The sequence below is a fragment of the Tasmannia lanceolata genome, unplaced genomic scaffold (assembly GCF_043159265.1).
Source record: "Tasmannia lanceolata isolate RefF3 unplaced genomic scaffold, GAP_Taslan_0.1 ptg000048l, whole genome shotgun sequence".
Lineage (NCBI taxonomy): Eukaryota > Viridiplantae > Streptophyta > Magnoliopsida > Canellales > Winteraceae > Tasmannia > Tasmannia lanceolata.
Window position 1 is genome coordinate 747,984 of NW_027518725.1, and position 72,089 is coordinate 820,072.

The 72,089-nt window shown below is 39.0% G+C and overlaps 2 protein-coding genes and 3 pseudogenes across 2 annotated transcripts; 2 read left to right on the forward strand and 3 right to left on the reverse strand.

Annotated features, from left to right (window-relative positions):
* Positions 1-9,278: 9,278 nt before the first annotated feature.
* Positions 9,279-15,050, reverse strand: LOC143864440 (flotillin-like protein 4; annotated as a pseudogene).
* A 2,721-nt stretch (positions 15,051-17,771) lies between these two features.
* LOC143864421 (flotillin-like protein 4) lies at positions 17,772-20,972 on the reverse strand. Its single transcript, XM_077375361.1, has 2 exons — positions 19,812-20,972; positions 17,772-18,400 (listed from the first exon to the last, which is right to left on the reverse strand). The coding sequence occupies exons 1-2, from the start codon at positions 20,745-20,747 to the stop codon at positions 17,900-17,902; spliced, it is 1,437 nt and encodes a 478-aa protein (XP_077231476.1). The 5' UTR covers positions 20,748-20,972; the 3' UTR covers positions 17,772-17,899.
* An 8,587-nt stretch (positions 20,973-29,559) lies between these two features.
* LOC143864381 (uncharacterized) lies at positions 29,560-41,507 on the reverse strand. Its single transcript, XM_077375311.1, has 9 exons — positions 41,489-41,507; positions 36,628-36,707; positions 36,488-36,562; positions 34,757-34,837; positions 31,267-31,336; positions 31,079-31,174; positions 30,093-30,145; positions 29,905-29,985; positions 29,560-29,631 (listed from the first exon to the last, which is right to left on the reverse strand). Exons 1-9 carry the CDS (start codon positions 41,505-41,507, stop codon positions 29,560-29,562), a joined length of 627 nt encoding a protein of 208 aa, XP_077231426.1.
* Positions 41,508-44,767: 3,260 nt separating this feature from the next.
* Positions 44,768-48,371, forward strand: LOC143864336 (flotillin-like protein 4 pseudogene; annotated as a pseudogene).
* An 840-nt stretch (positions 48,372-49,211) lies between these two features.
* LOC143864442 (flotillin-like protein 4 pseudogene) lies at positions 49,212-51,563 on the forward strand (annotated as a pseudogene).
* The last annotated feature ends 20,526 nt before the right edge of the window (positions 51,564-72,089 follow it).

The window sequence follows — 72,089 nt, forward strand, 5'->3', positions numbered from 1 at the left end:
ACCTCCAGCCATAGCCTCTTTTTCTTCTATTGATTAGTTTTTGTTTTCTCTATTTCTTCTCCTCATAATCTCAAATCCAAGAGATAAACTTTTAAACCCTAGCTTTTTCCTTTTCATTTCTCCATTTGATTTGTCTCCTGCAAGTTTTCACTGAATTCCGGCTATCTTTTCCGGTCATCTTCTCGCTAGTAGCTTCATTTGCTTATTATTCTTGCAGATCTGAGAGCAAGAGAGAGAGAGAGAGAGAGAGAGTTTTCTCTTCAAATTTCCGATCTAAACCCTAACCCTCTGTGTCATCTTCTCCGGTCAAGCTCCGATTGAGCTCCGGCAAAGCTCCGGTCAGATCTGGTGGATTATGGTTAGAAGACCTGTGTTCCCTTTGCTGTTTGTTATCATCTCAGAGCTTCGGATCTCAAAGCTTCGGATTCTTGATTAGGCCCCAATCGATCGGATCATTGTCATTTTAACAGGTAATTTTTCTCGCATGAGCGTATTCGAGTAGAGCTCTGAGTTTGTTCTGATGTTGAGAAAATCCTCACTTGGATTATCCTCATTCGAAGCTTATTTTCGCCATATAAGAGAAATTCAAATCAGATCCTTTGGCTTGGATATCCTACATCCACAAACCAATTGGCCCTTGTAGTTCAGATTTAGGTCAAAGCATTTGATTTGAATCTCTCTTTTCTGGACTAATTGAGCTCCTTGATTCAAATCCTAATAATATTTTTCGAGTTGAATTTATGATATTTTTAGCTCAGTTGTACATTGAATGTATCATATTTTCATTTCTTTTTTATTTGGATCTAAATCACAATGTAGATTATTTCTATTATGTTGAAATGAAAAATCTGTGTATTTCATTGGTATTGTGCTGAATTAAGAGTTCTTGTAGTTCATGTTCATCATGTTCAACTGTATGCTCTTGTAAATCGTTTACATTGTGATGAGTTGAGACTTTTTGTACCTCATTTATGTGTGCTGAATTATTGGCTGAAGGTCGTTGTGTGAGCTCATGAATTCTGCCTGTCTAGTTCACTAGATGATTATATTGTCAGTGATTCCATTAATTGGTCTCATTGTGTTGACTATGCTAGTTCAGTTTTTATGAACCCTAGTAATTCATAGAGAAATTATCCATAGAGGGATATTACAGGGTAGTATATAGGGTAGCTGTCATTGATGTTGGTTCACTTTGGTTGTTCTTTCTTACTTTAATTGATTTTATTTTTTTTTAGATTTAAAATGTTTGTGAGAGAGGTGGCTGTTTGGAATACTTAGTCTCTGTGCATAGGGGTTGAACCTTGTCATTTTGCTTTCCTGCTTTGAGTGCATATCTTTAATGTTGAGGAGAAGTAAAGGAATAAACCAATTCTTATTAAGGGAAGTGACTGTCAATAGTATTATTATATTTTTTTTTATTAGGGGACGGGCAAGATAAAGTAGAATTTCTTTTGATGTGAACTTCAACACTTTGCATTTTGGATATAATTTGTAACCTTAGTATCTTTTTAATTCAAATATCTTATATGGACTTGCGATGTTTGTGAATTCGCTGTAGCCATTTCTTTTGTGTTTCGATATACAGCTTGAAAATTTTATTTCTTAAGGAGTGAGTATATTCAGTTATCTTTGGATGTTTATAAAATAATCAAAATTTCCGCTTAGGAATAACTGACATATTGAATTCATGGCAATTAAACCTTAGAATTTAAAGATTATGCTTTTCCTGATTATCACTCATGCTTAAGGAGTTTATATTCTTGTAGATAATTGTCTCGTTTGTATAGCTAGAAATGCTTCATTTAAGATAGATTTGATAGTGTTGATTCATACAAGTTGAAAGATCTTCTTCTCAGAATTATTTTCATATCTGTAGGATTTTTTTTGAAACATACTTGTTAGTTTAGGAATCCTATCCATTAAATAAAACATTTATCATTACAAAGGGCGATGAAGGCGCTAGCCCAAGCCCATCCTTAGGGGACTCGCTCAATCTAAGTAGCGCCCCCCTCTTTTGTTTAATAGGCCTACCCAACCTTTTGGATTTCTTTTAACCATTTTTTTAAAAAAAAAACCCTTCTCTGGGCAATGATAAGGTTACTTGGAGCCCGTCTTTGTGTTTTGTGGCTCACCGTTTTTTGCACTTGAATCTGCACAAGTTGATGCCCCCTGTTATGCACCAAAATTTATAAAAATCAGAAATATCATTGCATGCATTTGTATAATTTGTTGAAAATTTAAGATTCTTCTTTTATGTTAAGTTTTGAGTCAGGTTCTGAAGATGAATGGACTGTTCAGGTGAGACTATCTTGAAAACTTATCATACTTATTTTTTATTTAAATAAATTGTTTAATTGAAGAAGGAAATCAGATGACTACTCTATTCGATGTTATCGACATGAGTACTGTTTGATTTTAAGGCGGTTTGTAGAAATATTATATGTGTATGAAATCAGATGATTACTTTGGCATCATCTGATTTCGTTGGAGTCCCCGTATTGGGGTTTGTGGTTGGCTTTGAAGTGTTAAATATCATTTTTTATTTTATTAGGCTACCCAGCGGTTGGTCTGGGCTAATTAATTTTATTTTAAATAAATTGTTTAATTGAAGAAGGAAATCAGATAATTTGCACTATTCGATGTCCTTGACACGAATATCGTTTGATTTCAAGGCGGTTTGTAGAAATATTATACGTGTAGGAAATCAGATGATTACTTTGGCATCATCTGATTTCATTGGAGTCCCCGTATTGGGGTTTGTGGTTGGCTTTGAAGTGTTTAATATTGTTCTTACTTCATTAGGCTACCTAGCGGCTGGTCTGGGCTAATTAATGTTGTTTATCATGCTATGATTGCTATTATTACAGGTTGTGTACTCTTTAGTTATAAGTCTTTCTTTGCTTAGTACTTGATTTGTTTATATAAGAATTGAATGGAAATTTGAGATTGCCTAGTAGCTCTTTTCTGCTCTCTTGGTGGACTAGCGGTCTTCTAGACTTCTTTAGATACTAGAACCTGCACTAGGAGACATATTCTGTCTCATTAGGATTTCCTCCTTTGGAGGCAAGCCTCTCTTTTTTTAGCTTAACCTCAGGGAGGTTGCTTTGATTTTGATAAATGGTGTACCCATAGGAGGCATGCCTTGCCTCATTTAGAGAGCCTTTGAATCATTCGTTTGTGTGGTGATGTTATCGGGGAAGTCTTTGACTCATTTGATCTTTATTGATGTTATTAGGGAGTCATCTGTCTTGGCTTTGTAAGTAATTAGCCTTTAGAAGGCCTGCTTGGCCTCATTTGTAGAATCCTCTCTGAGGTTGCACCTCAATTTGTTCCTCTGTTAATTAGAGACCAATTTGGTCAATTAGTTGTCTTAGCCTTGCTTACACCTTGCAAGGGCAATGATAAGGTTACTTGGAGCCCATCTTTGTGTGTGTTTGGGAGACCCGCCCGGTCTCATTCTCTCGCTAGTTCTCCTCTTTGTGCGTCGTTTGGTTTTTGGGAGAACACCCTACTCGGCTTGACTTCAAACTCCTACCCTTATGGGGTACTGGGCGCACATTTGTTGCACCCTAGGGCTAAGTAGCTGTCCGGCCCGGCTGGGTGTTTTACCTCTGCCAAATGTGCAAATTATTGTTCCTTTTCTTTTAGGGAGTCTCTGACTCATTTATCCTTTAGTTGGTGTTAGTGGAGTCTTTGACTCGTGTTTCTTTTTCTTTTAGAGAGTCTTTGACTCATTTATCCTTTAGTTGGTATTAGTGGAGTCTTTGACTCATGTTTCTTTTTCTTTTAGAGAGTCTTTGACTCATTTATCCTTTAGTTGGTGTTATTGGAGTCTTTGACTCGTGTTTCCATTTCTTTTAGAGAGTCATTGACTCATTTATCCTTTTAGTTGGTATTGTTAGAGTCTTTGACTCATATTCCTTTTCTTTCAGAGAGTCTTTGACTCACTTGTCCTTTGCGGTGTTATTAGAGAGTCTTTGACTCATTCGCTCTTATAATGGTATTATTAGAGCCTAGTTTCTCCTTTTAGCCCTAGGATTTGGCCATAGGGTATTGTTTTTTGTATTTTCCCTCCGGTCTTTGACCAAGAGGGTGAAAACATCAGAAACCTATAATCCAAAAATATCGAAACATTTGAATTGTTTTAAAATGTTCTGAGTGTAGTTAGAGAGTTCGTTTCGAACTACGTTGGCTTGATCCTCTTTCACGAGGTACGTAGTGCAGCTTGGGATCCATATCCCAAGTCCAGCCAAACTTTTTGTAAATAATATTTTAAACTTTCTTCAAAAACCTTTAAAACCTTGTTTTTCAAAAGATCTCCCTCTAGAGTTAGGAGTTTCTCCTAGATAGAGAGTTTTAGAGTTAGGTGTTTCTTTTGATAGGTTGTTTGTTTGTTTGTTTTGTTGTGTGCTTGTTTTAGAGTTAAGGGTCTGTCCTAGAGTTATAGGAGCGCCTCCGTCCAGTCAGTTGGCGATCCACATCACCGAGTGATGACTAGAGTAGGATACGCTAGTCCACCTTTGGTTTTCCTTAGGAAATACAGCCTAGTTACACATAGGCTGTAGGAATCACCTGCATTAGCTTAGGGCTAATCTGCATTTAGTTAAGGCATATAGGGTGTCCTAAAATCCACAATTCACTGAAATTTAAATAATCGTACAATAAACTTTAATAATTGGTCCGGTCTTTTAGATCGAGTCTAGGATAGAGGGCTAGGTGTCTTAGGCATCCTAGCTTAGAATAGGCGCGAAGAACTACGTTGCCTTGATTCTCGTGGAGGCGGAGATACGTAGGCTTCTTTGGATGAATACCAGACCATCCGAGGACTCGGGCTAATAATTTAGAGTCTTAGGATTTGTTGTGTAGTTATTGTATGATTTGATATGTTTTCTTACTTTCTTGTACTGATCCTATACCTTTAGCTATAGCTTGCATGTGTTTGCACATCAGAACTTAGACACCCATTAAGCTTGTCACTCATAACCTAGCTATGCTTAGGTGACACATCTTTCATTTTATTTTATGTGTGCTTATTATTTTATCCTCAGAAAATGCATGCTTAGGTAGACGACTCCTGAGGATTGTTCCCATTTCACATGATTTTTACCCAAACTTCTTTGGAGTTAATAATAAATGGCATAAGAGACCAAGTGCTTGCACTCGGACGAATCGGGGGTGCTCTCAGACCTTCCCCATTCGTAACCAGGCATGAACCCATATATATTTCTGGTTATCCATTGCACAGAGGATTTGATTTTAGGGTTCCATGGCATATCCATGGATGGCGACTCTGAGTTTATTTCAGGTATGTCTTGATTTCGAGCATTGGCTCCGGATCGAGACATATCTCTTTCTTTTTGTATCGCCACTCGTGCTATGCTATGAGGGTGGCATTCGTTTTGAGAGTTCCTTGGTAGAGCTCTCCTTCACACGTGGATGATCCAGAGAGGGTGTTAGGGACCCGTTCCCTCTCGCCGCCTATCTCGGATCGGGGTCCACAACATCCTATACACACCTGCCACCTCATTCATACCACCACCCGCAATCTCACGACCATTGCCATTAGTCCAAACACTAATTTTGGCTGTAATCCTTGTATAGCCCCAGCATTAATCTTCACGATCTCTTGAAATAATCCCCCATTGACCATCAAGTAATCCCTCAAACTAGTGTAATTTCTGTCCAAGGCCTTTAGCAATGTGCTAACATAGACGCCTTGTGCCTGCGCACTGCCATTAGTCCCTCTGCCTCCTTTTGCTTGGCGTAAAGCTCCCCTAAAGCCGCTTGTTGACGAGCGAAGAGGGCTGCCTCTACGGCCACTCGCCGGGCGTCGGCCTCTTTCTTCTTCTCCTAATTACTTCATTTTGTTCCATTTATGTAATTTCTGTGTTTTTTTTTCTATTTTGAATTGTGTAATTCGTAGAAGAAATTGTTTGATCTGTTTTTTATTTTCTGTTGGTTAGGGTTTTTTTATTAGGATCTTGATTGAAGGGATGTGATGAGATATAATTAGGAACAATTCTAATATAGAGCTGTGCAGATTTTCCTAAATTGTTAGGTTTCCTAATAAGATTTTCCTACTAAATTGTTAGGTTTATGATACGTACTTGTTATGGTGTATATGATTTAGTTTTAAGTAGTTATTGTAGGATTGTGTATTTTAGATTTGCGGGGTTGGTTACTTGTTATGTGTCATTTAAATGAGTAAATGGGTTGATGATGTGATACTCTCTTTGTGCTTGTATTTAAGTTCTTTATTTCAATGAAATGGGAACCCAACTAGAGCCAGGATTTGAGACAGGTAGATGCCTTTCACCTTCTTCATGAAATTTTTCTAAAGGATACATTTAGCTGACGCCAACTAGTTTGGGACAATGGCTTTGTTGAGTTGACTTGAGTATTTCAATGAAATGGGAGAAAGAATTTTACAGTAGCAGAGGAAACTTTGTTTAGGAGAGTAATGGTTCCTCTCGAATTGAACTTTAGGAGGTCCGGTTGCCTCGAATCAACATCTCTCTCTCTGTTCTTTCTATCGTTTTAATTTTGTTTATTTGTGTTTCGGCCAATTGGGCATGTGACGGTTTCCTTATTTTTTTGGGTTTCATTTTCTCTCGTCGATATGTTTTCGTTTTGTTCATTGTGAATTTTGTTTCCCGGAGTTGACGCGTGATTCGTGTAGGGTTTTGGATTTATAAGTATTTTTTTAAGTCTTATGATTAGCTGAATTTCTTGATCTATCGTGATCTTGTGTTATCCAGATGTCTTTCAGTTTGGGATATTCTGACCAATTGTGGTGTTTGTAGAGAGTATTTTCTTCTAGGGAAAACTGCCTCTTGGTTTGTAGTTATCTTTGCAAAAATCTTGATCCCTTCAGTTTTCTTCTGCAAAGATGTCTGTCATTCTTCATTTTTCATCAGAAATTCAATCTTGTGTCATTTCCACTTTTAGAGCTTTTGAATTTGGTAGAAATAACGTAGTTTCAAAACTCCCCCGAGTCGACCTCATTTTACAAGCCGAGGCGAGGGGATTGCTATTTGGATTACGGTGGTATTCTGCCAACAATTTGGGCCCTCTGATTGTGGAGGGAGACTCCACCAATGTGATAGCTTGGGCTACCAATCAAGGCAGAGGGCCTTGGAGACTACATAACATTATCGACGAGATACGAGATCTGGTTAGATGTCTAAGACCACATCTTGCTCACAGGAGAAGGACGGCCAATTCAATGGCAGACCCTCTATCCAAAGATGGGGTGTATGTGACGGGAACAAATGTCATTTGTATTGTAAATCCAGGGTCTTTATAGGCATTGTACTGTCAGATCTCTCTTTTTTTGCTTATGTACAGGGACATCTTGTCCCTCCTTCTGATTCAATAAAATTCTTTGTTAATTTTCAAAAAAAAAAAAAGGTTAATCCAAACTCCTTTGACTCTCCCAAGTTATGACCACGTCAACTAAGTACTCATCCATGTCAACAAAGTAGTCAGTTACGTCATGCCAAGTTGACTAGGATTTGCTTTGGCCACATTTTAACCCACATCCATGTTTTGAGACACCGAGAAATATGCCTCGAAACGGTTATTTGATCGAGAAAAACAAAGGCAAAACATAAAAATTTAAACAGTCAAGAAATTTTCATTATGATTGAGTATCTGGCTATCTGCAATTCTTATTTCAACTTTGATGGAATATCTTGAACTCACGAGTTTTGATTTTGAGGAATGCATTTTTTTTTATCATTTTGTTGAGTATTTGGATGCATCTCGTACCTCTTTGAGTGCCCCATTATCTGGATAATTGTATTTTTTCTTCTTTCTGCTTTTTTTTGTATTGACCATCTCGGTCTCCCTTTTCTTAATATAATTGCCATGATTCAAGGAAAAAACAAGTATTTTGATGCATCTCTGTTCTTATTGCTGTCTTGGTGATACAAAGGTTTCATCTTCTTTACAGAGTCATGTACAGTTCCCTTTTTTAGGGCACTGTCCATGGGTTGATTATTCTCAACCTCATATGTCAAATCTACCGAACTTGCGAGCATTTATATCTGCTTAGACTAATTACCAGGGACCCCATCCACCACCACCCACACACACAAATTTTATGTTGGTTGGGTTGTTTATTTCCACATAACAAGATGCAGTTCATTTTTCTTATTTTGATATAGCCATTCTTCGCCAAGGTTATCTTTGGTCATTATCCATTTCTCATGGAAAATCAAAGTGATCTTTAGAAAGCCCACCTAGCTGCATGTGAAGTGCCTTTGGAGTTGTGTGACAGTCCTTTGACACAATTAGCTGTCTAGATCTCGTGATTTGCCTAGTTAGTCAGAGAAGTTATAAAAGCATTGTAGTCCCTGCAAATTATATTACTTGGGAATTCCTTCCACAAATCATTCACTAGTAATTCCAGGTAGTGAACTCAAAAGCATTTGATCATTTGATTGAAGTGGCTCTGTATCTCCCACTTTGAAGTTAGAAGAGAAGTAGCTGTGATCATGTGATTGGGATGGGCTCAGAGAGAGTGCATTTGTTGCCCTTCGAGTACAATGATCCATGATGTTAAATACAATTAGGATGTAATCCAATGTATTTTCTAGAGGGGAACAGTATTCTGTCTCCAAAGGTACATTGTTAGAGGTGGAAAAGTGTTTGATGAGAGCGTAAGCAAATGAAAATTTGCTTATATTTGATTTGACATTATAGTTTTAATAAATTTGTTGTGTACTTCTTTGTTAAAGACCCAATTACACCAAAAGCATAGGATGACAGAATTGGTGGTATTTAATCATCTATACTTCAACCAACCAAACACCCCCACTACATCTGCACGACACTTAAGGCCCTGTTTGTTTTGGATTTTGGAAATCGATTGGGAGTCCCAGACTGATTATTGGACTCAAATTTAGGTTTAGCTTTGAGTACAATAATCAGTTTTGAACTCACAATCGGATCTCAAAATTAGAAACAAACAGGGCCTTAATGTAGCTATAAAGAGAATTTAAATTATTTTTAATAGTTAGACATGTTTTTATCTATCATTATCAGCCCTCATTTTATTCCTATCCACTCACTGGCTATTACATTCCCACTCAGCAACTTTTCATTTCTAGCTGTTTTTTTTTTTCGTTCTAAAATAACTTCCACTCAGTGCATTCGTAATTCCACTAGTATACATCCAGCCAACTAAATACAGAAACTCTTAAAAACCCAACTAAAATATCAACCAAGTAGAATAAAAATCTAGAGAACATGCTACAAAAAATGTAGAAAAGATGCAAACTAAATTTCTACTCTTTTGTTCTTCTATATCAAGATAAGAAAGAAACTATCTGACTAAACATTTAACTCCCACGAAATCAATAAAAAAATGAAAAAAAAAGAAAAAAAGCTGATGAATCATTAATCATTCTGGTGAATCTTCTAGCGTGCCCATCCATGCCGGAGGCAGCATTCCCGTCTGCTCGTGCACGGTCTTAAATAATGGCGGTAACATCTTATACACGCCCGCCACTTCATTCATACCACCGCCCGCAACCTCACCGCCATTGCCATTAGTCCAAACACTGATCTTTGGTTGTAATCCTTGTATGGCCCCAGCATTGATCTTAGCCATCTCTTGAAACAATCCCCCATTGATCATCAAGTAATCCCTCAAGTTCGCATAATTTCCATCTAAGGCCTTGAGCAATGTGTTAACATAGACGCCCTGTGACTGCGCGAGTGCCACTACTCCCTCTGCCTCCTTTTGCTTTGCGTAGAGCTCCCCTAAAGCCGTTTGCTGACGAGCGAAGAGGGCTGCCTCTGCGGCCACTCGGCAGGCTTCGGCCTCCTTCTCCCTCTGATAGAGCTCTGCCTCTGCAGCCTTTTGCTTCTTGTAGAGCTTCCAATTTGCCTCTTGCACCTGTTTTTTTATAAACAAAATTCAAAGATGAAGGGGGTATTTGTATACAAGCTAAGAAGGGCCCTATATGCAAATAAAAAGGCTAGTGATATTCGCACTGCAATTTATGTTTCAATAATTACACAATCTCAACTTGTCTTTTCAATTTTAACTAGCTTTTACGAGCATATTGGGAACTATAATAACTTTTGATCACTGATTAAATAACAAAAGACAAGCTGAGTTTGTGCAATTATCACAACATGGTAGTACCAATTTCCCTGGGGCCCTGTTTGGATTGCAGGAAAGTTTGGAAAGGAAAAATATTTCTAAATTTTCCTGCTTATTTTTAAACACAAAAAGGGATTAACGTGAACCAAAATAACTCCCATCAGAAATTTTTTTCTTGCAATCCAAACAGATAGGTTGGGAAGAAGGCAAACCAAAAGGGGAGGAAATAACAATATCAAATGATAAATTAACAAAATCATACTTACCTTGGTCTCATACTCGACACTAGCCTTGCTAAGAAACTCAGCCTTGAGCTTCTCTGTCCGAGTTAAAGCATTCCTACTCTCCACCTCCCTCTGCAACTCAGCCTCTCTAATCGCCACCGCCTTCACGGCCTCAACCTCCGCCATCTGTGCTTGTTGGGCCCACGAAGCCTTCTTCGTTGCTAACTCAGCATTCGCCTTTGCCACATCAGCCTCCCTTTGATTCTCAAAAATCCTTAGCTCGGACTTCACCTTAATCTCCTCTTTCTTCCCTTCCCCTTGCCTATTCGTTGAGAAAATCTTAGTCTCCGCATCAATCTTCGCCGCATTCTGCGTGGTCTGCCCCTCCCTTAGCTTAGACCCAATCTCCCCTTTCATCCTAGCCTCGGCCACATCCACCTTGGCTTGGTTCGCAGCTTCCATCTGGGTCTTTTGACCCAAGTACGAAAAGTACTCATGGCCTTGAACATCCACAAGTTGCTTAACATTCGCGTTATAAATCAACAACCCAAATTGGTTCAATTCGAGCTGGACTTTCTCAAAAACTTCTTGTTTGAATTCTTTGGTACCTGTTAGAATATGTGACATCTTCATCAGCATGCATTAGAGCAGAAGATTTGACAATTTTATTTTAATCAAACCGTATATCAATTTTTTAATCCACATATGTTTGAGAGGACATGTTAGAATATGTGAGAGCTGATGTTACCTTTGAAAATTTGTTCCATGGTCATGGACGCGGCGACGACACGGGTCTCGCCTTCAATTACGCCTTGAACGAGCTCGGTGACATGCTTGGAGAGCTTGTTATGGGAGGACATGAGCTTGGCGTATTTGAGAAGGCTTTCACGGTCCTCGACCCGCGGGCCAATGGTGAAGACGGCGGGGAGGAGGAAAGGGAGCTTCTCCGCGCTCATGGCTTGGACTTCGAAGGTATAATTAACTGGGGAGATTTCGATGACAGTATACGATTGGCCGGGAAGGATCCATGCTTTCTTGGCTAGCTTGGTATCCTTAATATCGAAACCAGTGATGACTAGGTACTCACTAGCCTTGGCTACTTTGTACCACCACACCATGGTTGGAAGATGAGAGAGACTAGAAGAAGAAGAAGAAGAAGAATAAAAGGTGATGTGAAGATGTGAAGGACAAGAAAAAGGGAAGAAGAAGGTGGTTTCTCAGATGGAGAGTGAAGAACGTCTAGGCAGAGGAAGCACAAGCTGTTGTGTTTTTTTTGTTTGATACACGACCCATATTTATAGAATAAAACCCATATTCTCCCACGTTTCCTCTTTCTATTAAAACTCCACCTCTAATCTAACTAGAATTAGGCTTCCCAACTTAACATAACTCTTACTATGTTTCCTAATAGAAGGAGGACTAAGAAACCAAAAGGAAAATAAGAAACCGCCCATCACAAAACCGGTTGCGGATAAGTCTCTTCTCTGATAAAACCGACTTAACAAGAATTTATGATTGTGGGGAAGTCTCTTTTATTTGAATTTCTGATTGGCTGATATTGACTAACAAGAATTTGTTATCCTAACAATAGAGAGCAAAATTCCAGAAAAGTTTGGATATGAGCTAAACCGTCAACAAAAAAAATAATTCTAGAAAAGTTTTTCTTTCGAAGAAAAAACAATCCCTAGACCCAAACATGCCTTTAGGTTACTTTATTTACACCTATTTTCCATGAAATGATTTTTCAAAAATTGAGAAAATTGCAAACCTACTATAGGCCCTAGAATTGTTTTCCATGCAATATTATTTTCCATGGAAACTTTATGCCATAAATTTCCCAATCCTCCCCCACCCCCCTAAATCCAAACACCCCCTTAAAAAATTTCAAACTCTATAGTATGCCTATGTTAAAGAGACATATTTCTTGTGGCTAAGATCCATCCAACTGGGCTGATTGACACAATTTTCTTCAATACTTAATAAGCGTAAAAAGAGTAGCATTGATAAAAATACATAATTAATTAAAAACAAAATTAGCATCACACAAAATAAAATAAAATACGATAATTACACCCATTTTCGACACACATGAACCTTTTTTTTTAAATGGTAGAAGTATATTATGAAAGGGAAGGGGACTGAGATGGACCGCACCCAAAATTAAACGGAAAGAAAAATAAAAAAGAAACAAAATAACAAAAAACAGCATAATCAACTATGGAGGGAGAAAATCGAACCACTCCAACTCCAAACGGTCAACCCCACTTCTAGCCAACCCATCCACCTCCCCATTAGCACTCACATATTTATAATTTCATTTTAATTAGCTGATGAATTTTTTAGCGTCCCCATCCATGCCGGAGGAAGCATCCCTGTCTGCTCGTTCAATGTCTTAAATAATGGCGGTAACATCTTATACATGCCTGCCACCTCATTCATACCACCACCCGCAATCTCACCACCATTGCCATTTGTCCAAACACTAATCTTTGGTTGTAATCCTTGTATAGCCCCAGCATTAATCTTCGCGATCTCTTGAAATAATCCCCCATTGATCATCAAGTAATCCCTCAAACTGGCGTAATTTCCGTCCAAGGCCTTTAGCAATGTGCTAACATAGACGCCTTGTGCCTGCGCGAGTGCCACTAGTCCCTCTACCTCCTTTTGCTTGGTGTAAAGCTCCCCTAAAGCCGCTTGTTGACGAGCGAAGAGGGCTGCCTCTGCGGCCACTCGCCGGCCGTCGGCCTCTTTCTCCTTCTCATACAGCACTGCCTCAGCAGCCTTTTGTTTCTTATAGAGCTCCCAATTTGCCTCTTGCACCTGTTATTTTTTGTTTGGAAAAAAACCAAAAGATTAAGGGGGTATTTTGATACAAGCAAAAAGGGGGGCCTATATTGAAATAAAGTTTTTTAAAGCAAATAATATTTACAAGAAGAATGCTAAACTGAAGGGTGTGCTTACAAAAACCCAACTACAAGGGCGCCTCCATTGGACCATCTCACCAAACTGCATTTATTATTCATTTAATTTTATATTTTTTGGCCATTATAAATTCACTTTCATAGATGGTCCAATGGGGGCACCCTTGCAGGTGGTTTTTGCAAAGGGCACCCCTCAGTTTATCATTCCTCTATTGACAAATATAACATTAAGGCCTATATATTTTGAGGCCATTATCTATACAATCTACTTATACTTCTATGCTTCACATAAATCAAAACTCTTACCTTTTAGAGAGAAATTATATGGTGTTGGGCCTTACAACAATAAGGCCCTTGTACGGTGGAGGTACCACGCTTGATATTTAATCCAGCAGCAGCTTCTTAAAAAGTGAGCTGATGATATTTGCACTACGGAGTTTTAACAATTGCGTGCATAAACTCAGCTTCTCTTTTGAGAGCTTTTTTATTTTTTGTTTTGGAAACTGTATTAACTTTTTATTGCTGTTTAAAAGATAAAATACAAGCTGGGTTTGTGTAATTATCAGAACATGGTAGTGCCAACATCAGTAGCCTTCAAAAATTCCTAGGTATCTTAGTTATTCTTTAAAAGCTTTGGTAAAAAAAGGAATAAAAAGGTAAGAGGGGTGGTTGGGTAGAATACGGGGTGGAAATATCATTTCCCTAATGCCCCTGTTTGGATTGCGGGAAGTTTTTGAAAAAGTTTAGAAGGGAAAAATAATTCTAAAATTTGTCACTTTTTTTTAAACACACAAAAGATAACTTGAAGTCTTGAACCTACCCTATTCTACTTTTAGTGAGAGGGACATTCAATTTATGATAATGACCCTCTAAATTAACCACAATCATATTATTTCCCTCTAAATATTGGAAAGAAACAACTTTCCAAGAAAATACATTTCATCGGAAAACAACTTATTCATAAGCAAGGCCTAGGTTGGGAACAAGGGAAAACAAAAGGGGTTGGAATATCATTTTTCAATGATAAGATAACAAAATCATACATACCCTGGTCTCATACTCAGCACTAGCCTTACTAAGTAACTCAGCCTTCAGCTTCTCTGTCCGAGTTAAAGCATTCCTCCTCTCCACCTCCCTCTGCAACTCAGCCTCTCTAATCGCCAACGCCTTTGCCGCTTCAACCTCCGCCATCTGTGTCTGTTAGGACCACAAAGCATTCTTCGTCACCAACTCAGCATTTGCCTTTGCCACATTAGCATCCCTCTCGTTCTCAAAAATCTTCACCTCGGCCTTCACCTTAATCTCCTCCTTCTTCCCCTCCCCTTGCCTTTTCGTCGAGAAAATCTTTGTCTCCGCATCGATCTTCGCCGCATGTTGTGTGGTCTGCCCCTCCCTTAGCTTAGACCCAACTCCCCTTTCATCCTAACCTTGGCCACACCCACCTTGGCTTGGTTCGCAGCTTCCATCTGGGTCTCTCCTTCGATTACGCCTTGAACGAGCTCTTTGACGTGGTGGGATAGCTTGTCGTGGGATGACATGAGTTTTGGCGTATTTGAGAAGGCTTTCGAAGTCGTCTCCTCATGGGCCGATGGTGAAGACGGCGGGGAGGAGGAAGGGGAGCTTCTCGGCGCTCATCCCTTGGACATTGAATGTGTAGTTTACGGGGGAGATATCGAATACGGTGTAGGATTGGCCAGGGAGGATCCATGCTTGCTTGGCTAGTTTGATATCCTTAATTTTGTAACCAGTGATTACTAAGTACGCAGTTGCCTTGGCAACTTTGTAGAGGTGGGGGGATTATAAAGGAGGGAAGAAGGGGGTTTCGTTCTCTTCGTAGAATGAGAGTAGAATGTTTATGTAGAGGTTGCTGTTGTGTGGTGGGCAAATTGAATGGGAAATGATTTTTTTTTTTAATATACCTAGTATACAATCTTTTTTAAAGGCTCTGTGGCTTTCAAAAGCCATTTCAAAACAAAAAAATGAAATGATATGAGCATGACCAGGTTTTGATATTTGCACTAACTCATCTCGTCTTTCATTATTTAAAGAGCTGTCAAAGGTGATTACAGTTCCCAAAAACCTTTCACAAAGCCAATTAAAAAAGAAAAGACAAGCTGGGTTTGTGCAGTTATTAAAAAATGGTCGTGATATCCTTTCCCAACAAAAAAAAAGGGCGGCCAGTGCATGAGACTCCCGCCATTGCAGGGTCTGGGGAGGGCTAGATGTACGCACCCATACCCCTGCTTTGCAGAGAGGCTGTTTCCTTGACTCGAACCCGTGACCACCAGGTCACAATGGAGCAAACTTACCATTGCCCCAAGGCTCGCCCTCTATATCATTTCCCAACAAAAAAAAAAGTTGGACAATGCATAATTTTCAAGAGAACAGATATAGAAGGCAGTGCAAGTGCTGTGAAAGGGATGGAAGTATTATTTCTGCCTGTATTGTTTTTGGGGATTTGCTTGAGACCATCCAAGGCATTTTGCTGGCTGGCTGTTGCATGACAGAGCAGCTACATATCAGATTTTGTCTTATTCATTTAATTCATTTGAGGTGGCTACTCTCAAGCAACAGCCAGCCCGCTAAATGCTTTCTGCAATGGAAACTAGTAAATCTCTTTTTAATATACTTATGCTCAAATCTGTTAAAGGCACTCTGGCTTTCAAATTTCAAAAGCTGCTAATTGTCTATTTTAAAAAAGTCAAAACAAAAAAGGTCAAAAACGCATAATTTTAGAAGGTAGCCCAAATGCTTGGAAAGGGGTGGGTACTATTTCCGCTTGCATGTCTTTGTCCATTATTTTTTATTTTTGCCGAGTGAGTTATAACTGGAAAGAGAGAAAAGAAAAGAGTGAACAGCAATGTAGAGATGGCCAAACCCAAACAAACTCACCAACCCAAAGTAAGAGGAAAATTCCTGAAAGAATCCCTCTACTTTACAAGAGGAGCAAATAAAGAAAATGGTGTTCATACTTCCTATTTATGATAACATTGGCTCAGCTTTCTCATGAACCAAATAAGGTTTATTTCCAAGCAGGGATTCTCTAGGAAATTTCATGGATGGTCAGGCTTACTTTTAAGCAGATTTTGTCTTATTCATTTAATTCAACTGAGGTGATTGTTCTCTCTTGCTAAAGTGATCCATGATAGGGGTGGACATGGTTCGGGTCCAACCTGAGGAACCGAACTGAACTAGCGACTTTGGTTCGGTTTGATTCTATTCCAAATGTAAGTGGTTCAGTTCTGGTTCAGTTGTTTGGGATCCTGGAACTGAGAACCGAGAGTGATGACATCCCCCCAACGGATAAAATCACCCCCCTCCCCATAACGGTTCCGTGAGAATGGTTTACTACTACTTAAGGATAAATTCACCCCCCTTTAATGTTTTTCTTTGCCTTTTAAATTTTAATCTTAACGTTTTTGGTTGCCTTTTAAACTTAACACTAGAAAGTAGAAACCCTAGTTTTCTTGACTCTTGCCTTGCAGTTGCGACTCTCGCTGTTTCCACTCTCGCTCGAAATCCTCTCGGCTCTCGTCGTCTCCAACCTCCGGTATTCTCTCTCTCTCTCTCTCTCTCTCTCTCTCTCTCTCTCTCTCTCTCTCTCTCTCTCTCTCTCTCTCTCCAATGTTGAGCATCAGTATAGAGCATGCATTAAACTTTGATGGGCCAATCTTCAGCTTTATTTCTATAGTATGATAACTGAGCCCATGCATTCCATTAATTCATCCAATAAATGGGAAAAAATTTATAATATAAAGGTTGGGTAAACCCATAACTGAACCAATTAAGTTCGGTTCTGGTTCGCTTCGGTTCCAAAGATAAGTGGTTCGGTTCTAGTTCCAAATTCTAGGAACCGATTGCAATCGGTTTGGTTCTAGCTATACCCCAGAACCGAACCGAACCATGTCCACCGATTCCATCATATGGCTTTCCATGAAATTGCCTAGCAAATCCCTCCAAAGTAATAAGATATTAATTTTTGTCTTATTCATATAATTCATCTCTTTCTTTTACACTTTCCTTATTAGTTGTGGACAAGGTTTTAAATTTCAATTTCGGGGTAATTTCGGTCCTCACCGAAACCGAAATTTTAGCCTAAATCCTGAAATTCCGACTGAAATTAGGTAGAGGCGCTCGAAATGTCGTTTTCTTGGGCCAAAATTTCGCCCGAAATTACCTAAATTTACGTAATTTCGGCTGAAATTTTGTAAAGGAATAAAAAAGTAATATTTTATCAAGAAGTTCACTGAAGAACACACCTCTTTTCCATGAAATGATTTTTCAAAAATTGAATAGTTTACTTGTATTTTAGGAAAATTGCAAACCTACTATAGACCCTAGAATTCTTTGCCATGTAATATTATTTTTGCCGTAGAAACTTTATCCCCATAAATCCAAACACCCTCTTAAAAAATTTCACACTCTATAGTGTCCCTATGTTAAAGATGTATATTTCTTGTGGCTAAGATCAATCCAACTGGGCTGATTGACACAATTTTCTTCAAAACTTAATAAGCGTAAAAAGAGTTACATTGTTAAAAATACATAATTAATTAAAAACAAAAGCATCACACAAAATAAAATAAAATACGATAATTACACCTATTTTCAACACACACGAACCTATTTATAATTTCATGTTAATTAGCTGATGAATTTTCGAGCGTCCCCATCCATGTCGGAGGCAGCATCCCCGTCTGCTCGTGCAAGGTCTTAAATAATGGCGGTAACATCTTATACACACCCGCGACCTCCTTCATGCCACCACTCGCAACCTCACCACCATTGCCATTAGTCCAAACACTAATCTTTGGTTGTAATCCTTGTATTGCCCCAGCATTGATCTTCGCGATCTCTTGAAATAATCCCCCATTGATCATCATGTAATCCCTCAAATTGGCATAATTTCCATCCAAGGCCTTGAGCAATGTGCTAACATAGACGCCTTGTGCCTGCGCGAGTGCCACTACTCCCTCTGCCTCCTTTTGCTTTGCGTAAAGTTCCCCTAAAGCCGCTTGCTGACGAGCGAAGAGAGCTGCCTCTGCGGCCACTCGGCGGGCTTCGGCCTCCTTCTCCCTCTGATAGAGCTCTGCCTCTGCAGCCTTTTGCTTCTTGTAGAGCTCCCAATTTGCCTCTTGCACCTGGTTTTGAAAATAATTTCAAATAATAAGGGAATTTTTGGAGACCCAAAAAAAAGGTCATGTTTTCAAATAAAATTGTTTTAAGCTAATGATATTTACAAAAAGAAGATTAAGCCTCCTTGGACGGCATTATCTATAGCATCTATCTATATTAGGATTTGCTAGCGTCCATTGCAAAAGGGTTTCGCAGATGGGCTGTTGCATGTGAGAGAAGCCACATAGGCTCACTTTTCAGCTGATTTTGTCTTCCTTCATGATGTGGCTGCTCTCACATGCAACAACCCATCCACGAAATGCCCTCTGCAATGGCCGCTAGCAGATCCCTATTTTAATCCTATACATAAAGCAAAGGGAAATGATATCAGCACAACCATATTTTGATATTTTCACAAACCATCTTGTCTTTTAGTATTTAAAGAGCTGTCAAAAGGTAATTACATTTCCCACAATTAAAGAAGAAAAGGCAGCTGGGTTTGCGCATCTATCAAAATATGGTAGTGCTGATAACATTTTCCAAAGCAAAGGTCTCCTGCTTTTCAGATGACAATTAAAACAGATGAATGCTAAATAGAAGATTGGTAAACTGACCCAATTTGCCCCTTGCACCTGATTTTTGAAAATAATTTTAAAGATTAAGGGATTATTTGTATACCAACAAAAAGAACCTTATTTTCAAATAAAATTATGTTAAGCTAATGAAATTTACAAACTGATTAAGATTAAGGCCTCCTTGGAGGTCATTATCTGTATTATCTAACTATACTTCTATACCATACATAAAGCAAAGCTCTCTTACCTTTTATAAAACCTTGTCATAATTAAAGGCTTATTAGAACATTATGGAGGAGCATGAACTCGATATTGAAACAAACATTTCTGTAACAAGTTGAAACAAAAATGTCTCTAAAAGAGTGTGATATATTTCTAAACAACTAATAGTTATCTTTCTATCCACCAAATAATTATTATTGTAAGGGATTTGCTAGGGACTTTATTAGAAAGGCATTTCTCGTCTGGCTGTTGCATTAGAGAGTGGCCACCTCAGATAAAATAAATGAATAAGACAAACTTTGTTGAAAAGTAAGCCTCCGTGGCTGCTCTCTCATGCAACAGCCAGCTGTGAAATGCCGTTCTGTGAAAGTCCCTAGCAAACCTCTTACTGTAAACAAGCAATCTTTGCAAACATATAGTTGAAAGTCTAAGTAAAATATTCATTTGAAGGGGTCTCACAGCATTGGAATAAACCAATCCACAGTTTCAAGATATCTTACGAGGCGTACATAAGTTATATGACTTTATGGTCAGTGGAACAACCTCTACTTTTTCGTAGGGAGCAAATAAATGTTTTTCATACTATTTACCCCCATTAGGACTCCAATGATAAAATTAAAAATAAAAAAATCATACATACCCTGGTTTCATATTCAACACTAGCCTTGCTAAGTAAATCAGCCTTGAGCTTCTCTGTCCGAGTTAAAGCATTCCTGCTCTCCACCTCCCTCTGCAACTCAGCCTCTCTAATCGCCACCGCCTTCGCCGCCTCAACCTCCGCCATCTGAGCCTGCTGGGCCCACGAAGCCTTCTTCGTCGCCAATTCAGCATTTGCCTTTGCCACATCAGCCTCCCTCTCATTCTCAAAGATCTTCACCTCAGCTATCACCTTAATCTCCTCCTTCTTCCCCTCCCCTTGCCTTTTCGTCGAAAAAATCTTCGTCTCCGCATCGATCTTCGCCGCATTTTGCGTGGTCTGCCCCTCCCTAAGCTTAGACCCAATCTCCCCTTTCATCCTGGCCTCAGCCACATCCACCTTAGCTTGGTTTGCAGCCTCCATTTGGGTCTTTTGACCCAAGTATGAAAAGTACTCATGGCCTTGAACATCCACAAGTTGCTTAACATTCGCGTTATAAATTAACAACCCAAATTGGTTCAATTCAAGCTGAACTTTCTCAAACACTTCTTGTTTAAAATCTTTTGTTCCTTTGAAGATTTCCTCCATGGTCATAGATGCGGCGAGGACGCGGGTCTCTCCTTCGATTACGCCTTGAACTAGCTCTTTGACGTGGTGGGAGAGCTTGTCGTGGGACGACATGAGTTTGGCGTATTTGAGGAGGCTATCGTAGTCATCGACTCGTGGGCCGATGGTGAAGACGGCGGGGAGGAGGAAGGGGAGCTTCTCAGCGCTCATCGCTTGGACTTCGAACGTGTAGTTTACGGGGGAGATGTCAAAGACGGTGTAGGATTGGCCGGGGAGGATATATGCTTTCTTGGCTAGTTTTATGTCCTTAACTTTGTAGCCAGTGATTACTAAGTACTCAGTTGCCTTGGCAACTTTATACCACCACACCATGGTTAGAAAATGAGAGAGAAAATGAGAGAGAGAGAGAGAGAGAGAGAGAGAGAGAGAGAGAGAGAGAGAGAGAGAGAGAGAGAGAGATGTGGAGAAGGAGAGGAGGAGAGAGATGTGAAGAAGGAGAAGAGGAGGTGGGGGGATTATAAAGGAGGGAAGAAGGGGGTTTGGTAGAAGGAGAGAGGAGAATGCTTATGCAGAGGTTGTTGTTGTTGTTGTGTAGTGGGCAAATTGAATGGGAAACAATATTTTTTTAAGGGAGTTGCTCCATTCAGGAGGTGGCTGGTGTAACATGAGACAGACCAGCTGCGAAATGCCTCTTGCCATGGACCCTAGCAAATCCCTTTCTTTAATATACTTAAGCACAATCTGTTAAAGGCTCTGTGGCTTTCAAAAGCTGTTAATTGTCCATTTCAAAGCAAGATATGTACACGACCATGTTTTGATATTTGCACTAACTCATCTTGTCATTCATTAGCTGTCAAAGCTGATTACAGTTCCCAAAAAACTTTCACAAAGCCAATTAAAAAAGAAAAGGCAAGCTGGGTTTGTGCAGTTATTAAAAAATGGTTGTGCTGATATCATTTTCCAACAAAAAAAAAGGTGGAAAATGCATAATTTTCAAGAGAACAGATATTATTTCTGCATATATTGTTTCTTGGGATTTGCTAGGGACCATTGCACGAGGCATTTTGCGGCCGCCTGTTGCATGAGAGAGAACCACATAGGCTCACTTTTCAACATATTTTGTCTTAATCATTTCATTCATCTGAGGTGGCTCACCCACAAAATGCCTTGTGGGATTATCCGTAGCAAATCCCTTTTTTTAATTTACTTAAAGCTCAGTCTGATACAGGCCCTGTGGCTTTCAGTTTCAAAAGCTGTTAATTGTCAATTTAGGAAAAGTCAAAACAAAAAAGGTTAAAAATGCATAATTTTAAAAGGTGGTCCAAATTCTAGGAAAGGGGTGGGTACTATTTCTATTATGTAAGAATCCCTCACTTTTACAATAAGAGAGAATAAAGAATCCTATTTCTGATAACATTGGCTCAGCTTCAGGAACCCTATTTTCCATTTAGGGATTTGCTAGGAAATTTCGTGGAAGGTCAGCTTAATTTTCAACAGATTGTGTCTTAGTCATTTAATTCAACTGAGGTTGTTGTTCTCTCTAGCAAAAGTGAGCCATGAAGTGGCTTTCCACGAACTTGCCTAGCAAATTCCTTGGGAGTAATATGATGTTAGTTTTCGTCGTATTGAAAGAGATTTTATATGGTGTAAGGGCTTACAACAATGCGGTAGGGGTACCGCCCTTGATATTTGATTCAACAGCAGCTCACTTTTTGAGGAGCTGCTGTTGGATCAGATATCAAGGATAGTAATTCCACCGTACAAAGGCCTTATTGTTGTAAGCCCTTACACCATATAATTTTTCTTGATTTAATTCATCTCTTTATTTTACACTCTAAGGAATCTTTGACGCATATGGTTGGATTGTGTGTTGGAATAAGCATCTACTCTGATTCTGCCCGATTCTGAGGTTTGGTTAAAAAAAAAACAAAATGAACAGAATTAGAGGTGAAAATGACAAATGAAAAGATCTTAGGTTGGAATGAATTTTTTATTAGAATTTTTTGAATTAACCTTTTCCATTCTATTCATAAGGGAGTCACAATAGAAATTGGAATAGGATGCCGATTCTAATTCTTAATTTCTACGATACAAATGCCTGTCAAAATAGAGATGGTGACATTATCAAATCAGAAGATATTATCTCCCTCATTAGATAAGGTTAGATAAGGATAATTAAGACTAAGGGGTTTTGGAGTTTAGGAAAGGTATCAATTATGAGCTCCTTCCAAGGTTAATCACAATGCCCAATTGGTGGACCCTACAACATAATTGTCTAATGGGTGACCTTCATGTTTTCATATTATTCTTCTCTTAATACTCTTGTGGAAATAAGAATCTTAACAAGCTATGTTGAAGCTAACCAAATCCATTGGGTCAAACAAGAATGAAATGAGTGGGGGTATTAAGAAAGAGTCAAGGGCTATTTTTTTAATTTCACAGCCAATAGTTTTGATCAAGGTTTTAAATTTTCAGCCAAGACCGAAACCGAAATGTCCAAAATCCAAACTTGGCGAAATGTACCAAATTTCGGAAAATTTCAGTAATTTCGCCAAAATTTGCCTAAATTTCAGATAAAATATTAATATTTTAATCCTTTAACAAATTTCAGACGAAATTTCAGCAATTTCGGCCAAAAAAACCGACATTTCGAGGCCCTATACCGAATTTCGGCTGAAATTTTGGTTTCAGTGAGGACCGAAATTAACCCGAAACTGAAATTACATGGGGTGTATCTATCAAACAAGCACTTGTGAGTATAAAATAAAGAGAAGAGGTGGAAATGGCCAAATGAAGGAGTGGCAACAGCAGGTTCATGAATTCAAGGTAGTTGGTCAAAGTCAAGATATCATTTGTCAACTGCCATATTAAGAAAGGGAGCTGATATTTCCGCTCCCCTTTTAGACTAATCCGCTCCAAGTTTCTTTTTCACCCTAGCAAATGACAAGAACACCCTTGTGGCATGTTCTGTTATCTTCACATGCCAAATTTGCCCTGATTGCTTTAAGCATATGGTCAAAGTCATAAGCCACAAAAACGTATTGAGGGCAGTGCATATCAAACGGTTAGGATGCCTATTGAGGGAAGTGCTTTAAGCAGGTACCTGTTTTCCAATATGAACTATCTTCGGTGGGACCAGCAAATGAACGGTTTAGATTAACCAAATACCTATTGAGGGAAGTGCTTATCATGTAAAATCTCGGGTATAAAAGCGTTGCTTTGGCAAAAACCCTAATTTCATTGTTTTGGGGATTGAGGAGTTGCAGCAAAAATGGTATTCATCTAAAACTGATTCTTCTTTTTTCATGGAAATTCCTATTTTTGCTTCACTGATTTCTTTAATCCGTCTCTTCCTCATTTTTTTCTCCTTCTCGATGTGTGTTTATTTATATGTATTTCTTTTTAATATTTATTTATATGTATTTCTGACCATGAAAGCTTGTAGAGATAACTTATACTGAGAATGATTATATATTGTGATTTTATTTTGATGGGCCATGGCTTTCATGAGCAGAGCACATAAACTACCATGTTTGTCCTTCGCCCTCTCTATCTCGCCATGTTCGTCCTTCTGATTTTCTAATTTGGTCTAACAAAAATGGAGCAAAGTTTTTCAACGGAAGGAATTTCGGAGCTCACCGAGATCATCGAGCTCGTTAGCACTAATAGCTTAGAACAAATTGCAGAAGTCTATCATCCATCTAATCCTTCAGATGTAGATGATGGAGAGGTGGAGATAAACAATCAAGCAAACAATGTTGAGTCTAACATATTGTTTACCTTATCAACAAAAACTTTCTCAAATCGCGAAGAACTTATTGCTAATATTCGCGACATGGTCTTACTTCAAGGATATGCAACATGTATTAGAAAATCTAAAGGAGATCGTTATGTCATTATTGGTTGTGATAGAGGAGGGAAGTATCGGCGTAGAAAACCGGTATCTCAAGGGAAAATAATGGGTGGAGGGAAAAGAACAACGGCATCTCGGCTTATTAATTGTCCTTTTGAAATTTGGGGAAAGAGGCGAGTTGATGGAATTTGGTGGGTGGTGCTTAAAAATATTTCGCATAATCATGTATCTTCAAGTGATATGTCAGGACATCCCTCTTGTCGCCGGTTTTCTAAAGAAGAGATTGAGCAAATCAAAGAGATGACAATAGCCAGTATTCCACCACGACAAATACTTACTTCACTTCGGCAAAGTAATCAAAATCTTCAAGCAATTGCTAGAACTTTGTATAATGCAAAGGCGAAAATACGAAATGAGAGCTTATTGGGTCGTACACCTATTCAAGCTTTATTTGAAGATATTGGTCAAGGTGGTTTCATATATGATTTTAAGCATGATAAGAGTGGTCATTTGACTCATTTGTTCTTTGCACATCCGTTATCGGTTGCTTTGACAAATAGCTATTCTTATGTCTTTTTGATGGATTGTACGTATAAGACAAATAGATATAAAATGCCATTACTTGATATAGTTGGTGTAACGAGTTTCAATACTTCATTTTATTCTTGTTTTGCTTTCCTGCAAAGAGAGGAGGAAGAGGACTATGTGTGGGCATTGGAGAGATTTGGAAAAAATTTGGGTGTTGATGGTCATCCTTTGGTGATTGTGTCTGACAGAGAGTTAGCTCTGATAAATGCCATTCAAGTTGTTTTTCCAAGGACTACACATCTTTTATGTGTATGGCATATTGAAAAGAATGTTCTTTCAAAATGTAAGTCTCAATTTGAAGAAAAAGAAGAGTGGGACATGTTTTTATCAACTTGGACATATTTGATAAAGTCTCCAGATGAATCAACATTTGATACGGCTTGGAAGCTTCTTGAAATCCAATACAAAGAAAAGGTATTCATTCTCAACCAAGGTTGCCAAAGCGGGAATCGAAAGCAGGATTCGAAAGCGGGAATCGAAGGCTCCTGGGATGGTGGGAAGCGGGAATCGTGGGTTTGCCAGAGAGTCGACGGGGATTCGCCGGGGATTCGTCGGGGATTCGTCGGGGAATCGTCGGGGATTCGCCGGGGAATCGCTGAGAGTCGTGGGGAGTTGGGATTCGCTGGGGATTCGCAGGGAATCGCCTGGGAATCGGGGTTCCTATAAAGTGGGAATCGGGGTTTCCCAAAATTGGGAATCGGGGTTCCCAAAATTGGGAATCGGGGATTCGAATCGAATCACGATTCGGATTCGCGATTCGGGGATTCGCGAATCCCCAACTCTGGGTACGAATCCTGCTTCCTTGTTCTCAACTATCCTAGAAATACTTGGCTTCCTTTCAAAGAGAAATTTGTATATGCATGGACCGAGAAATATATGCATTTTGGAAATCATGTGACATCAAGGGCAGAAGGTGCACATGCAATGCTCAAGAAATATCTTCAAGTTTCGACTGGCGACTTTCGTGGGGTCAAAGGAAAAATTTGTCTTGCAATAGAAAATCAATTTCAAGAATTCAAAGCAAGACTTTGTAGTGAAAAAGTTCGCATTCCACATAAATTTCATATTCCATTATTTAAAGAACTTGTTACTCATGTTTCCATACATGCACTTGGAGAGATTTTTAAGCAATATGAGCTGGTCACATCTGCCACACAAGTGGCTACATGCAGAGGTCATTTTTCAAATACAATGGGTCTTCGTTGTGCACACAAAATTAAGGTTAAGAAAGATGGAACATTGGAACTTGATGACATACACCAACAGTGGAGAATTGACATAAGATCATTTACTAACATTGATGGTGCACTGGATAGTGAAGGTGTACAGATAGATTGTCTACTAAAGGAGTTTCATGAAAAATACCAACAAATGCCTCTAGTCCAAAAGGAAGATGCCCGAATCCAAATTGCTCAACTTGTTGATGTTCCATTTCCCTTCATTCATGAACCTAATGTCCATCCTCACAAAGGGCATCCAATGGGTTCACAGAAAAGAAAAGACGATAGTTCTACAAGACGTGATCCTTCCGCATTTGAGATTGTTGAAAGGAACCGAAAATGTGGTGTATGCAAAAGCGTTGGACATAACAGTCGCACTTGCCAGTATAAAGTCTCTGCATTGTCTTCAAATAAGTGTGCACAGAATTTGGTATCCTCATTGTCTTCAAGTAGCTCATATTTCCAATCCAAAAAAAAAAGTAGTCTCAAATTTTATCTGTTATTGCAGGTATGGAACATACATAGTCCTTGTTCATTTATAAGAGTGAGTAAAGGCATAACTTTTGTGGCAGGTTAGAATAATTATTTAGTTTTTCAATCTTGCATTTGAATGAAATGAAGCAACCATCCCCAATTCATTTTTTGATTGCCCCATAATATGTAACTATTGGTCATGCTTGTAGGCTAAAGATTGATAAGAAGTTGGGATGGGCTGCTAGTTGAGATCTAAGAGTTGTTCTTTTAAGATTAGTTTCGTCCCTTGGATTTTTTTTGTCTTTTACTGGAAATAAATAAACATATTATTTTTGTTGATGCATGAAAATATATTTGGCATGTACTAAAAGAAATAATGATCTCTTTTAGATTTTCTAATAGGATGCCACACCAAAAACGGGTTGATGCAGTCATTGCTAAGATAACAAGGGCAAATTTGGCATCAGCGTGTTTTTGTGGCTTTTGACGTTGACCATCTGCTTAAAGCAATCAGGGGCAAATTTGGCATGTGAAGATAACAGAACATGCCACAAGGGTGTTCTTGTCATTTGCTAGGGTGAAAAAGTAACTTGGAGCGTGTTTTTGTGGCTTTTGACGTTGACCATCTGCTTAAAGCAATCAGGGGCAAATTTGGCATGTGAAGATAACAGAACATGCCACAAGGGTGTTCTTGTCATTTGCTAGGGTGAAAAAGTAACTTGGAGCGGATTAGTCTAAAAGGGGAGCGGAAATATCAGCTCCCTTAAGAAATAGTCAAGGGGATTTTCATAATTTCACACCCTCTTCCAGCTCGTGGCTAATGTAAAAACTAATTAAACAAGTTTAAAATGAAGAAATTGGGGGTATCCATCAAACAAGCATTTGATCTTAAATTAAAGAGTAGGGGTGGAAATAACCAAATGAAGGGCGTGGCAATACCATTCCAGCTACCATAAAAACAAGGTACTTCATCAAAGTCAAGATAGGTTTCATTTGGAACCTGGAAGTGTGTAAATGGAAGTACGTATTGAAAATCCTTTTCTTTTTTTTTCTCCTTTCTTACTCAATGTGATTGTATATTGTCTCATGCAGTTGAATTTTATGAAAAATCTGTTTGCTAGAAGTTGCACAGAAGAATGTTAGGGCTTATGACTTTGATGGGTACCAAAGATATTTAAAGAACTAAATTTTATGATTAAAGGGAGAATGTTAGGCTTATGACTTTGATGGGTACCAAAGATATTTAAAGAACTAAATTTCTTACTCAATGTGATTGTATATTGTCTCATGCAGTTCAATTTTATGAAAAATCTGTTTGCTAGAAGAATGTTAGGGCTTATGACTTTGATCGGTACCAAAGATATTTAAAGAACTAAATTTTATGATTAAAGGGAGAAGAGTATTATACTAAGTAGACCAATCAGATAGCAAGCCACATTGAATTTTTCACATTAGGACTTAGTTTTGTTAACAATGGTTGTGTTCTTTAACCATTTTCAGCGGCGCTTCTGCGGTTTTTTCGGAGAATGAAAATTGCATTCGACAAAACGCACCCGTTCCACTATTTCGCCAACTTCTGATTCTAGAGCAACATTTGGCTTGGATTTGTTCCTGGATTTGATCTCATATTTATAACCTACAATAAGCATTCATCTAAAATATTAAGTAAAGAAACTAATATTTAAAGCACAAGCTTACCCTGGGCACTATCAATAATTTAAGGAGACTTTTGAAATGATTGACTGCTAAACAGAAGAAGACTTTCTTTTAGGTTCCACTTGGATGCACTTAATACACAAGTCGAAGGAAAGGAATAAAGATTCACTCTGCTTTTCTTTTCCTATTCATTTGAGAGAAAAGTTCAACAATACAAAAACGGCCTGCATTTGGAAATTTCGCGGGGACAACCGGACAAGGACTGCCATGTGAATAGTAAATGGCAACAAAATAATACTAATAGAAAGGGAAATGATATAAGATCAACCTTGTTTTGATAATTTCACAAATCATCTGGTCTTTTAGTATTTAAAGAGGGAAAATGATAATTGTGCCCCTTTTCATCACTTGGGATACCCGGCAGAAGTGTATCAATGACTACAGAGGGGCTGATGTACTTCACGTCAAAAGGATTCAATGGATTTGACTGGCCGCATTTATCATTTCCCTTAAAGGGTCGTCAGAAGATTATTACATTTCCTAAAAAGCTCTCACAAGCCAATTAAAGAAGAAAACACAGCTGGGTTTTTTGCAAATATCAAAATATGGTTGTGCTGATAACATTTCCCTTTCAAACGTCTCTTATTTTGTTTTTTCCACTTTTTGGTGCATCCACTATTGGGCACCACTTTTGCCTAGTTTATGCGGCTAGATCTCTTGATCCAAACGAAAACCATCAAACCATTAGGCCAACCAAATGCCATTGAGAACACCTTTATCGGATTACCCGGCCCTTGATTCATCTAGCCCCCTGTTGATTTTTTTTGTCATTTATCTTACATAATGGGATTTATGTTACAATGAACCACAATCAAGTGGTCGCGCCATGATGTTCTAGCCATAGCAACCATCCATTCGCATGCAACCTATGGATGGCTAGGATCACACGATCTTCACAACATGGCCAATCCAATGGGCCCACCAGATGGATACAGATCAATGATGTCACTAACAATAGTAGTGGAATGGGTGGAGCCCATATCCCAATTAGGCAGTTCTATACTTCTATTATGTAGCAAGGCTGAGTTTGTAAGATCAATCCTCCCAGCTGACTTACATACCAAAGAAGCAAACAACAGTAAATGAGAAAACTTTTTTTTTTTTTTGTGAAGTGGTAAATTCATAGAATCTAAATTCTAAACATTTTCCTGAAAATATCCAGAGTGGGCTGCAAGAAAGAGGACTTCAGGCACGCAGTTAGTGGTCTCAATGGGCCCAGTTTTCTGACTAATCGGTTCCACCTTTATCTTGTAATTGGATCCGTATTTGGGCTATTCATTGTTGGGCCAAATCGGTAATTACGATCCGGCCCATTTATACCCCTCCATAGCAGTTAGAGAACCTCCTGAATCAGTCTTTCAGTGAGTGCCTTCGGAAGTCCCATCACGCTATCAGCTGTTCCTACCTGCAGGACAACAGCCATTGAATTGCAAATAAACAACCAAATACATTCTGATAATAGCCCATTGGGCCTTCTAACAAAGCCCAATTGTTGCAGGCTTATAAAGCCAAGTTAATCCCCCACCTTACCATTTTGGCAAAACTATAAACCCAGGCACAACAAGAAGCCCAAGTGAGCAAGTTTGAAATTTACGTAAGGCCCAATTCCGCTGGCCTTTGAAAAGCCCATTGACATCCAAACAACCATATGGAGATGGAGGAGGTGAAGATAACTAACCAATGATTCAATCAAGGGTGACATCAACGGATGTTCGGATAATAAGCCACCTGCAACTTTAAGAACAGCACCTTCCTCAATCTGAACACAAAGAAGCAATCAAAACTAGGCAAGAAATAAACAGTGGCTATCAGTCATGGATAGAAGAAGAACCATATATAAGGAGCAGAAGGATGTTTTATAATTACCAGGTTCTCAATGACCTCATCTGGTATGGCATGGAAATAGATCTGCACAACATAAAGGATTCATCCAATGTCATATCTCTTCAAAACATAATACAATACACAAAAGGCCTCATTATGAGATATGATTGATCAACAACGACAAAAATTGTAAGTCGAGAAAAAATGGTAATTAGTAGAAGTAAATAAGATCTATGGTATTCGTGCTACAACTTATGGTACAAATCATGTGGTTCCTCCAGACCATGGAAAGTTTTTATGATTAAACTTGAATCTTAATTAAAAAATATATAAGGGATTTGCTAGGTAATTTTGTGGAAAGCTATTTGGCAGCAGACTTTGGCATGAGAGAACAGCCACCTCAGATGAATCATATGATTAAAAACAAAATCTGCTGAAAAGGGAACAAGTGTGTGGTTGTTCTCTCATGCAAAAGTCGGCCGCGAAATTGCCTAGCAAATCCCAAAATATGATGTCAAGGCTTTTGTGATCATAAATGGTCTAAGTTTGTCTTCTTTTTTTTCCGAGCAACAGTTTGTCTTATTGTATGAATTGAGGAATTGGAGGAAACATTCTAGACATCTTTAGTTATTATTTCACTATATAGAAGTTATATTGACGATTTCACTGACAACCATAACATTTTCCATGTAGTAAAGGGCATTAACAGAAATGATAATTCTTTCCTAATAAAATGACTTACCATTATTTTGTTTTTGGTTACAGAGTTCTAATGAAGCACAAGTGACACCTCTAGCATAATAGAGAAAAGAAATGAAAAAAAAATTAACTCTTTCACTAGAAAAAAATATTGACTCTGGGTGTACCCACAAACTTGCAATCTTCTGTACAACGATTTTTACTCTTAAATATATTAAAAAAAGGCTCCTACAAGCAGTTCAAAAGAAAACTGCAAACAACATTCAAAAATTCGCTAATCAGCTCGAAACTCGCCTGAATCAACTTAATGTAACCAACCAAATCCAAAGCCCAATCATTTATAAAATCACCAAGTTTTTTTTTACTCGAACAAAATTTGGTAACAAACACGGATCCCACTGTCACTGCATGCCCCACAGAATAGCCTGCAAACCAAGTCAGAGTTTCAATAAAGACATAGACCACCATACAGATATAAGCCTTCTTTAATGGAAGAGAGAAACCCCACTAAACAAACCTTTGATGAATTGGCGTGCTTCCTCCTCGTTCGATGGTTTTTCTCTGATTATCCCTTCATAGACCACCACCTTGAATTTAAAGAAATTCAGTGTTGAGATGTGTGAGTAAATAAGCTCAAGTCACCCCAAGAAAACATGAGGCTATAGCACAACTAGATGATTCGAATGGATTGTTGGTTCAAGTCACAAACATATCATTAGGAGGAATCTCAAGGATGAGGAGATCAATTCTCTTTTTGCTCTTCGTATGTGATTGAAAAGTATAGAAGAGTGTAGATCTGGTAAAGTAATGGTGTGCCCTTACAGTTAACCTGCTTTTTTCTGTTCTGTTTCCAATTTGGTTCACTGTCTTCTCTTTCATAACTCATAAGCATGGTGCTCTTTATCTATGCCTATGACAGAAGGGTCTACGTGGACTATGGTAGACAGTAGTTTAAATATTTGTGACATGCACAGAAGGAAGTCACTTAGGTCTTCAAATCTGTACTCTTTGTAGGCAAACAGAGGAAAATTCTTCAAATCTGTACTCCTTGTAGGCAAACAGAGGAAAATTGTGGACCGTTTTTCATCCAGTAGAAAGTAGCTGCTTTAATTTGGGGACATCAAAGCCTTTGTCAATGAGTGGGCCTTTAAGAAGAAAAAATGTTGGGACTCTTTATGGGTGATTTACATTGCAAGTGGAAGGATATTTCTTGGAGTCATACCTCTATGGATAGAGTTATTGCTAAATGGAAGCCTTCTTCACCCGATGCCTAAAAGCTTGATTTTGATGGTAGTTCCTATGGCAACCTGGGACCCACCAGGGACTTGACTAGAGACATCTAGCCGCATTTTGACCATATGCCTCATAGTGCTAACAAACCGACGATATACTAGCTAGAGAGGGTGTGGATAGGGTGGATTTAGTCATTGGAACTATTGGCATGCTTTAGCTTGTTCCTTGATTTCCTCCCCTCTCTTAACTATGGGATCAACTTGTCCCTTCATATTCCTCTTTCTCCCTTGACGAATTTTCTTCATTTCTCAAACAACATTCGTGAATGGAATATAAATTGTTTAGGTGGTCACATGATATGCTCAAGAGACAATAAATACACAAACTAAGCCATACCATCTGACATGGGTGACTAAAACTTAGTGTTTTCAATTCGTAAGAATGCAACCTTGAGATTTTCTAAAGAAATGAGTTAAAAAGAGATAAAAGAAATGCAGAGGATCCAATACGCCCATCCAGTGCAAGAATAAAGGCATCCGCGTGGATAACATAAACTATAAAAACAATAAAAGGATCCAATGCGGGTCCTAGTATCATTGGAAAATATTGATCATAAAGTTTTGTCAAAATACAAAGCCTTCAATACATGTCAATGCCTTGGATACAAAACAATATGACAAGAGCACAGATAAAAGTGTGAAGGTACAACTCGATCTTTTTTCTTCTGAAATCTAGTACATGGATATGGGCATGCATGGGTATCTCATACGAGGACACGGCACAAGGTATATACACATAAAACTTTAAAACTGTTACTGCATTTAGCATCGAAAAAAGGAATCAACAATATAATAATTATAGCATCTATAAGATTTACATGCACAAAATTTAAATTGCAAATTTGCAACTCTAACAAACAAGAAGCATGATAGATAATTCGCCAAGAACAGCATAAATTCGAGGCATGGTAGTTAGTTCATAAAACAGAAGTAACCAGTAATGACGTACGCAATCCCAGTATCGGCACTCAATACATCCTCCTATACAAGTATCTAGATATCTAGGTCAGCAGATACATTTTTAAATTACAATTTATTGTATAATATTAACGTAAGTCAAAAAATAATTATGTAATGGGCATTATGAAATACATACATCCATACGTCAATCCATATACAATATTAATATGAGTTAAAAATAGTTATGTAATGGACATTATGAAATACATACATCCATACGTCAATCCATAAATATAAGGGATTTGCTAGGCAATTTCGCGGAAAGCCTTTTTGCGGCTCACCTTTGCAGGAGAGAACAGCCACACAGGATCACTTTTCAGCAGATTTTGTCTTATTTATCTGAGGTGGCTGTTCTCTCCTGCAAACGTAAGCCACGAAATTGCCTAGCAAATCCATAAATATAAACATATTTAACATATTTAAGGTGCATATGGATGGTGGATATATTGCAACAATATTGCAATAAATGAGCAAGTGTTGCAATACTAATGCAAAATGTGTTAGTATTTTAAATACTAAAAATGAAAGAAACATTTGCTTTTGAAAAAGATTCTTTTTTGCTTTTGGATTTCCCACCCAAAATTTGAAATTTTCAAATTGATTCTTTCTCTTGTACTTTTCCCACTAAAAACCTTTGGAGTGTGCTCTCTTATTTCTCAAAAGTTTAGTTCAAGATGGGAAGTTGAGAAAAATTCTCCCATCCATATAAGAGGGAATGTTGAGCTAAGGCTTGAGCCTTTCAAGGGCATTCAATTTGTTTGCCTTGGGGATTTTACAAAGAGAACCAAAAACAAATAAACACACACACGCGCGCGGGGGTCGGGGCGTGTGCGTGTGGGTTGGGTTGGGCTTTGGGTTTTGGGTTTTTCCTAAACGAGATTATTATTTTTTAATCACCAAGAGTTGTGTTTATTTTAAACACCAAGAGTCATGTTTATTGTAAACATAATCGTATCTTTTCTATTTTATCCCAAAAGTCACGTCTATTTAATTCTTCCTAAATCTGACCGTTAGATACATCTTTAATAACGTTTAAAACATACGTTTAAAGGATGCGTTTAATGTTTTAACGTTGTGTCTTTACTGTTTTTAAAAGGTGTCTTCTACAGACACGTTTTTGCTATAAAAACAGAAGCACACCAACGTTTTTTTTTAAAAAAAAACACACATCTTCTCTGCTTTCTAGCACTCTGTTATCTATGATAATACAGTGCTTCTCTTTCTTTCTGTTGTTGACAGAACCGAGTTTCTCTCTATATTTCAGACTGTTCTGTTATTTTATTTCATCTCTGTTTTATTCCATTTTCTGGGCATTCGGAGTGTTCGTTGTTTGGTTCAGATTTATCTGATCGTGTACTTCAGATAGATAGCGACGGTGCGTCGGGCTGTTGTATCCTGGGGGTGATTGCGTTCGAATCTGTTGCACCGGAAGCTTTTCCGCAGAGGCGCAAAATCACCTTAAAGAGAGCGACCTAGTCCGTGCCTCAACTCGCCGCATCGAAAAGGTTATACTAATCATCTATTCTTTCTGTTTTTCACAGAAATCAGTAAACAGGTACGCCATATTATTTATATCAAGAGGAAAATTCTTCAACAAAATGTCCAGAATCCAAGAGCATTCCAAAACACATACATAAATTCCAAACAACGAAAAATGATGATCATGTTTTATTTGATTGTCACGTAAAATATGCACGTCCAACACTAATGCAAATATAGAATAGGAAATATCAACAAGAAGGGATTAATATATACTTGGTCAGCAGTAATTAGGACTGTTGGTTCATCATCCTTCTGGAAATCAATATGTTGGAGCTTCGACATGATGGCATCTGCCTGAAGAAATCTCCATTTAATTTAAGTAAGAAATTGGAAACCAAACCCCTCATAATGCAGTATTTAAGACAAACTACCAGTACTGAAAGGAAAAACTGAAACTGCAACCATTATTAGCAATGAAGACTAAGAAATAGACGTAAGAATGTTTCACCTAATATAGCCATAAGATAAATAAACATCTAAAAATCAAACTGGTAAGGAAATTGATGGAAAACAAGGGATTATGCCATCATACAAGATCCCTTCGCCAAAACTATCATCTTAATATTGCTTTCCATTAGTCTTATAATCAGTATAGAAACTATCTTTCAATTGTCTGAAAAAATACTAAATCTGACCTTTCAATCTTTTAATTCAACGGGCTTAATCAACAAAAACTATTGTCTGATATTATAAAAAGATGTTTGATTCAACCATCAACTCAGATGAGAAATATCTATTGATACAACGAGTATTTTATTGAAAGATTAAGCTATTACTGAACAAAGATGAATTGTAATATTAATTATAAAATAAATTATGAGAGCAATTCGGAAGCATTTTGAATTTGTTATTATATCAAACAAAATTCCATTGGTCTAATTAGGGACTCCCTGATGCATGAGAAAAACAAGTTGATGGCCAAGTCCAATTTGAATATTAGAAGCCCTTAAATATCACTTAAGTTGCAAAAGAACAGAATGAAAGCTCTTCAAATTGGAATGTGTGCAATGCAAGACTAAAAGAGCTTATTTATTTTTGGTTTAGAGTGATATGTTGACATTAATTATCTGTGTGAAAAGCAAGTATATTATGGCATAGAACTACATGCATTCAATTATGTTTATAAGTGCAGGCATTCAATTTTAAAATTTTACACCCATGTTGGTCAGAAACTGTTACGAACTTCTAAACACACTAGCTTAAGGACTTACAGGTCAAGCATACAAATCATTCTATAAGGACACAATATAGTGCTCATCTGCCTCAGGTGGTTTATGTTGCACCTGAAGCAAGCATGAATGAGGGTTGGCACTTAGCAGTTATTCAGTTATTCTGATTCAACAAACCCAAAAAAAATTCCTCTCTAACTTATCCATACGAAAAATCCCTATATTGGAAGTGTTTGTTTAGTGTTTTAAGTTTAGGACACAATAAATATTAGTTAAAGAAGAGGTAAACAAAGAGTTAATAATAAAATAAAAGAATGATAAAAGAGGAGATAAACACAATATTTGAAGTCTCTCTAAACAAACACTTCCCATATTACATTCATTGTATCCTATTGGTCTCTCTTTCTCGATGCATATAGGAAACTGAAGATACCTAGATTAGATTGATGAATGCACTGTTATTTGATTACCTCATGTTTGTTTGAGGCTTATAGTTATTTAATCCTAAGATTTATTAGTTTGTTAAATGAATACCATATTTATTTTATGGCAAATTATGATTAGTAATTAGTAATTTTATATGTAAATATGCATACAGGCGTGTCCCCGTTTCGAGATTTTTAGAGATTGTTGTGTCGGACAATCAATCAAGCTATAAGCTAAAGCATTGTGATCTAAGAACTCTCCGCTTACAAGACAGGTTTACCAAATCATTGCGAGATCTTGACAATCAATCAAGAAGTTTAACAAAATATGCAAATAAGAATAGGCTCACCTTTGCCTCAGCCAGAGTCATTACCAATTCTTCCGGGTTTTCCCTTCGAATACCTTTCTCATCTATGTCTGCAGCCTGAAGCATGAAATGAATTAACCTCCTAAAATAAGAAATAAAGGATCAAGTGCCTGCGAACAAACCATGATTGTGAACTCATATCCCATCTCAGCTAAAATTTGTTGACGAGGTGCTGATGATGATCCCAAGATTATCTGCATCGTCAAACATCACATCAAGAAGAAAGTATATTTTACGAGTAACATTCAGGAATTTGGTTGTTCACAAAATAATCTCAAAAAGGTAAAATTTACGATAATGCAAACCTATTTTGGTGATACTTGAGAGTCAACATCTTAAAGATGAGTTGAAGACAGGCGAATATTATATCTAGAAGTGAACCAAACAAAGTCACTAAACTTTCTCTATAAATTGTGTACGAACCCATTTTTTAGTGGCTTTTTCAAGAAAAATCTTACTCATAAGCCACTGTCAAATGGTTTTTTGAGTAGATCAAAATTATATTTTCTAAGTCTACAAACTTAGATTTGGCAGCAGAATAGTAGTTTTTTAACCCACAATATATCTAGGAACCTAGGCCGGCACCTTAAATTTTATTGAAATGATAAAAGAGTACAAAGAGGACATACCACCTTACTTCCATATCTACAAAACTAATACAAAAAAGCCTCCAGGTACAAATACTTGGAATGCCCAAGGAGTCACAAAAGTACATGAGGGCAGCACACCATCTTATCTTAAAAACCAACAAATAACCAAAAATCTTACTTGCTATGAATGCTAGGGATTCCCAAGAAGTCACATCTCAGTGCAGAACATCAGTTAGAACCAGTATTTTACAACCCAGATGCCTGCCAAAACTCAGCCTTGGTTTGACACGGTCGAGTCAAGGGAGTTAGACCCACTGAAAAGCAAGAAAAAACAGAAATTCCTAAAAATCAATTTTTTGGACCGGCAAGGGAATATGCATATCCAATAAAGGTTGTTGACCTTGAAGCACATCATGGGTTGGCTGACATGGCCCTACAGACATCCCATTCATAGGATAATGACTAATAATCAATGGGTTAGTTCTTAGTGCAACCTAAAAGCAGTCTCATGGATCAAGGGGCTAGGATCATCCAATCTAGGAAGAATCTATCGAAATGAGCCAGACTTGTTGTCCCCATTTGGATCAACAAGCCCGATCACATTGTCATGGCATAAATGAGAGTTTGCTCGTAAACCCCTCACGAATCTCCATATGCAGGGAGACAATTTCCACAGAAATGAGATTTTGCTCATAAACCCTCACGTCATCAATACTCAGCGAATGGATTCTATTTGCTTGTCTTGTAGTGCTGGGCCTGCTGGCACACACATATTTGCTTTCGACATTCAAATCACTTCAGAAAAATTGATATTTCTGGTTTCTTTTGTGTTGTGTTTAAGTTATTTTGAAGTTATTGACTTGTTTATGGAATTTAAAGTGTTGTGTTTAAGTTATTTTGAAGTTATTGACTTGTTTATGGAATTTAAAGTGTTGTGTTTAAGTTATTTTGAAGTTATTGACGTGTTTATGGAATTTAAAGTGTATCAAAGAGTTGAGTACATTGTGTTTTTTTTTTTTTTTTTTTTTTTTGCAGAAAAGAAGGATTTTTCATGGACATGTGCACAAGAAGTGGCGAGATGAATTGCATTTGTTATAGTTATAAATTCGAAGATTAAACTAAGGTGGAGTGAATCAAAAAACATGGTGTAAACTTTTATTGATACTAGGAGAATAAGTACTTCTACAATGGTCTAATAAAAATGATGTCTCACAACATAATTGTGACTTATTATTCAAAGAAAATTTATTCAGAAATAGCAGCTTCAATTTACCAAATGTATTCAAGGCGACAATGCGATGGGTACACCTAACTAGTGAGATCAACTAACTCTAAAAGATGGGTTGTTGGACAAATGTTCTTCGCATCCAGCAAATAGAGCCTGTTATCCTCACGACCACCACAAATCATCATCCCCTCTTTTACGCTCTGAAAGTTGTGATAAGAAGGATAAAATTAACACTACAAAAATTAACACTACAATTTACTTATTTTGTGAGGAAACTAATCAATATCATAGTAGAAGGAAAAGTAAGAAAATGAATCACAAAGAAAAACAACATTGAAGAGGGATGTTGATAGATCTATTTCCCAGGAGACATGCAAAATGATCCATATGGAAGCTAAACCTCACAAGAAATAGGAGAACAGGAAAGAGAAACATCATGCGTACTCGTCATATGTCTGTAGATCTGGAATAAATGATCCATTGTGATTGTGTGGAAGTATGAATAGCAGAGGCATGTGCAAATATACATGAAGACTCCTTAGGCGAAGGTTAGAGCCATCTATCAGGGTACAAAATGTTTGCACAAAGAATGGTTGGATAAGGTGATAGTGGAGGGAGATTCGAAGAACGTCATTCGGTGGCTTTGTGGATCGGTAGTCCCTCCATGGAGATTTGCCCATTTCTTTGACAAGATTTTAGATCGGGTGCATGGATCGTCTATTATATTCAAACACATTAGAGATCCGCCATCAATGTGGCAGACAAGCTTTTCGTATTGTAGATGTTTGATGCTAGGGATGGCGTTGGGAAGTTGGGGTTGGAGATGTTTGATTTCCTCCCCCCTTGATCTTGTCTTCTTTTCTTTTCGTATTGTATTTTTTCCTTACATTGTTGATTCTTGTTTCCTTTCACCTTCTTCATGAAATTTTGACCAAATTGTGAGTTTGAAATGAAAGATTCATGAAAGAGGAGAGAAGTGATTGAGAAATACATTGCTTCATGCAGAAATCCTTTATCTTACACCAAAGAGCCATTGATTTCACACCAATGAATTTGCAAAGAGTCACACACTCACACCCTGGAAGAAAGTAAGATTTTCACACGAAATTCTATATTCATTCCATCATCCTTAAAAAAATGTACACGGCTTTCTCTTTTAAGATATGGGAGGTTTAAGTAGTTGCATAACTACTTGGGACTCTTTTTTTTTTTTTTTTTTTTTTTTTAAAGAGAGAATAATGCATAGCAATGGCTGGTTTTGGTAGGAGACAACTACATGGGTAACTACCTAGGAATTCCTCCTTTGAAAGAGAGAATGGCACATGGCAATATGTGGTTTTAGTAGAACATAACTACTTGGATAACTACTTGGGACTCTCTTTAAAATAGAGAATGCCACATGACAAATGGTGGTTTTTGTAGGACATATCTAATTGTGACTCTCTTTAAAAGAGAGACTAACACATGTCAACCCATAATTGTCTTGAATCAAATCCATCTTTTTTGTCTTGGGAAATAGTTCGAATGATGAGGGACCATCAAAATCATTTCTTTTTTTATATATTTTGTTGTGTTTATTTATTTTGTAAGTTTGTAATCTTGTATTGAGACACTTATGGGGTGCCATCTTTCAGTCTCTTTTAAGGAGAGAGCTCCAAGTAGTTATGTCCTTCCATAACCACCCATTGCGATGTGTTAGTCTCATTTAAAGAGAGGGTCACCAATAGTTAGTTATATCCTACCAAAAACACCCATTTTCATATGTGAGTCTCTCTGTTAAATAGAGTCCCAAGTAGTTATGTAACTATTAAAACCTCACATCTCTTAAAAGAGAGACATATATATTTTTGAATGGATGATGAATGAATCCTTTGAAAGTAATTTTCTACAATAACTAGCGGTTGGAAGTGTGAAGCTTTATCAGGTGTGTGATGCCTTGTCTCTAGGTGTGAAACCTAGAACATACTAGAGTGATTTTGGTATATTTGTCTCATGATTCTTTGATTAAGTTATTTATTTCCTGCAATTTCTCTTCTATTTGTTGGATCCATTAATCAACCTTGCTTTTCTGGAACATCACTATCCTTCAACGGCGAGATAGGTATTCAACACCATAGTTATCAGAAACTTTCTTGTTGAATGGGAAGCTCACTTTGGAAGCAAAGTTTTTCTCGCTTCCCAAATTTAAAGGAAGCGCACTTCGCTCACGTTTCCAACGTGCTTCCTCTTAATCAAGAGTTTGCTTCCTAACTAGGATATTATTTTTTCTTAAAAGAGTCACTATGGTAACTTAAGGAGCATATTTAAGAAACACATATACAAAATTTAAAAACTCATCTTAAAAGTCAAATTAAACGTATACGAATATTTTTCTAAATACCTAACATTAAATCTATATGACTAAAACATATGAACCTATAAACCCTAAAACTTGTAATTCTAATTAGTCGCAGAGTTTTCTTTACTCTTATAATCATTACCCACATGAACCGAAACCTAATTTAATCCTACTCTTTTGTTACCCTTCTTGTTCGCTTTCATCGAGGCTTTTTTTAAGGCTTTCCTCTCTTCCCGTACCAGTCTTGAACCCTCATGGCAAAAAGTACTTATTGCTTTCATTGAGGCTTATTACATATTTCATGTTGACTTTCAATAATGTTTCCTCTCTGCATTTTTTTTAATGACATTCTCTGTACTTTCTTTAGAGATTTTCACTTCCTTCATTTTCTCTTTTCTAAACTCCATGCTTACCGGAACTCTCTTCCTACTCTGGCAACTATGTTCAAGACTAATGGGAAAAAAGGGTTTCTTGTGCTTTTCATTGTGAACATTAGAGGATGGATGATTGGTAGTTATAGCCGGTGGTGAGGCTCAAAAGAAAGAGTTCACTTGTTTTGGAACAATGATGATGCTCAAATGACAGTTATTCTTGGGCCCTTAGGTTCAGATCTGCTCCTGGCAAAACTGGGGTGAACTGGTGATGTGTTTTCTGGATTAGTAGAGGCCCTAATTCTAGCAATGACCCAAATGGATTGCGACCCTGCAGCTGTTCACACTTAGACTTCGAATCTACTCACAACGGAGATTGGTATAGGATTAAAATAGGGATCTGTAGCGTCCATTGCTGATATCATTTCCCTTTGCTTTATGTATAGGATTAAAATAGGGATCTGCTAGCGGCCATTGCAGAGGGCAGAGCTCTATCAGAGGGAGAAGGAGGCCGAAGCCAGGTGCAAGAGGCAAATTGGGAGCTCTACAGGAAGCAAAAGGCTGCAGAGGCAGAGCTCTATCAGAGGGAGAAGGAGGCCGAAGCCCGCCGAGTGGCCGCAGAGGCATGAAGGAGGTCGCGGGTGTGTATAAGATGTTACCGCCACTATTTAAGACCTTGCACGAGCAGACGGGGATGCTGCCTCCGACATGGATGGGGACGCTCGAAAATTCATCAGCTAAATAAAATGAAATTATAAATAGGTTCATGTGTGTTGAAAATAGGTGTAATTATCGTATTTTATTTTATTTTGTGTGATGCTTTTGTTTTTAATTAATTATGTATTTTTAACAATGTAACTCTTTTTACGCTTATTAAGTTTTGAAGAAAATTGTGTCAATCAGCCCAGTTGGATTGATCTTAGCCACAAGCCACAAGAAATATACATCTTTAACATAGGGACACTATAGAGTGTGAAATTTTTTAAGAGGGTGTTTGGATTTATGGGGATAAAGTTTCTACGGCAAAAATAATATTACATGGCAAACAATTCTAGGGTCTATAGTAGGTTTGCAATTTTCCTAAAATACAAGTAAACTATTTAATTTTTGAAAAATCATTTCATGGAAAATAGGTGTGTTCTTCAGTGAAATTCTTGATAAAATATTAATTTTTTATTCCTTTACAAAATTTCAGCCGAAATTACGTAAATTTAGGTAATTTCGGGCAAAATTTTGGCCCAAGAAAACGACATTTCGAGCACCTCTACCTAATTTCAGTCGGAATTTCAAGATTTTAGCTAAAATTTCGGTTTCGGTGAGGACCGAAATTACCCTGAAATTGAAATTTAAAACCTTGTCCACAACTAATAAGGAAAGTGTAAAAGAAAGAGATGAATTATATGAATAAGACAAAAATTAATATCTTATTACTTTGGAGGGATTTGCTAGGCAATTTCATGGAAAGCCATATGATGGAATCGGTGGACATGGTTTGGTTCGGTTCGGTTCGGTTCTGGGGTATAGCTAGAACCAAACCGATTGCAATCGGTTCCTAGAATTTGGAACTAGAACCGAACCACTTATCTTTGGAACTGAAGCGAACGAGAATCGAACTTGATTGGTTCAGTTATGGGTTTACCCAACCTTTATATTATAAATTTTTTCCCATTTATTGGATGAATTAATGGAATGCATGGGCTCAGTTATCATACTATAGAAATGAAGCTGAAGATTGGCCCATCAAAGTTTAATGCATGCTGTATACTGATGCTCAACATTGGAGAGAGAGAGAGAGAGAGAGAGAGAGAGAGAGAGAGAGAATACCGGAGGTTGGAGACGACGAGAGCCGAGAGGATTTCGAGCGAGAGTGGAGAGTGGAAACAGCGAGAGTCGCAACTGCAAGGCAAGAGTCGGGAAAACTAGGGTTTCTACTTTCTAGCGTTAAGTTTAAAAGGCAACCAAAAATGTTAAGATTAAAATTTAAAAGGCAAAGAAAAATATTAAAGGGGGGTGAATTTATCCTCAAGTAGTAGTAAACCATTCTCACGGAACCGTTATGGGGAGGAGGGTGATTTTATCCGTTGGGGGGATGTCATCACTCTCGGTTCTCGGTTCCAGGATCCTAAACCCAGAACCGAACTAATTGCAATCGGTTCCCAAACAACTGAACCACTTATATTTGTTACAGAATCGAACCGAACCAAAGTCACTAGTTCGGTTCGGTTCCTCAAGTTGGACCAGAACCATGTCCATCCCTATCATGGATCACTTTAGCAAGAGAGAACAATCACCTCAGTTGAATTAAATGAATAAGACAAAATCTGCTTAAAAGTAAGCCTGACCATCCATGAAATTTCCTAGAGAATCCCTGTTTGGAAATAAACCTTATTTGGTTCATGAGAAAGCTGAGCCAATGTTATCATAAATAGGAAGTATGAACACCATTTTCTTTATTCGCTCCTCTTGTAAAGTATAGGGATTCTTTCAGGAATTTTCCTCTTACTTTGGGTTGGTGAGTCTGTTTGGGTTTGGCCATCTCTACATTGTTGTTCACTCTTTTCTTTTCTCTCTTTCCAGTTATTACTCACTCGGCAAAAATAAAAAATAATGGACTAGGACATACAAGCGGAAATAGTACCCACCCCTTTCCAAGCATTTGGGCTACCTTCTAAAATTATGCGTTTTTTACCTTTTTTGTTTTGACTTTTTTAAAATAGACAATTAGCAGCTTTTGAAATTTGAAAGCTAGAGTGCCTTTAACAGATTTGAGCATAAGTATATTAAAAAGAGATTTGCTAGTTTCCATTGCACAAAGCATTTGGCGGGCTGGCTGTTGCTTAAGAGCAGCCACCTCAAATGAATTAAACGAATAAGACAAAATCTGATATGTAGCTGCTCTGTCATGCAACAGCCAGCCCGCAAAATGCCTTCGATGGTCTCAAGCAAATCCCCAAAAACAATACAGGCAGAAATAATACTTCCATCCCTTTCACAGCACTTGCACTGCCTTCTATATCTGTTCTCTTGAAAATTATGCATTTTCCAACTTATTTTTTGTTGGGAAATGATATAGAGGGCGAGCCTTGGGGCAACGGTAAGTTTGCTCCATTATGACCTGGTGGTCACGGGTTCGAGTCAAGGAAACAGCCTCTCTGCAAAGCAGGAGTATGGGTGCGTACATCTAGCCCTCCCCAGACCCTGCAATGGCGGGAGTCTCGTGCACTGGCCGCCCTTTTTTTTGTTGGGAAAGGATATCACGACCATTTTTTAATAACTGCACAAACCCAGCTTGTCTTTTCTTTTTTAATTGGCTTTGTGAAAGATTTTTGGGAACTGTAATCACCTTTGACAGCTCTTTAAATAATGAAAAACGAGATGAGTTAGTGCAAATATCAAAACCTGGTCATGCTCATATCATTTCATTTTTTGTTTTGAAATGGCTTTTGAAAGCCACAGAGCCTTTAAAAGATTGTATACTAGGTATAATAAAAAAAAATATCATTTCCCATTCAATTTACCCACCACACAAGCAACCTCTACATAAACATTCTACTCTCTCATTCTACGAAGAGAACGAAACCCCCTTCTTCCCTCCTTTATAATCCCCTCACCTCTTCTCGTTCTTCACATCTCTCTCTCTCTCTCTCTCTCTCTCTCTCTCTCTCTCTCTCTCTCTCTCTCTCTCTCTCTCTCACACACACACACACACACACACATTTTCTAACCATATTGTGGTGGTACAAAGTTGCCAAAGCAACTAAGTACTTAGTAATCACTGGTTACAAAATTAAGGATATCAAACTAGCCAAGAAAGCAGGGATCCTCCCTGGCCAATCCTACACCGTATTCGATATCTCCCCATAAACTACACATTCAATGTCCAAGCAAAGAGTGCCGAGAAGCTCCCCTTCCTCCTCCCCGTCGTCTTCACCATCGGCCCACGAGGAGACGACTTCGATAGCCTTCTCAAATATGCCAAACTCATGTCGTCCCACGACAAGCTATCCCACCACGTCAAAGAGCTCGTTCAAGGCGTAATCGAAGGAGAGACCCGCGTCCTAGCCGCATCCATGACAATGGGGGAAATCTTCAGAGGCACCAAAGATTTTAAACAAGAAGTGTTTGAGAAGGTTCAACTTGAATTGAACCAATTTGGGTTGTTGATTTATAACGCGAATGTCAAGCAACTTGTGGATGTTCAAGGCCATGAGTACTTTTCGTACTTGGGGCAAAAGACCCAGGTGGAAGCTGCGAACCAAGCCAAGGTGGATGTGGCCGAGGCTAGGATGAAAGGGGAGATTGGGTCTAAGCTAAGGGGGGGGCAGACCACGCAAAATGCGGCGAAGATCGATGCGGAGACAAAGATTTTCTCGACGAAAAGGCAAGGGGAGGGGAAGGAGGAGGAGATTAAGGTGAAGGCCGAGGTGAAGATTTTTGAGAACGAGGGGGATGTTGATGTGGCAAAGGCAAATGCTGAGTTGGCGACGAAGAAGGCTTCGTGGTCCCAACAGACACAGATGGCGGAGGTTGAAGCGGCAAAGGCGGTGGCGATTAGAGAGGCTGAGTTGCAGAGGGAGGTGGAGAGGAGGAATGCTTTAACTCGGACAGAGAAGCTCAAAGCTGAGTTACTTAGTAAGGCTAGTGTTGAGTATGAGACCAGGGTATGTATGATTTTGTTATCTTATCATTGAAAAATGATATTCCAAGCCCTTTTGTTTTCCCTTGTTCCCAACCTAGGCCTTGCTTAAGAATAAAATTAGGCTCTATAAGGATTGCGAGGAAAACATTTCTGATGAAATGTATTTTCTTGGAAAGTTGTTTCTTTCCAATATTTAGAGGGAAATAATATGATTGTGGTTAATTTAGAGGGTTATTATCATAAATTGAATGTCCCTCTCACTAAAAGTAGAATAGGGTAGGTTCAAGTTAGGGCTGCAACTTGGGTTGGGTAAAACCCGACCCGCATTGACCCGACCCAAAATTAGCTTGGGTTGGGTTCATGTTTCTCGGCTCGACCGTTTCTCGGGTCGAGCTGGGTGTATGATCCAAAAGCCCGCATGAATCTCGGGTTGAGCCGGGTTTGAAGGGGCCCGATCCGACCCGACCCGAGTTACTTAAGTTATAGTATGTTTTTTTTCTTCTAAAACTTTGTTACTTTAAAAGTGAAAACTTAAAAGTGAAACTCACGCACGCACGCAATCACAGGGACTCTTTCCATCTTCTGTTTGTTTCTCTCCTTTAGCTCTAGGGCTTCAAGTTTCAACTAAATAGTTAATGCACTAAATAGTTTGTTGTTTATCTCATATAAGTATAATCATTTTCACTTGGTAATGCATCAATTTATTCTCTTTGGACTAGTTATTAGTTTGCCATGTTGGAGTTTTTCTACTTCTTATGAGTTGAGTTGCCTTGCCAAACAAGAGTTTTCCTTAAAAAATTGCGTCAACGTAAAAAAACCCGACCCGAGATTTATCATGGGTAGGGCCGGGTTTGGGAATTTTGGGTTTTCCGGAAAAAAACCCGACCCGACCCGAGAGATATTTCTCGGGTAGGGTTGGGTTCTTCAAAACCCGACCCGCCCGACCTGAGTTGCAGCTCTAGTTCAAGTTATCTTTTGTGTGTGTTTAAAAAAAAGTGACAAATTTTAGAATTATTTTTACCTTCTAAACTTTTTCAAAAACTTCCCGCAATCCATACTGGGGCATTAGGGAAATGATATTTCCACCCCGTATTCTACCCAACCACCCCTCTTACCTTTTTATTCCTTTTTTTCCCAAAGCTTTTTAAGAATAACTAAGATACCTAGGAATTTTTGAAGGCTACTGATGTTGGCACTACCATGTTCTGATAATTACACAAACCCAGCTTATATTTTATCTTTTAAACAGCAATAAAAAGTTAATACAGTTTCCAAAACAACAAACAAAAAAGCTCTCAAAAGAGAAGCTGAGTATATGCACGCAATTGTTAAAACTCCGTAGTGCAAATATCAGCAGCTCAATTTTTAAGAAGCTGCTGTTGGATTAAATATGTTGGATTAAATATCAAGGATGGTACCTCCACCGTACAAGGGCCTTATTGTTGTAAGGCCCAACACCATATAATTTCTCTCTAAAAGGTAAGAGTTTTGATTTATGTGAAGTATAGAAGTATAAGTAGATAGTATAGATAATGGCCTCAAAATAGGCCTTAATGTTATATTTGTCAATAGAGGAATGATAAACTGAAGGGTGCCCTTTGCAAAAACCACCTGCAAGGGTGCCCCCATTGGACCATCTATGAAAGTGAATTTATAATGGCCAAAAAATATAAAATTAAATGAATAATAAATGCAGTTTGGTGAGATGGTCCAATGGAGGCGCCCTTGTAGTTGGGTTTTTGTAAGCACACCCTTCAGTTTAGCATTCTTCTTGTAAATATTATTTGCTTTAAAAAACTTTATTTCAATATACGCCCCCCTTTTTGCCTGTATCAAAATACCCCCTTAATCTTTTGGTTTTTTTCAAAACAAAAAATAACAGGTGCAAGAGGCAAATTGGGAGCTCTATAAGAAACAAAAGGCTGCTGAGGCAATGCTCTAGGAGAAGGAGAAAGAGGCCGACGGCCGGCGAGTGGCCTCAGAGGCAGCCCTCTTCGCTCGTCAACAAGCGGCTTTAGGGGAGCTTTACGCCAAGCAAAAGGAGGCAGAGGGACTAGTGGCACTTGCGCAGGCACAAGGCGTCTATGTTAACACATTGCTAAAAGCCTTGGACGGAAATTACGCCAGTTTGAGGGATTGCTTGATGATCAATGGGGGATTATTTCAAGAGATCGCGAAGATTAATGCTGGGGCTATACAAGGATTACAACCAAAGATTAGTGTTTGGACAAATGGCAATGGTGGTGAGATTGCGGGTGGTGGTATGAATGAGGTGGCAGGCATGTATAAGATGTTACCGCCATTATTTAAGACATTGAACGAGCAGACAAGGATGCTTCCTCCGGCATGGATGGGGACGCTCAAAAATTCATCAGCTAATTAAAATGAAATTATAAATAGGTGAGTGCTAATGGGGAGGCGGATGGGTTGGCTAGAAGTGGGGTTGACCGTTTGGAGTTGGAGTGGTTCGATTTTCTCCCTCCGTAGTTGATTATGCTGTTTTTTGTTATTTTGTTTCTTTTTTCTTTTTCTTTCCGTGTAATTTTGGGTGCGGTCCATCTCGGTCCCCTTCCCTTTCATAATATACTTCTGCCATTTAAAAAAAAAGGTTCATGTGTGTCGAAAATTGGTGTAATTATCGTATTTTATTTTATTTTGTGTGATGCTAATTTTGTTTTTAATTAATTATGTATTTTTATCAATGCTACTCTCTTTTTACACTTATTAAGTATTGAAGAAAATTGTGTCAATCAGCCCAGTTGGATGGATCTTAGCCACAAGAAATATGTCTCTTTAACATAGGCATATTATAGAGTTTGAAATTTTTTAAGGGGGTGTTTGGATTTAGGGGGGGGGGGGGATTGGGAAATTTATGGCATAAAGTTTCCATGGAAAATAATATTGCATGGAAAACAATTCTAGGGCCTATAGTAGGTTTGCAATTTTCTCAATTTTTGAAAAATCATTTCATGGAAAATAGGTGTAAATAAAGTAACCTAAAGGCATGTTTGGGTCTAGGGATTGTTTTTTCTTCGAAAGAAAAACTTTTCTAGAATTTTTTTTTTGTTGACGGTTTAGAATCATCTACTGTGATGGGCGGTTTCTTATTTTCTAGAATCATCTCATATCCAAACTTTTCTGGAATTTTGCTCTCTACTGTTACGATAACAAATTCTTGTTAGTCAATATCAGCCAATCAGAAATTCAAATAAAAGAGACTTCCCCACAATCAGAAATTCTTGTTAAGTCGGTTTTATCAGAGAGGAGACTTATCCACAACCGGTTTTGTGATGGGCGGTTTCTTATTTTCCTTTTGGTTTCTTAGTCCTCCTTCTATTAGGAAACATGCCAAGAGTTATGTTAAGTTGGGAAGTCTAATTCTAGTTAGATTAGCGGTGGAGTTTAAATAGAAAGAGGAAACGTGGGAGAATATGGGTTTTATTCTATAAATATGGGTCGTGTATCAAACAAAAAAAACATAACAACTTGTGCTTCCTCTGCCTAGACGTTCTTCACTCTCCATCTAAGAAACCACCTTCTTGTTTCATTTTTCTTGTCCTTCACATCTTCAAATCACCTTTTATTCTTCTTCTTCTTCTTCTTCTTCTTCATCTTCCAACCATGGTGTGGTGGTACAAAGTAGCCAAGGCTAGTGAGTACCTAGTCATCACTGGTTTCAATATTAAGGATATCAAGCTAGCCAAGAAAGCATGGATCCTTCCCGGCCAATCGTATACTGTCATCCAAATCTCCCCAGGAAATTATACCTTCGAAGTACAAGCCATGAGCGCGGAGAAGCTCCCTTTCCTCCTCCCCGCCGTCCTCACCATTGGCCCGCGGGTCGAGGACCATGAAAGCCTTCTCAAATACGCCAAGCTCATGTCCTCCCATAACAAGCTCTCCAAGCATGTCACGGAGCTCGTTCAAGGCGTAATTGAAGGCGAGACCCGTGTCGTCGCCGTGTCCATGACCATGGAACAAATTTTCAAAGGTAACATGCTCTCTCAAACATATGTGGATTAAAAATTGATACACGTTTGATTACAATAAAATTGTCAAATCTTCTAATCTAATGCATGCTGATGAAGATCTCACATATTCTAACAGGTACCAAAGAATTCAAACAAAAAGTTTTTGAGAAAGTCCAGCTTGAATTGAACCAATTTGGGTTGTTGATTTATAATGCGAATGTTAAGCAACTTGTGGATGTTCAAGGCCATGAGTACTTTTCGTACTTGGGGCAAAAGACCCAGATGGAAGCTGCGAACCAAGCCAAGGTGGATGTGGCCGAGGCTAGGATGAAAGGGGAGATTGGGTCTAAGCTAAGGGAGGGGCAGACCATGCAGAATGTGGCGAAGATTGATGCGTAGACAAAGATTTTCTCTACGAATAGGCAAGGGGAAGGGAAGAAAGAGGAGATTAAGGTGAAGTCTGAGGTAGAGATTTTTGAGAACCAAAGGGAGGCTGATGTGGCAAAGACGAATGCTGAGTTGGCGACGAAGAAGGCTTCGTGGGCCCAACAGGCACAGATGGCGGAGGTTGAGGCCGAGAAGGCGGTGGCGATTAGAGAGGCTGAGTTGCAGAGGGAGGTGGAGAGTAGGAATGCTTTAACTCGGACGGAGAAGCTAAAGGCTGAGTTTCTTAGCAAGGCTACTGTTGAGTATGAGACCAAGGTAAGTATGATTTTGTTAATTTATCATTCGATATTGTTATTTCCTCCCCGTTTGGTTTGTCTCCTTCCCAACCTACCGAGGCCTTTGCTTAAGAATAAAATTAGTAGCTCTGTTTGGATTGCAAGTAAAAATTTCTGATGCAGTTATTTTTCTTGGTTAAGTTTTTTCTTTCCATGATTTAGAGGTGAATAATATGATTCTGGTTAATTATGTTCCACCCTTTCTAGTCAACCACCCCTGTTACCTTTTCTCTTCAGTTCTCTATGGATTTTTTTAATGCTATTTATATTGGTACTACCATGTTGTGATAATTGCACAAACTCAGCTTGTCTTTTGTTATTTAATCAGTGATCAAAAGTTATTGTAGTTCCCAATATGCTCGTAAAAGCTAATTAAAAATGAAAAGACAAGTTGAGATTGTACAATTATTGAAACATAAATTGCAGTGCAAATATCACTAGCCTTTTTATTTGCTATATAAAAAGTAAACTGTAAGTATAGTATAGATGTATAAGTAGATGATATAGTAATGGCCTCCAAAGAGACCTCAATGTTCTATTTGCAAATAGAATGCTAAACGGAAGGGCGCCCTTGTAGCTGGGTTTTTGAAAGGGCCTTGTAAAAATTATTAGCTTTACAAAACTTTATTTGCATATAGGGCCCTTCTTAGCTTGTATACAAATACCCCCTTCATCTCTGAATTTTGTTTATAAAAAAACAGGTGCAAGAGGCAAATTGGAAGCTCTACAAGAAGCAAAAGGCTGCAGAGGCAGAGCTCTATCAGAGGGAGAAGGAGGCCGAAGCCTGCCGAGTGGCCGCAGAGGCAGCCCTCTTCGCTCGTCAGCAAACAGCTTTAGGGGAGCTCTACGTAAACCAAAAGGAGGCAGAGGGAGTAGTGGCACTCGCGCAGGCACAGGGCGTCTATGTTAACACATTGCTCAAGGCCTTAGATGGAAATTATGCGAACTTGAGGGATTACTTGATGATCAATGGGGGATTGTTTCAAGAGATGGGTAAGATCAATGGTGGGGCCATACAAGGATTACAACCAAAGATCCGTGTTTGGACTAATGGCAATGGCGGTGAGGTTGCGCGTGGTGGTATGAATGAAGTGGCGGCCGTGTATAAGGTGTTACCGCCATTATTTAAGACCGTGGACGAGCAGACGGGAATGCTGCCTCCGGCATGGATGGGCACGCTAGAAGATTCATCAGAATGATTAATGATTCATCAGCTTTTTCTTTTCTTTTTTTCTTTTTTTTATTGATTTCGTGGGAGTTAAATGTTTAGTCAGATAGTTTCTTTCTTATCTTGATATAGAAGAACAAAAGAGTAGAAATTTAGTTTGGATCTTTTCTACATTTTTTGTAGCATGTTCTCTAGATTTTGATTCTGCTTGGTTGCTATTTTAGTTGGGTTTTTAAGAGTTTCTGTATTTAGTTGGCTAGATGTATACTAGTGGAATTACGAATGCACTGAGTGGAAGTTATTTTAGAACAAAAGAAAAAAAAACAGCTAGAAATTAAAAGTTGTTGACAGATTCTTGGAAGCCATAAACACTCAATAAGAGAATCACAATAGTTTTTTAGGGAATGTAATAGCCAGTGAGTAGATAGGTATGAAATGAGGGCTGATAATGATAAATAAAAACATGTCTAACTATTAAAATAATTTAAATTCTCTTTATAGCTACATTAAGGCCTTGTTTGTTTCTAATTTTGAGATCCGATTGTGAGTCCAAAAGTGATTATTGTACTCAAAGCTAAACATAAATTTGAGTCCAATAATCAGTCTGGGACTCCCAATCGACAAGTTGGCCCTTGCGAACAACTTGATGTACTATCGCCCTTCAATCCTTTGAGCGAAATGTGGCAAAAGGAAGGAATCAACAACCCGGCTTGAGTTGAGGTGGTCAACAATTGGTACCATATCAAATTGGGTCAGCCCGACCCGACCCAACCCGAATTGGGTCGGGTGTTGCACCCCTAACGACGACGAAAAAACTACTTTTCCTTATTCACTATGTGCGGGTCAAATTATAGAAATGTTGATATTACGAATGCAGGACACCTGTAAAAATAATGAAGAATTCTTCGCACCTTAAGAGGAACAACAATCATGGAAAGCTCTATAGATTGGAGGGCTAGGATCAGCCTACGGGAATGATTTTATGGGTACAACCTATTGATGTTTTGTACCATCACATGGACAGTTCATATCAACCTATGATGTGGTATGTACAATTTTAAATTGATAATTTAATTGAATAGCACGTGCATCGCAAGTGCATTTTTACTAGCAAGAGTAAAAAGAGTAACATTGATAGAAATATATAATTAATTAAAAACAAAATCATCACACAAAATAAAATAAAATACGATAATTACGCCCATTTTCAACACACATGAACCTATTAATAATTTAATTTTAATTAGCTGATGAATCTTTAAGCGTCCCCATCCATGCCGGAGGAAGCATCCCTGTCTGCTCGTGCAATGTCTTAAATAATGGCGGTAACATCCTGTGGACCCCGATCCGAGGACGAGCGCCGAGGGACGCGAGGTCCCCACCTGCAATCCTCTAAGATCTCCACAATGTGAAGGAGAGCTCTACCAGGGAACTCTCGAAACGGATGCCACCCTCACAGCATAGCATGAGTGGCGACATAAAAAGAAAGATACATCCTGATCCGGAGCCAGAGCTCGAAACCAAGATATATCTGAAAATATAACTCAGAGTCGCCATCCATGGACAAGCCATGGAACCAAAACAAATGCTCTGTTTGCAATGGATAACCAGAGATACAGAAGGTCCGTGCCTGATGACGAATGGAGAAGGTCCGAAGAGCGCCCCCAATTCGCCCGAGTGCGAACACTTGGTCTCTTATGCCATTTATTATTAACCTCGAAGAGTTTTGGGCGAAAATCATATGAAATGGGAACACACATCTCCGAGAAAACGTCTATCTAATCATGCATGTCCCGGAGATGAAAATAAGCACACACAAAAGAACCGAAATAAATGTCACCTAATGACAACTAGGTTATGAGTGACATGCCTAACAGGTGTCTAAGTTCTGGTGGACGAACGCATGCATGCTACAGCTAAAGGTATAGGTCTGCACAAGAAAGTAAGAAAACACAACAAAACACACAGCATAACAAAACAACAAATCCTAAGACTCTAAATGATTAAGCCCGAGTCCTCGGATGGTCTGGTATTCATCCAAAGAAGCCTACGTATCCCCGCCTCCACGAGAATCAAGGCAACGTAGTTCTTCGCGCCTATTCTAAGCTAGGATGCCTAAGACACCTAGACCTCTATCTTAGACTCGATCTAAAAGACCGGACTAGTTATTAAAGCTTCTTGAACGATTATTTAAATTCCAGTGAATTGTAGATTTTAGGACACCCTATATGCCCTAGCTAAATGCGGGTTAGCCCTAGGCTAATGCAGGTGGTTCCTACAACCTATGTGTAACTAGGCTGTGTGCCCTAAGGAAAACAATAGGATTGCTAACGTATCCAAGACCTAGTCATCAGTCGGCGATGTGAATCGCCAACTAACCGGACGGAGGCAATCCTAGCTAGGACAAACCCCTAACTCTAAAACAAACACAAACAAGCACACAAACAATCAAACAACCTATCAAAAGAAAAACCCTAACTCTAAAACTCTCTATCTAAGAGAAACTCCTAACTCTAGAGGAAGATCCTTTGAAAACAAGATTTTAAAGGAAAAAAAAAAGGGTTAAAGCATTTATTTACAAAGTTTGGCTGGACTTGGGATATAAATCCCAAGCTGCACTACGTACCTCGGAAGAGGATCAAGCCAACGTAGTTCGAAAATCGAACTCGCCTAATACGCTTCTAAAAGAAACACTCAACACTTTAGATTTTTAAAGGTTTTTTATGTTTTTCAAATGTTTTTGATATTTTTAAAGTTTTCAAATGTTTTTGAGTTTTAAATTTCTAATGTTTTTGGATTTTAAAGCTTTTCCAATGCTCATGACCTTTAGATGAATTCACTCTTACAGAGAACAAACAAGCATAACCATAAACTAGGGCAAAGCCCTAAAGCAAAAAGGGGAAACCCCAAACAAGCAACTAACGCCTCAAAGAGACGAACCACAACAAGAAAGATAGCGTCCCAAGAAGAGAGAAAACGATCCAAGATCCCAAGCAAGCAAAGCTCTAATAAGACTGAGTTAGCCTCTAATCAAAGCGAAGTAATCAACAACTCTAAAGGAGAAACTCCGAACTAACAACACTAAAGGGGGGGAACAAATGAGTCAGAGACTCTCTAATAACACTACCGAGTCAAAGACTCACTCTAAAAGAGGAGGCCACTCTAACATGAGGCTAGGTAAGCCTCTTAAAGGGGAAACTCTCTACATGAGACAAGGCTTGTCTCCGAGACACAAATGACGTAAAAAGGAATAAGAGACCCTGTGCATATTTGGCAAAGGTAAAACACCCAGCCGGGCCGGACAGCTGCCTAGCCCTAGGGTGCAACAAATGTGCAACCCAATACCCATAAGGGTAGGGGTATGCTGCCAAGCCGAGTAGGGTGTTCTCCCAAAACCAAACGACGCACAAAGAGGAGGTTTAGCAAGAGAATGAGACTGGGCAAGTCTCCTATATACAAATGAGGGGTATGCTACTTGGACTGAGCAAGTCCCCTAAGGATGGGCTTGGGCTAGCGCCTTCATCGCCCTCGCAATGAGAGGGGATTCTAGTATCTAAAGAAATTTAACAGAAATCTATAAGACTGTGTTAGTCTATCAAAAAGAGAAGAAAAGGCTACCAGATAATCGCAAATTCCATTTTATTCCTATAAAAATAAATCAAGTGCTAAGCAAAGAAGAATTTTCAATAGAAGAAATACACAATCTATAGCAATCATAAAATGATAAACAACATTAATTAGTCCAGACCAGCCGCTGGATAGCCTAATAAAGTAAAAGAAAACAATATCAAACACTTCTATGCCCAACCACAAACACCACCCCAATATGGGGATGAAATCAGATGATGCTAAAGTAATCATCTGATATCATAATACACATGATAATATTCCTACAAACCGCCTTGAAATCAAACAGTACTCATGTCGATAACATCGAATAGAGTAGTCATCTGATTTCCTTCTTCAATTAAACAATTTATTTAAATAAAAAATAATTAGCCCAGACCAGCCGCTGGGTAGCCTAATGAAATAATAAAAAAAAATGATAAGCTTTCAAGATAGTCTCACCTGAACAAGTCCATTCATCTTCAGAACCTAACTCAAAACTTAACATAAAAGAAGAATGTTAAATTTTCAACAAATTATACAAATGCATGCAATGATATTTCTGATTTTTATAAATTTTGGTGCATAATTCAAGTGCAAAAACGGTGAGCCACAAAACACAAAGACGGGCTCCAAGTAACCTCATCAATGCCCCGAGAAGGGCTCTTTTAAAAAAAATGGTTAAAAGAAATTCAAAAGGTTAGGTAGGCCTACTAAACAAAAGAGGGGAGTGCTACTTGGATTGAGCGAGTCCCCTAAGGATGGGCTTGGGCTAGGCGCCTTCATCGCCCTTACAATTATAAAGGATACTAATAGCTAAGAAAATTTCTAAAAAACTAAACAAGTTTCCTAAATGAAAGGTAAAAGAGCGAAAATGCTTCCCTAAATAAGTGAATAAACAACAAAAGTGATACCAACAGGCTATAAAATGTCCTCACCAAGAAATAACTTAATACACCCATTACCATAAGACAACATCAACACTTAAGATAACACTATTATGGAAGAGACCCTGTCATTATTATTATTATTATTATTATGCCCTTATGTGTCTGCATATTAACTTTATGAATAACACTTTAGGCAAATGATTCAATCATTCAATCTATAGAATGCAGAACTATATAATGATGCGATCAGAATAATGCACATCCAAATTCTTTAAAAGAGTTCACACACTAAAGTTGACCCCTGAATGAAAATCATTCTCAAGTATTTCAAAGCAACCAATCACAGCAACAACAAAAAAATCCATATTAGACCTAGTAAACCAAAAGAAGGTAAAGAAAACTTGGAAACGATCACCTAAAATAAAAAGCATAAGCAAATCCTATGTAAACACCAAAAGCACACCAATGCAGGCACCAAAATATGCAACAGTACAATTCCAAACATTTGCATCCATTTTAAGGAAATGCTACTCCCACTACTTATAAGATAAACCATTAGAAGCAACAGAATCAACATTTATAAGGACTGCTACTATCACAAAGGTGCGGGGGCTGCCAATATAAAAAAAAGAAGTGAGGGCTGCCATTATCAAATGCTGCGAGGCTTTCAAAATCAAGGGTGTAAGGGCTGCCGTTATCAAAAGGGAAGTGAGGCTTTCAAAATCACTAAGGTGAGGGCTGCCATTATCAAATGGTGCGAGGCTTTCAAAATCAAGGGTGTAAGGGCTGCCGTTATCAAAAGGGATGTGAGGCTTTCAAAACCAAGGGTGTAAGGGCTGCCATGATCAAAAGGGGAGTGAGGCTTTCAAAAATCACTAAGGTGAGGGCTGCCATTATCAATGTAAAATGGGGCTCTATTCTCTACTAAACAGGGGCTATCAAAGGCCATTATCAATCCAAATATAGAAGGAAATCAATAAAACAAAACTAACTAGCTTAATATAATCATCCGAACCCTCTTTCTCACTTATCCTAAGCAAAAACATGAAACAAATATATCACTTCTCTACTGCTATCTACCCATTCAATTGCAGAGATAATCCGATCCATTTTTTTTTTATCCGGTTAGGGGTTGTGTTGCATTACGGTTGGGTCAAATTGAAAAACAATAATAACACTATCATATTTGGATTTTGCCCTTTTCAGCTACAAATCAGCACAGCACACATTTGGTGATATGATAAAGCTAAATTTTGAGCCACCACTGTTACACCTAATGCTAGTATTCCCATATACCGGCATCAATACCAAATCAACAAAGCCTTGTCATCAAATCCATGGTCAGGCTTGCTTTGTGTCTGATTTAGATATTCAGCACACAACAATTAACAGGCTAAGTGACAATTTAATCCAAATAAAAAAAATGCTCTAGCCAAAGGATTCTACACATTCAAGTCAGTCGAGATGAATAAAACAAGCTGGGCTCATACTGCTCAAAGAAAATGGAAAATGAAACTTGAACCTTCAGTAATAACAGCAAAGAAAAGAAATGAAGGAGAGAACACAAAATTACCAAATATAAATGACATCGAACAATACTCTAATAAGCTGAAATTAAACGATAAAAACACACACAGCAAGACAAAATTAACCAAAATAAGAGCATTAAAAGGATAAACAATGAACAATGACAAGAAGAAATAAAATAAGAAAAGCAGAAAAGATTACCTTCCTCTCTTTAGATCTAGGCTATTTGAAATGTCCTTCTACTTATCTCTTTTTGCACGAATTTGCTCGGTGTATATTAAAACTTGGAATCCAAATTGGAGAGGAAGAGGAAGAGGTAGGGGTTGTAGCAGAGGTCGGCAATGGAGATTTTCCGTCGGGACTCCGGCAAATCTACCGGAGAAGATGGATGGAGGTGGATGACGGTGGCTCGGTGGTAGGTGGCGGTGGAAATGGAGGTAGGAGATGAGAAAAAGGGTGGATGGGGTGGCCGATGGAGATCGTCGGATTCCGGGCCGGAATCTACCAATTTCGCCGGTAGAAGAGGTGTTAAGGTTGAAATGGGTTTGGAAAAGGGAAGAAGAAAAAGAAGAAGAAGATTTAGGAAGAATACGGTGGTGGCTCCTCTCCTCTCTCTCTCTATTTTTCTCTTCCTCCCTCTCTGCTTTTTCCAGAAAATGGGTTTTTAAAAATAAAAATCAACGGAATAGAAGGGATTTAATGGTTGTGAGGTTGAATGGGTCTTGCTGGATTTAATGGCGACCGGCCGGAATCCGATGGGTTTGAAGGTAAAGATGATAATGGAAATGGATTGAAATGGTGGTTTTCTTGGACGTGGGTTTTCGAAGTAGGTTTGGGGTGGAATGGGTTAGAGTTAGTGGTGGTGGTGATTGGGTATGGGGTGGCTGTGGTAGTGGTGGAGAGAGATGGCCGGCCGGAGTTGGGGATTTCTCACCGGAGAAGATGGTGGTGGGTGGGCGAATGGTGGCCGATGGGGGTTGGTCGGAGAAGAGGGATGGGAAGAAGATGGGTGGTGAAGAGGGTTTGGGTGAAAATCCAATCGGAACTTGGAGGTAGGAGAGATGGAGCCGGAGGAGATGGCCGGTAAATGGAGATGGCGGTCGGAGTTACAGAGGTGGAAGAGATGGCTGGTGATGGTGGTTATGGAAGTGAGGTGCGGCTGAGAGGAGGCGGCTGCAAATCTGGTTGGAGGTGGTGGTGGGATTTGGCCGGAGCTCCGGCAGGAGTGAGGTAGGAGATGGGGAAAAAGAAGAAGAAGAAGAAGAAGAAAAACAAGATGTAAGTGGAAGAAGGGTGGTGATGGTGGAGGAGCTCCGGTGGAAAAGTTCCGGTGGAGAAGAAGATGAAGGAGGTGGGTGTGGGTTTGGATTTTTAGGGTTTTTTCTCTTCTTCCTCTCTCTCTCTGCTCTCTGGTAAAATTTTTTTTTTTTTTTTTACGAGAAAGGGGGTTGATTTTATATAAAAGGAAAAAAGATATATTCAAACCCCCACCTTTTCCTCTGAGACAACCCCTCTAATGCATTCAATGATCCCTTTTTTACACAGCAAAGGGGGGTGGCCTGGGTGAGAAAAATAGAAATGATATTACTCAGAGCCTTGCTGTTTCATGGGCAGCCCCCATCTGTGCATTTTGGTTTTTTCTATACAGGGCTAGTGGTCCAGGTAGGAAACAGGGGAGCATATTTTTGAGAAAATATCTTCTCACCCCTTTGATCCTAACCCTTCAAATCAACTTTTTTATTTAAGGGCTGGGATCAAAGGAAGCCTAACCACCTAGGAAGCTTCCAAAGATTCTTCCTAACTAATTTTGCTACACACTAATCTGTATACCTCCTTATCTCCCTGGACAACCCATTATGGCAAATTTGAACTGGCTTTTTTAGGTTCTAGAGCACCCCCTTTTCAGGCTAAATCGCTACCCTTCTGAACTTGCCCCACGACACTGCCCTAGCTCGTTCGCTAGGCGAACGCGCACGGATCTCGATGAAATTTTACAGGGACCATGGTGGGACCCTAAGCTAGCCTAGGGCGTAATTTGGGGTCCACACACTGATTTGAAAAGGTTATGCACAAAACAAGGAGGTGCAGGGCACGGTCAAAATGGGGTGTCTACACATCCTATACACGCCTGCCACCTCATTCATACCACCACCCGCAATCTCACCACCATTGCCATTAGTACAAACACTAATCTTTGGTTGTAATCCTTGTATAGCCCCAGCATTAATCTTCGCGATCTCTTGAAATAATCCCCCATTGATCATCAAGTAATCCCTCAAACTGGCGTAATTTCTGTCCAAGGCCTTTAGCAATGTGCTAACATAGACGCCTTGTGCCTGCGCGACTGCCACTAGTCCCTCTGCCTCCTTTTGCTTGGCGTAAAGCTCCCCTAAAGCCGCTTGTTGACGAGCGAAGAGGGCTGCCTCTACGGCCACTCGCCGGCCGTCGGCCTCTTTCTTCTTCTCCTAATTACTTCATTTTGTTCCATTTATGTAATTTTTGTGTTTTTTTTTCTATTTTGAATTGTGTAATTCGTAGAAGAATTTGTTCGATCTGTTTTTAATTTTCTGTTGGTTAGGGTTTTTTTTATTAGGATCTTGATTGAGGGGATGTGATGGGATATAATTAGGAACAATTCTAATAGAGAGCTGTGCAGATTTCCTAAATTGTTAGGTTTCCTAATAAGATTTTCCTACTAAATTGTTAGGTTTATGATACGTACTTGTTATGGTGTATATGATTTAGTTTTAAGTAGTTATTGTAGGATTATGCATTTTAGATTTGTGGGGTTGGTTACTTGTTATGTGTCATTTAAATGGGTAAATGGGTTGATGATGTGATACTCTCTTTGTGCTTGTATTTAAGCTCTTTATTTCAATGAAATGGGAACCCAACAAGAGCCAGGATTTGAGCCGGGTAGATGCCTTTCACCTTCTTCCTGAAATTTTTCTAAAGGATTCATTTAGCCAACGCCAACTAGTTTGAGACAATGGCTTTGTTGAGTTGACTTGAGTATTTCAATGAAATGGGAGAAAGAATTTTACAGTAGCAGAGGAGTTTAGGAGAGTAATGGTTCCTCTCTTCTTTTTTGAAATAGCGATTTGCATTAATAAGAAAAAATGACAAGGGAGCACCCGAGAAGGGGCAACCCAGAGAACAAAAACAAGAAAGAAGAAACAAAGAAGAAGAAGAAAAGATACAATAAAAATAACAAAATTATATTACGGGGGAAGATGATCGAACCAGAGAATACTCTCCCTCCCAACTCCCTGCTTGGCTAACCCATCCGCCTTTTCGTTTGCCGACCTCCAAACGTGATTAAAGACAATAGCCGAACCTGCAACAAAATCCTCAATTTCATCAAATAACACCAAAAATCTCTAAGGAGGAGCTACACCACCCTTCAACCACCGAATGACATTCAATGAATCCCCTTCAACAATGATATGGTCTAATACTTCTCTACTCAACTTCTTGATCCCAAAATAGGCAGCTTTAACTTCCGCCTCAGAAGAATCACACTCACCAATAGGACCAGAAAAAGCCCAAAGAATCTCACCAAACTCATCACGGCAAAGACCGCCCACCCCCGCTGGACCCGGGTTTCCAAAACAAGCACCATCAAAGTTGATTTTCAACATTCCTAGCATCGGAGGCTCCCATCTTTGGACTATGTTAATTTTCCTCTCAATACTAAAGCACACTTCCCTCCAATGTTGGCCGATACAAAAAGAAAGGATGGAAGATATCTAACCCATGATATGACTAATGCTATAATCCGCATGTACAAATAATAAGGTGATTTGGTGGCCAAACCCTCAAACAACCTTAGAGTTTCTTTTCTTCCAAACTACCCACCACGTAGCTAGCAAACACACATTCCACAATAATTTCCCTCTCTTTTTCCATGGCATAAACCCCCACATACTCAAAAGATTCTGAATAGTTCTAGGGAAGACCCAAGTGATTCCAAACGTTAGAAATATACATCTCCATATGATCCTGGTGAAAGAACAGTGCATGAACAAATGATCCACAGATTTCCCATCATTAAGACAAAGAGGGCAGTGATCAATTAGCAACAACTCACGGTTTCTCAAGAAGTTAATGGTTTGTATCCTTTGACGACAAACGGCCCAACCGAAGATACTAACCCGAGGTGGGCAATGAAAATTCCATACCTTTGCAGAAAATGCAGGAACAGGAGGCATCAAACCATTATAAAAAGATTTGACAGAGAAAATGCTGGATGATTCCACTGTCCATATTCTTTTGTCTTGACCCCCACGTTTTACATAGCAACCGAGATTCATCCTCACTTTCCCACTCAAAAAGGATTCTTCTAAAGGCAGGACACCATATCAACTTACCACCACTACGATCAAAACATTCACAAACGAAGGCTTCTTTGTTAACAGCCACCCGATACAGCCTAGGGAACAAGATCCTTAACTGCTCCTCTTCACACCACACATCACTCCAAAACTTAATTCTATCACCACCATAGACCCTGAACCTCACCTTTAGATTAAAGGAGCAAGCTAATTTCAAGATATCTCTCCACGCAGTCAACCCCTTTTTCTTATATTCGTCCTTTGATTCCCACCCACCCGGAATACAGCCATACTTACTACAAATCACCTTAGACCATAAATTAGACTGCTCTTCCCCAAATCTCCACAACCATTTCCTCAATAAGGCATGGTTAAACTCCCTAAACCTCATAATACCCAAACCTCCAAACTTTATAGGTACACATGCATCGCTCCAGTTTACCAAAGAGATGCCTTTCTTCTCCTCATTTCCACCCCACAAATATCTACGATGGATCTTTTCAATACGCAAGGCAACACTAACCGGACACATGAAAAGAGACATAAAATATATAGGCAAATTGGCCAATACAGCCTTAATCAATACCAACCTACTAGACACAATATTTCTCTTCCAAGTATCCAACCTTCTCCCAATCTTCTCAATTATCGGTTCCCAAACAGTTTTATCAGGTTTACTAACTCCTAAAGGTAAACCAAGATAAGAAGCGGGAAGGTAATCAAGATCACACCCTAAAATTCCGGCCATCTCTAAAGCCTCAGCCGAGGGAATATTTAGGGCATACATTTTAGACTTGTGAAAATTTGATCTTTGACCAGAGATAAGTTCGTAACATCTTAAAGTAGCTTTCAAATTGAGCACTAGATCCTTATGAGGTTCACAAAATAAAAGGGTGTCGTCCGCAAATTGTAAGTGAGATACCTCTACATTATCACCCCCTATTTTAAAACCCTTAAACATCTCCAGGCTACTACCTTTAGCCAGCAATCTACTAAGAATTTCTGCCATAATTACAAACAAGAAAGGGGATAACGGATCCCCTTGCCTAAGACCCCGGGAGGATTTGAAAAAACCTTTGGGAGACCCATTGATCAGAACCGAGAACCACACCGAGGATAAGCACACCCTAATCCATTGGCGCCATCTTCCCCCAAACCCCATTCTATCGAGTAACATATCTAAACACTCCCACTCCACCCTATCATATGCTTTTTCCATGTCCAATTTACACAAGATCCCTTTCAACCCAAGCCTGCGATAATAATCAATAGCCTCATTCGCAATGAGGGAACAATCCAAAATTTGTCTTTTGGCCACAAAGGCACATTGACTATCAGAGATAATCATAGGGAGCACTCTTTTAAGGCGCTCCGCTAACACCTTAGCTAAGATCTTATACAAACATCCCACAAGCCTAATAGGTCGAAAATCAAAAACCTTGGAAGCCCCCACAACCTTTGGAACTAGAGTAATAAAAGTAGCCCCAGTACCTTTGTCTAACACCATGCCCTGATGGAATTCCCTAAAGAAACCTACTATATCTTCCTTCACATATGGCCAACATGCTTGGAAGAATGCCAAACAAAAACCATCCGGCCCAAGAGCCTTATCTCTACCCAAGGAGAAAACCCCTCTCTCAATTTCCCCCTCCTCAAAAGGCTTCTCCAAAACTCTGCATTGATCCTCGTCTAAGCGCTCAAAAACCAACTCCTCCGGAGTCGGTCTTAAAGAACCATCCGACGAGTACAATTTCTTATAAAATTCCAAGATCACCCCAGTGATCTCATCCTTATCTGTGATCTTTTCACCCTCAGTCTCCAAGAACTCAATCCTATTACCCCTCCTCCTAACACTAGTCATGGCATGAAAATATGCTGTGTTCTTATCCCCCTCCTTTAACCATTTAACTCTCGACTTTTGTCTCCAGGATATTTCCTCATGCAGCAGTATACCATTGTGCTCCGCCTTAATTCTACCCAACTCCTCTCTCAAGTTGATGTTCCCATTCCCCTGACCCTCAAGAAAATTTATTTCTCCTATCTTACTCTCCAACCATCTCATACAATTTTGATCAAAGGCTCTTTTCTCTTTTACCCATTCCCGCAACTTTTTCTTCACAAATCTGAGCTTACGACCTATTACCACATCTGAAGGCCCTTCCGATTTAAGAAAACTCCACCATTCCCCCAACATTTCCTCCATACGAGGAGCTTGCAACCATGCAATCTCAAATCTAAACGGAGGAGGACCCCAAGATTCAAGCCTAGGATATAAAAGAATAGGACAATGATCGGACACCGAGTGAATCAGGGATCTTTGATACACATCAGGAACCAGATTCGACCAACCGGGACATAAAAAACCGATCAATCCTGCTCTGACTCTCGCCTCTATTCCAAGTAAAACGAGCCCCAGCCAATGGAAGATCAACTAACTCATGGTAAGCAATGAAATCATCAAATGCTACCATGTTTCTTGTTGATCTCCTACAACCGCTTCTTTCACCTACGAATCTAATCTCATTAAAGTCTCCTCCTATGCACCATGGAAAAACCCACTGGTCCCTAACCACATTTATTTCCTCCCAAAACCTTCTCTTTTCCACCCTTAAGGAAGGCCCATAAACCCCAGTGAAAACAACCTTTGATGCATCCTCCACCCGCTGGAGGACAACGGAAAGTGAATGATTTCCTATCCATTCATCCACACTTATCCAACACAGCTCATCCCATGCTACAAGAATACCCCCCGAGGCCCCATTGGAACCCATATACGAGAAACTCCAATCCCCCCTAACCCCTAGACTCTTCAAGGTAAACATATCTATTACTTCTAGTTTTGTTTCCAAAATGCATATCAGAGTTGGTTTTACTTTTCTAACAAGGTCTTTGATTTGGGCCCTTTTTGCCATGGCCCCCAATCCATTAATGTTCCATGAGAGAATCTTCATAATGAAACAATTTTGATGAATTTCCTCCCCTTTCTTCCACTCATCTTCTTAGCAGATGGAGAGACCAACACCTCCACCTCACTCGTTTTCCCTTTGTAATTTATCTCGGATTTCAATCTCGCTAACTCCCTAAGCGACTTCTTAGAACACTCAGCAAAACTAGACTTCCTTGACTCATCCCCCTCCACCTCTCTAATTTCTGCCGACTTTATCATCTCACGGTAATTTTCCACCGGGCCTCTATACTTCACTCCTAATTTTTTACTTACCTCGATAGTATGATCTACCATTCTATCCACCTCTCTAGCCCTCTTTTCTTCAATTAACCCTACACTACTCTCCATCCCTCCCACAGAAGCACCCCTAATCAGGGAACAAGAATCAGGATCCCTTAATGGATGTTCCAAATCAAGTGCTATGCTTCTAGTGAAAGCAACATTTAAATCAGAATATGGTAATGGAATTCACGGATTTAATCTGTCAACACATTCATAAAGGCCTCTATAGCCCAAATCAGTTCTCTGCACATCAACACAAGCAAAAGAAAATTCATTAGCCAAAACCAAATCAAAGGAACTCATACCTTCAACGGACATGCCTCTAGGGATACAAACCCCTAACCCCAGTTGTGGTCTGATGAATTGATCCCGATAACTCCCACCCTCTTTATCTTCTACGGGGCGAACCGCAAGGGCTACAAATATCATCTTCCATTTGAAACTTGATTGCATGGTTCCGATCATTCGCACCTCCTCTGCCTAGAGGATTTGGACTCCTTCCCTCGCCCAAACAGAGATCTCCACCCGGAACATCAGAAACCTGATCTGCGCATGATGATGCTATGCAAGTTGCAACATTAATTCTATGGAACACAACTTCCGTAGAAATTTCCTTCTCCACCTGATAATGGCCTCCTCTTCTCGCTCGAGGATCTCCCTGGTTCAATATAGAGGAATCACACCCCATAAACTCCTCACCACCAATTACACTTTCTGTCCCAACAGATATCTCCCTCCAATCGCCAAAACTAAGTTCCTGAGCATCCGAAGTTTCGATCCCTATCCCAGGAGGCGATAAACACTGGTTTGGAATAGGAGAGAACTCAATCAAAGGTGGAAATGCAATCCCGTGGGACAATCCCCTGCTTCTAGAATTAGAAGGCGACTTGGACCCATAAGCATGACCCACGTTGGCTTTCAGAGTGCTGACTATATTATCCACCATTTGGATCAAATGATTTCTCAGCCCATTTAATGGTCCATCCACCGGGTCAATAGATTCTAACTCATGTTCATTTACAGAAGAGTCCACAATAGGCCTCCTACCTGCCATAGGGAAATCCAGCCCATAAAATCTCGGTAAATCATGACCGGCCAAACCGGTAGGCTGATTGCAAAGATAATCTTCACCAACCCCCACACAGCTGTCACTCACAGACGCAAATCCCGAGATCTCATCCCGCCCACTTCTCTCCAACTGGCAATTAACATGTGTTTCATGAATTTGATTTTCAAACTCATAGCTATTTTGCGCCCCAAGCCTATCATGCGCCATAGATCGAGCGCCCTCCCTCTCCTTGCTAGTTTGCACCTCCACCATCTCTTACCCCCTCTCCAATCTGCCTTCAACACTCCTGGAATCTCCATCGTTGCTAAAATCCTCCTCGGATCCCTCCGAACTGCTCCGATCCGACAATGATGCATATACCTCCTTATTGGTTAATGCCGATTCCTTCGAGCATTTTGCCCACATCGTTAAACCCTCAATACACACCGGGATAGACACCACCACCGGACATTCCGAACTGGCCGCGAGACGCAACCTAGCCCTTTGATATCCCCTTGCAGCTCTACATGATTCATCAATTTCGATTACCCTGCCAATTTTCATGCCAATTTTCTTAAAGTTTTCCACACACCAAGCATTAGGAGGAACTCCAGAAATACTCCAACACTCTGTCTCTACCAAGTTTTCAAACTTTTTCGACCAGGTACTCAGCTCCACAAAAGGCGAATTCTTGGCAGAAAACCATGTAAGTTTTTCGTTCATCAAAGCTGCCTCCGATTCTAGGATTATCATCACTTCCAATTCATCAAGTTTATACACCTTGATAGACCCCTTAGAGACCTTCCTTTGATTCAGCCAAAACTCCAACGCCTGCACATTACCAGACCATCCCGATCTGATCCTGTCCCATAAGCTATGATTAGAGCCTTTTAAAGACACCAGGGGGACTACATCGCTACTCTCCGGTTCTCCAAAAACAATGTTAAGTGAAGAATCAGAGATATTTGTACCAGGATGTCCAACGATCTCCTCATCAACAATCCTTTGAGAGTTTGTAGCATTATGATTCGGATCCATCACCTTTCTTGCTAAGTTAATGTCAAAACACGACCAAATTTTTCCACAGCCCCAACATTCTACCCTTCTCTTGAAGTTATGAAAGCTACATTTACAACACTTCCAGTCTCCAAGGTTATGAGATCCCCTTTTTTCCACATTTTATCAACTCTCTTTGTCCTACGATTCCTCTGGATCAGCCATGGAGGCTCCATTCCTCCGAATCAGTTACTATAGAGGTTGAAATCTCTCTCTGTGTTTGAACGAAAGAGAAAGATGCAGACCTAAAATCCCCAAAACGGGAGATGCAACGGAGGAGAGGACAAAATTTTGGGCCAAAGATTCAACTTCTGAAAATGGCAGACAATCTTGTTTCTCCTCCTCTGGAACAAACGTGTGATACAACCCAATAGTAACAAGATGCCGAAAAACCCACAAGCAGAGGATCGTTTGGGGAGGACAAAACCCACGATGGAGAGAAGAGTGCTTGGGCGAGATTTCTCAGAATACAAGATCCAAATCGTGCCGTTCGAGCCCTCGATCCAAATCGTGAGAGATCAGTTGGGAACGATCTAGATCTTTGCCGCTTTAAGATTTGGTCTCCTAGATTTTCTCCGAAGTGTCGGCCTCCAAGATTTTCCGCCGATTAAGAGTCTCTCGAGAACCCCTAAACTCTCTCTCTCTCTCTCTCTCTCTCTCTCTCTCTCTCTCTCTCTCTCTCTCTCTGGCGAATCTTAAAATTCCAGAGTAATGGTTCCTCTTGAATTGAACTTTTAAGAGGTCCGGTTGCCTCGAATCAACCTCTCTCTCTTTGTTCTTTCTATCGTTTTAATTTTGTTTATTTGTGTTTCAGCCAATTGGGCATGTGACGGTTTCCTTATATTTTTGGGTTTCATTTTCTCTCGTCGATATGTTTTCGTTTTGTTCATTGTGAATTTCGTTTTCCGGAGTTGACGCGTGATTCGTGTAGGGTTTTGGATTTATAAGTATTTTTTTAAGTCTTATGATTAGCTGAATTTCTTGATCTATCGTGATCTTGTGTTATCCAGATCTCTTTCAGTTTGGGATATTCTGACCAATTATGGTGTTTGTAGAGAGTATTTTCTTCTAGGGAAAACTGTCTCTTGGTTTGTAGTTATCTTTGCAATGTGATAGCTTGGGCTACCAATCATGGCGGAGGGCCTCGGAGACTACAGAACATTATCGACGAGATACGAGATCTGGTTAGATGTCTAAGACCACATCTTGCTCACAGGAGAAGGACGGCCAATTCAATGGCAGACCCTCTAGCCAAAGATGGGGTGTATGTGACAGGAACAAATGTCATGTGTATTGTAAATCCAAGGTCTTTATAGGCACTCTACTGTCAGATCTCTCTCTTTTTGCTTATTTACTGGGACATCTTGTCCCTCCTTCTGATTCAATAAAATTCTTTGTTAATTTTCAAAAAAAAAAAGGTTAATCCAAACTCCTTTGACTCTCCCAAGTTATGACCACGTAAACTAAGTACTCATCCGTGTCAACAAAGTAGTCGGTTACGTCATGCCAAGTTGACTAGGATTTGCTTCGGCCACATTTTAACCCACATCCATGTTTCGAGACACCGAGAAATATGCCTCGAAACGGTTATTTGATCGAGAAAAACAAAAGCAAAACATAAAAATTTAAACAATCAAGAAATTTTCATTATGATTGAGTATCTGGCTATCTGCATTTCTTATTTCAACTTTGATGAAATATCTTGAACTCACGAGTTTTGATTTTGAGGAATGCATTTTTGTTATCGTTTTGTTGAGTATTTGGATGCATCTCGTACCTCTTTGAGTGCCCCATTATCTGGATAATTGTATTTTTTCGTCTTTCTGCTTTTTTCTGTATTGACCATCTCGGTCTCCCTTTTCTTAATATAATTGCCATGATTCAAGGAAAAAACAAGTATTTGGATGCATTTCTGTTCTTATTGCTGTCTTGGTGATACAAAGGTTTCATCTTCTTTATAGAGTCATGTACAGTTCTCTTTTTTAGGGCACTGTCCATGGGTTGATTATTCTCAATCTCATATGTCAAACCTACCGAACTTGCGAGCATTTTATATCTGCTTAGACTAATTACCAGGGACCCCATCCGCCACCACCTCACACACACAAATTTTATGTAGGTTGGGTTGTTTATTTCCACATAACAAGATGCAGTTCATTTTTCTTATTGTTATTATTATTTTTTTGATAAGTTCATTTTTCTTATTTTGATATAGCCATTCTTCGCCAAGGTTATCTTTGGTCATTATCCATCTCTCATGGAAAATCAAAGTGATCTTTAGAAAGCCCACAGCTGCATGTGAAGTGCCTTTGGAGTTGTGTGACAGTCCTTTGACACAATTAGCTGTCTAGATCTCGTGATTTGCCTAGTTAGTCAGAGAAGTTGTTAGAATTTTTAAACAAAATAATAAAAAGATTTGAAAAGTCAAAGATGTTTTTTCTTTTTGTTTAAAAAATTTGGAGGGAAGATTCAAATTATGTTTCCCTCTCTTGTTTTAAAGCAAAAGACTTTTGCATATGTGGGGACTTGAACCCAAGACCTTGGTGAGTGTGCTTGTGGTGTGTTTTCAAAAGCAAAACCGTTTTTGTCTTTTAATGGTAATTAAGAGAGAAACGTTTATGTCTTTTAATGGTAATTAAGAGAGAAACGTTTTTGTCTTTTAATGGTGATTAAAAGAGAAACATTTTTTGTCTTTTAATGGTAATTAAGAGAGAAACGTTTTTGTCTTTTAATGGTGATTAAAAGAGAAACGTTTTTTATCTTTTAATGGTGATTAAGAGAGAAACGTTTTTTGTCTTTTAATGGTGATTAAAAGAGAAACGTTTTGGTCTTTTAATGGTGATTAATTATCCTCCAACAGTCATATTCTCATCTATAAAAAGAAGAGAACAGCACCATTGGAAATATAGTTTTTTTACAGAAAAAACATCAAAGTTTCTGCTTGTCTTCTTCCTTTCCTCCGTTCTGATCTGAGCACAGTTCTACGGTGATTCTGGGTGGACCAGTCAGCGAGTGCACGTGGACTGGAGCCAACTTTGGCTGTTTTATCTTGGAGCATCGGTTCGCGGATCCCGGTTTGCACCGGTAGGGGGCGGATACGATTCTTAAGGAGAGTGACCAGTGGCACGACTCAGCCTTCTTCTTCTCGATCTATTTTACAGAAACGTTTTCTACAAAAGCTAAGTACTGATTTATTTACATTTCTAATTTCTGGATTCAATCAAGCCATATATCAGACCCTACTGGACAACATCTAATTTGTCCAACAATCTTAAGAATCGTATCTTTCAAATCTGATCATATGGCTTCTGATAATTCAAACCCAACTTCTGTTGATACCATCTCTGTTGAGAATTCCAATCCAACGGTTGTTCGCACCTCTGTTGTGAACAGAATTCTCAACACCATTCCAGATTTTTCCAAGATCGAACGTCTTACTGGATTGAACTATAAAAGATGGAAACAACAGATCTTGTTTGCTCTACAACAAATTGGTGCCACTTTTGTTCTTACACAATCAAAACCATCTGAAGATTCTGCTGATTTTGATAACTGGAATAATGCTGATTATATTTGCAAGAACCATCTCTTGAATGGTTTGTCAAATGACCTTTATAACGTATACTATTCATTTGAACATGCTGCTGATCTTTGGAATGCATTGGTAACTAAATATGATTTAGAGGATGCTGGAAATAGGAAATATGTGATAGGGAATTTTTTAGACTTTGCTATGGAAGATGAGAAACCTATATCTGCTCAAATAGATGAGTATCAGTTCCTAATTGGAGAATTTGCTAATGAAGGTATGAAGTTACCTGACACATTCGTGGCTGGTTCTCTTATTGAGAAACTGCCTTTGTCTTGGAAAGATTTTAAAATCGGAATGAAGCACAAGACAAAGGAATGGACCTTAGACCAAGTAGTTGTTCGGATTAAAATCGAAGAGAAAAACAGACTAAAAGATAAGCAACAAAATGCCAAAGAGTATACCTCTAAGGCAAACTTTGTTGAAACTAAGAATGATGGGTCTAAGAATCTGAAACCGAAGAAGGAAAAGAACTTCAAGAAATTTGGACCCAAAAAGAAAGGAGTCTGTTTTGAATGTGGAAAACCCGGACACTACAAGAAGGACTGCCGACACCGAAAGACTGGTTCGTCCAGTGCCAAGGTTAATTTAACCGAGGCAGATGTGATTGCAGCGGTTGTGACTGAGGTAAATCTGGTGGAAAATCCAAAGGAGTGGGTTCTGGATACTGGTACTACCAAGCACATTTGTGGAAACCGAAACTCCTTCTACAACTACACCTTAGTTAAGGAAGGGGATCAAGTTTTCATGGGGAACTCACAGACCTCAAAAGTCGTTGGTAAGGGCAAGGTCTTGCTGAAGTTAACTTCAGGGAAAGTACTTGCACTTCAAGAGGTGCTGCATGTGCCGGATATACGGCGTAACTTGGTGTCTGGTGCGATCTTGAACAAGAATGGACTAAAGCTCACTTTTGAAGCAGACAAGGCAATCATTAGCAAAAATAATGTATTTGTAGGGAAGGGCTACAATGCAAATGGTTTATTTGTTCTTAATGTACTTGAAATCCTGAATGAAAAAGTATCCTCTTCTTCTGCTTACATTGTTGAGTCCTTTGATATTTGGCATGGTAGATTAGGACATAGAAGTGCATCTTACATTAAAAGACTTTGTAATTTAGGTTTAATAAATGAAAAAATTGAACCTATTAAAGAAAAATGTGAAATATGTGTTGAAGCAAAATTCACAAAGAAACCTCACTTTAGTGTTGAAAGAAAATCTGACTTATTAGAGTTAATTCATAGTGATCTAGCTGATTTTAGAAATCTTGAATCTAGAGGA

What these genes read in the sequence shown, in the direction of transcription:
- LOC143864421 (XM_077375361.1), bottom strand. Translation starts at nt 20,747, where the DNA reads ATGGTGTGGTGGTATAAAGTTGCCAAGGCAACTGAGTACTTAGTAATC. An exon ending in GTGTTGAATATGAAACCAGG is followed by an intron (nt 18,401 to 19,811) that starts GTATGTATGATT and finishes TTTCAAAACCAG; the next exon opens with GTGCAAGAGGCAAATTGGGA.
- LOC143864381 (XM_077375311.1), bottom strand. An exon ending in GATATGAGTTCACAATCATG is followed by an intron (nt 36,563 to 36,627) that starts GTTTGTTCGCAG and finishes TTCATGCTTCAG; the next exon opens with GCTGCAGACATAGATGAGAA. An exon ending in TCCTAATTACTGCTGACCAA is followed by an intron (nt 31,337 to 34,756) that starts GTATATATTAAT and finishes TTTAAATTCAAG; the next exon opens with GTGGTGGTCTATGAAGGGAT.